Consider the following 72,089-nt stretch of genomic DNA (forward strand, 5'->3'; position numbering starts at 1 on the left):
AAGCCATTGCATGACCCGATCATAATCTAAATTTCGCGGTCATCATACATCATTGTATGTAGGCATGTGCATGGTGCGGTTCCGTCCTAAATTAATTCGGTTAGGTTCCGTCTCGAGTCCCAAATTATTGAAGAAAGTCATACCGAGGACCGTACCAAATAATTTTGGTTTGGTTCGGTTCGGTTCCATGATTTTCGATTCGGTTCCTGGAAAAGAACTGTCCCACTTGAGTACACTCATCATTGATTGCTGAAATTGCGATTAGAGCCGGTCTACTTTTCAAGAGAGGTAGGAAAAATGTCTATTTTCATTTTGACATGCAAAATATATATCATCCTATTAGTGTTTTTGTTTTTAAAACAGACTTTAAAAAAAAAGAAAAAACACATTGTTATTATAAATAATATTAACAGAGTAGACAATGAAGCACAATTACATGGAGAAATGGATAAGTGTATGCAATGATCTCAAAACAAAGATACAAAAGACGAATGAAAACATCATCTTAAAGTGTTACTCTTTCTATTTGATGGTTTAGAACATGAAAAAAATAGAATAAGAAGACAATAATAGTATAGACTATTTGTTAAATTATAGATGGATAAAATGTAAATATTTCGGTCCGGTCCGTTTCCCATTTTTTTGGGTTCGGTCCGTCCCGTACCAAGGACGGAAAAATATGAAATTTAAGGACCATGGACCATACCGAAACTCCTTGGTCCGGTTCGGTTCCACTCCGATTCGGTCCGGTCCTCGGTTTTTTCGGTTTTTTCCCGTACCATGATTGTATGCAGTGGCGGAAATAGGTGGGGGCACCTGCACCAGTGGATTTACAATTTTCAGTATAAAAATTTTGAGTTTTTCGATTTTGCCCCCAGTGCAAAAAAAATTTACCCCAAAGCCTTCATATTTTGCCCCATAACCTTCAAATTTTGCCCCATAACCTTCAAATTTTGTTCAAAAACCTCCATATTTTACTCTCAAAAAATTGCTACGTTTTTTAAAAAATAAATAATTCGTCCCGGATGAAACAAATTTATGTTTTCGTTACTGATTGTATGTGTGACGTGCAGGCCAAAAATGCATTTTGTTACCAGAAGGGCAAATTGTTATAGATGCTTGCAGTTCGGTACTTCTATTTGATTTACCTTTTCATCATATGCTTGTGTTAATGGATATGCATTCATTATTATTTTTTTTACTAATAATGCATAAACTTTGTTATTGGTTAGTTTTAATTTAGAAAGATGACAATCTAGAAAACGATTCGAAAATGAACTATGGACACCTCCTCCGCCTTATCATCAACACGATAATCCACTGATGACACTTTGTTGTTGTCCTTGCATGATGGTATCTTCCATAATTGGTATGATGGGTAATAGTGTAGCGTGTCTTTGTTACCCGCTTCTCAGCTGTTTTGGTATGAATCGTGGTGGTGGTTTTGGTATGAATCAAGGTGGTTATCCTCATGGTCCGCCTCCTCCACATCATCGTCAACCTCTGCCTCCACATCATCGTCATTTCAAGTAAATCAATATCGGACCAACGTTCATGGTTCTGCTTTTTGGCTGAAATTAATGTTTGTGTTCTTTGGTTTTGGTTTAAAATGTTGGTTGTGTTCAGTAGATTTGTGTCTGGGTTGGTTTTTTTTCCCAAATGGTATGTAATCAAATCTATCTAGTCCAAGTGGTTTATCTGATCTTATTCAACAAATAGATTGAACGGCGTTGTTATATACTCCGTAACTTGCTAGTTAGACCATGGATAACGCAGCGTTTGTGACCCTTATGCCGCCTACATGGCGTGAGAAACGCACCACAAACGCCCGGAATGGAGCGTTTGTCGGCGTTTGTCGGCGGATCACGGAGAGGAGAGAGGGCGTGACAATGAGATGGCGAGCTATGATTAGTTCTAGATATTTTATCTCTCCAACTTTAATTTATTTACACCTCAAATATCAATTAAATTTTACCACATCACCCACAAACGCCCTTACAAAAGGCCCCCCTTAGACCATAGATAACGGTGATTGTGACGTGAAGTGAGTAAGGTGTACTTTTTGGGGCAAGTCAATGACAGTACCATGGTAGGGAAAGGGGGAGTTGTAATGGAAGTCTTTTGTAAGAAGTTTGACGGTGATGTGGTAAAATTTGATTGGTATTTGAGGTGTAAATAATTAAAAGTGAGAGAGAGAAAATACTCAAAACCAATTGCATGATGCCATGTCACAAGCCGCCCCTTTCCTCTCTCCATGATCCGCCGACCAACGCCTGAAGACAAACACCCACAAACGCTCCATTTCGGGCGTTGGTGGGTGCGTTTGTCTTGACACCTCATGGGCATTCGGGGGAATGCAGCCTCATTATCTATGGTCTTACAACTACCCCCTTTCCCTATCATGGTCCAGTCATTGATTTGCTCCAAAAAGTACACATTAACCACTCCACGTCACAATCACCATTATCTGTGGCCTTATATGTGTAAATTTGAGTATGTCTTTAACAAACAAATCTCATATTTGATTTTATATGGTGTTGAATGTGTTCTCAATTATGCAAAGCTATTAAAGAATTAGGTAACTACTCGTAATTGTAAAGAAACGCATGATAATGAAGCAAGATAATGAAATATTCATTTCTATTGGACAATATTGTTAAAAAATCTACCAAATTAAGTTGCATGTTTATATCTCTAAAACATCATTAGGATATTAACATTAACAACAAAACTATTACCTGTATCATGCATTGCAAATGCATATAGTTAACATTAACATAATATTTATAGAAGAGTGAGATGTGAGAAAAAATTGTTCAAATTGTTAATTCGGTAGAATCAAACCTGAATTTTGGTTTGACATGTTAAACAGGTATCATTTTGATTATGGAAAACTTCAAATCGCATCATTTTGGTTGAAATTTTTTACCTAAAATCCTTCAATTCAAGAATATTTAGTTTTAATTAACGATGTAGGAAGACAAGACAAGCTGAGGTCAAAAATTTAGATAATTCGATATTGTTTAAACAAAACAATTTTCACACAATAAAAGAACTTCTAGACTTGTAGAGCTTAATATATGAAAATAGTAGTACCAATTACACATGCCGTTAAAGTCAAAATCTTCATCATCGTCACCTGATACTGAACATTGGTGATGGGCATCATCATCATGATCAACATCATTTGACAGTGGCATTGCGAATCGTAGATGTGCATGGTCCAGCACTTGTCATAAATGGGACATCCTTAAATTTAGCCACACCTTCCTCATCAGTGAAGAGATTCTGCACCCATTAAACAAACATTCACGTTAATACATGCATACATGCACACATCTATCATGAATGACAGAACCGCTTTTTTCAAATTTAATCAATACTTTTTTTTCAACTTTTTTGGATACTTAGCAACTGTCACTTTATATTGATGTAAACAACAAAAACTTAAAATTGTGAAATATGATTACCGGTGTTATCTTGTCAAGTTGTTTCTTCTTGGGGTTTAAAACATCTTCTGGCTTCCCTTCATGCCTGTATAAAATAAAATACATTATTAGATTAGCAGAAGTATTAATGGATATACTACTGTAGTAAACATAAAGAGACGGTTGGTTCTTCATATGTAATTTTAATGCATACATACCCATAAAATGTAACACATTCACCGATTTTGGCCCCTTTCGGAACAATCAAAGGCTCTACAGCTGTATGGTCGGCATTTGAAGCACATAGCACCTGATACATAACAAAATTCCAAACACCATAAACTGGTAAATATTGGGGTGACGTGTTGAGTGGCGTGTTGGGTGATGTGTCAAAATATGGTTGGAAGTTAAATGAAAAAGAGGATAAAAAGTATTTAAAACATATTAAACAAATATTAAAATAAATATATAAATGTTACACGCCACAAAACTTTCCTGTGCTAAAATGAGCACGCCAAGCTCCAAAATGGTTGAGCACGCCTTGTTAGTGGCGTGTTGGGTGTGTGCTAGGAGCACATTGGCCCAACACGCCACTGTTAATCATGGTCTAAGAACGAGCACATGAGAGTAAAAATATGTTGGTTATGTTTCTAGTGAGTCTAATTGCTTCCATAGAAAGATCTCTATGCTAAAGGTTGAAATTGAAAGAAAAAAAAATGGACAAGTCATGATTAGCAAAGTGGAAAACAAAATTTTAGCAACAAATAAAGGGCTCACTCAACTTAAAACAAACAAGGAAACTGTTCATGTACATCTAAGAAATCATTCAGTATGCATAAACTCTTGGTCAGTAATAAACCAGAATACCAGATATTTGGAAGACGAAAAGTTAAAATTATCACCTAAATGTAACTTTTTGAAATCATATTTTTAAAGTTGATGTAGAAAAACACACATGTGAGAGATGTACATTAAATCTAGGAGTATACACGACTAAAAATAATAGACAAAAGTTGGTACAAGTCTAAAACCCATAATATTACTAACCAGTCCTTCTGAAAGCACATCTCTTAGCTTTCCAGGTTTCACGTTGGTGATTAATACCACAAGACGGTCCTGTAAGGTTAAACGGCATGAAAATAACCATTATGAATTATAAAACATGGTTATAAATTTTAATAACAAGGCGTTGAGAAATCAAAAAATGTAATGAATAATGATAATATATGCAAAAAAAAATAAATAAATAATTTTACCTGCAACTCTTCAGGAGTGCAATACTTAGCCAAACCACTAACCACCTGTCGACATTTACCCTCACCGACATCTATCTCCTCAACCAATAAACTGAAACATGAACATGAAGATTTCAACAAAACTCAATGACATCTATATACAGTAGATGTACCAATTTCAACACATTTGCTTACATTGATCAGCTTAAATAACAAGTTAACTGGGCTGTTCATGAAAATTCCCCCAAGTCTATCATTAAGGCATAAAACCTCCTCACTTGTTTTTACCAGAAGGTGTTGTTATTATAACTATCATTAATGTATTAGTTCTCTAAATATATAAAGACACTTTAAGGATTGGAGAAAAGTTATCTGGAGTTCAGCCCAAGTTGAACCCATGTGTTTACACGAGTAAGTAAAGATGGTCCATTCCAACCAAACCCGCCTACACTGCCACTTAATATGCACAAATACAATTCATAATTTTTTAATAATAGTTTTAAGCAAGTGAAGATGGCATAAGAATGTGAATTACCTGTCAGCTGATGGATGTTTGGACGCCTTACGAATGAACCCAACTTGTATTTTCAATAACCCGACACTTAATTCTTTGTCTTTTTCATCTGCTGCTGCTACCTTTTCAGGCGCTTTCTTCTTCTCTGTAGCAGCTTCTGTTTTTCCTGCCGCTGGTTTCTTCGACTTCAAGAAAAATGCAAGTAAATTCACTACGAGAAATCTTGAAAAATAAGAAAAGCCCGGTTCATATTTCAGCAATTTTTCAATTTGTAATGCTTACAACAAATTTTTGTAGTTATTAAAGTAATTTTAGAAAGGTAACTATTACAACAGTCAACATTCAAAATTATCATTTTGACTATAAAAAGCTAAAAACAGCTTAACTTCAAAAAGAAAATAGCACAAAAAAGAATAACTAAACTTAAATATTTAGTTAATAAAGTAAAAGTTTACTTTTTCACTGTCAGATACTACACACTTCATTAAGTCTTGATTTTATTGGTTTTATATTTGTTCTTTCCTTCAATATCATTTAAAAAATTTACTTCTCAGAAACAATGAATGTATATCAGCAAATAGAAAATGTGTTAATCAAGAAATTCTCATGCAGATAGTATAATATACATTGTTACCTTTATATGTCTCAACTCTCGAGTATAAAATAACAAATAGAAAAAAAAATATATAAGTATCACAGGGCCCACCAACAATTTAGTACTCGATTTTCATAGCAAAACCTAAACAGTAATCGAGATCAACCAAGGCCCATAAGACAAATAAAGCAGATATGGCCATATGGGTGAGACTGAAATAAATGAACACATGTATAACGAAAATAACCATGCATCACTTGATCGGGATTTGAATATACAAAATATAAATACCGTATCAGATTTTTTCTCAGTGTCAGCTTTAGAACTTGATGCACTTTCATTTGGGGCAAGCTTTTTCGTGGCCCCAGCCTTTTTGGTACTTGGCTCAGCGTCCACCTTTGCGGTCAATTTTGTCAACTGAAACAAAAACAAAAAATTTAGTAACTTACAGGGACAGACTATAAATATTTAAATTAGAACGATCACTATAAGTGAACCACTGTGTTGTAATATTCAACATATGTATGATGAATAATGTACATATGGCACATTCCATGAGTAATATTTGAATCGAGTTTACTTGGTACTAACAGGAGGATCGAAATGGGCCTTCTTTACCACAATTGGTTGAAATAGCTCTCCAAAATTATGTGTACTCTGCAAAATACAATGGATGGTTTAGTGCAAGGAGAAAACCAAGTGTCCCTCATTTTGGGTACATGGAAAAAGTGAACTAACTAACTCGGTTAAAAAGCATCTAGGGTTTGAAATCCAAAAAAAATGGTCATGAAGAATAAAAGATATCTATTTCCTCTATATAGCAAGTAAAAAATTAAACTTTGATACAAACAATGACTATTCACTTAAAATTTGGTGCTAGGATCATGACTGAAAAAAACATGATCTCAAATTCTCAATGCAAAAGAAGCCTATTACCTGGATGTAATCCATCCATCTAAACAGATGTGGCAGTTTGTTCTTGTCTGAATCTGGAAGACTAATCTGTCGTCAACACACAGCAAACATTATGAATGATATATATAAGGCCTCACAATAAGATAGCATTACAAACTTCATGGTTATAAAGATAACAGACACAATGGGATGGTAAGCAAATTAAGATTTTTGAAGATCTTAACTAAAACAGACATGTTCAGCATATTCCAAATTATTATGCTAGACACCAAACCACGTATTATAAAAGACCACCAGTACATAGTTATGCATTCAAACACTTTATGCATAACTCATTGCACAATGGGAGACATTGCAGTTCAGGGACTAAATTGATGTCATCTCATGTGCATATATACATACAATGATCATTAAAGAAAGATGATGTTACATACCACATATGGATGAACAGTTGAGAAGACAATTATATCAGCATCACAAAATCTGTATCCACCACCAACTAGAACAGTTTTCGTACGCAAGTATTCATTCAACTCGCTTAGACCTTTCGAGCATCCCTCGGGATCTGATGGAAAATTCTCTGCAAATGTGACCCACTTGTTGAACTGCCAAAACAATAAATTTAGCATTAAGATCAACATAAATGCAATATCACAAAGGAAACAGTATTCTCATGTGAACTCTTGTAGCTTATAAATGCAATATCACATTACCAAAATTTATATCAACTCACCTCCTCATTGTACTCTTTCTCAATAGCAGTTTGTGCGATGTTAATACTCAAGCTTTTGAGGTCATTCACCACATCATCCATGAACTTTGTCTGATGCAAAAGATGTTGAAAAAGGATTCAGTATAAAGTTAATAGATCATAAATCTTAAGTTAACAAGGAATAATGATGATTGTTACAGATCACCTAAACTATTATACTGCATATATAGTATGTAAACAGAAAACCTAATAGCAAATTGAACCAAATGACCTAATTATCACTAAACAATATCATGCATTGATTATAACACATAATTGAATAAACTACTTAATAAGTATCAAATCAGACTACAAGATATAAAGGTAATCAAGTACAGCGTAATTTAGTAGATACTTGCAACTATAACAAGCTCGAGCATAAAAAATTGAAATCAGATATGAAACAATTAAGATAAAAATGCGTAGAGAAGGTTGAAAGGTAACTTACAGCATCCACTGATTTGAGTTTACAGAGAGCCGATACGATTGTTCGCTTTCTATCAACAATTACTCCATTGCTAACAGACGCCATCGCTGTGATAAGTAACCTGCGTTTTCTTCTTCTATACAAACTATTTATTAGGGCTCGAATTATTCTACGGGCCTAGGCCCGTTTAGGATCTTAAATGGGCTTTAAAGTTGCTTATTTTATTTGTTTTTTAGTTGCCTTTCCCGTTAATGAATGGGTGGTGATACATCTAGCATTATTTTTACTTTATTCACTATAAATTACGTATTCATTAACATGTTGTAATGTACAACATGCTAATACACAGTTCGACTCCGTTAGGCTGCAATATTGCACTTAATATTATCCATGACCTGAAGTATCCACCCAAGTCGCCTTTCGCATAGTGCGTGGGCAACGGGGAGGGTGGTTTTACCGGCTATGCCTTCGAATTGGTCCGGGTTTTCTCAAAGACAGTAGTTGGGTGCGGGTTATGCAACTACAGGAGATGAATGCTTGAGTGGTTAAGTTCCCCTCGGTAATCTCAAACTAATGTAAAAAAAAAATGATATAGAAAAGTTTATGAGTGTTTTTATATGGGAAAGGTAGGAAAAGCATAAGATATACGGAGTAGAAGAAAAATATAGAAGGAAATGCGATAAAGTAAATTCTTATTAGTATTTTTGACTGAATAAACAAAATTAGCTATTACTATTTATAAGTTCTATTAAAATGCTAAAATGATGATGCAATAATTATCTTTTCCCCTTCTATAAAAAAAAATTAAAAAGGAAAAAAAAAATTGTGAGCATGTAGGTGATGCCATAAATAGAATTATTTTTACAATTATATTAAATCTACTTAATGATATCATAATTCATAAATAAGAATTATATAAGCTTAAAAAATTCAAAAATAAAGACAAAAGTTCTAAGCCCTCATGATGATGTCATTATATTTAATAAAAATATTAACATGTTAATTTTATAATATATATGTAGCATTATGTACAACCTTATGATAAAACACCCTCATGACTAAATGTACAATATTTGAAATATTATGTACAACCTTATGGTAAAGCACTCTTAGAATAGTATGTACAATTGCCCCCACTAATAAAACACCATTTTACTAATTATGTCCTGCAGAAAAAGCTTTTGAAACGAAGAAGGCGTCGAGACGAATATAGATGGTTTGAAAGAGCCTATCTAGTTGATATGATGGAGGCTTTTGATAAAGATGATGTCGATGAGGATTATTGTTCATGCTCTGACTCGGACACGTAATATTCGTTGGTTGGGGTCGTGCTTAGCTCGAGTGACATCTCATAAGCATTTGTATCTTTTCGTGATAGGCTTCCCTCGTGTGTTGTTTTTTCGTTTGGTTTCTCCTCTTGGTGCTTTTCGTGTTTTTTTGGTTGTTTCGAGTTGGTGATTTAGTCGGTCCTGATCTGTAGGTCGTGTCTTTGTAGTCTCATGTTGTGTTTGCTAGCTTCTTGCTAGATATTTTATTTATATAATAATATACTTGCCTTTCAAAAAAAAAAAGAATCGTATGTACAATATTTGAAGTATTATATGCAACCTTATGATAAAACACTCACATGACGGTATGTATAAGCTTTAAAACAAATTGTACAATCTTTTACACATCACCTCATAAACACGTGTACAAACTTTGAAGCATATTGTACAACATTCATATAATAATTATTTTTTTATTTTTAAAAATTTATCAAGAGGCATTTGTTATTACTAATAATTATTATTAAAAATATAAATACTCAATTTTTAAACAAACTTTATTATTATTTATTATAATTATAGTTATTATATTATTATTATTATTTAAATATGGGTACTTTTTACGAGATTAATTACGTTACATATGTATGTGAAATAAATGTCTCAATAAAAGGTTGTAATGTAGGCTTTTATGAAAAAGTTAAGTACATCAAGGTAGTTCATTTATTTTGACCAAGTTAAGTACATCAATATATTTGTAAAAACAACGACAAGTTTCTTAGTCGGAATTCGTTGTTCCACGGGTCATTAAACTAAATGACTTTAACATTTACATTCTCTTAATACATAAAACATATTATTAAACTGTTGCGTTTAAACGAACCCGTGATTTCACGAGTCATTTCACTAGTTAACTATTAATTTGTATATAACCAATTTGTTAATCCTTAATAATCTATTACATGCTATGAAAATGCCATTGGAGTGACATCATTGTGTAATTTTTACCATACCTTAAAAAATAATATGGGACACATGGCACAAAATTAAAACACATTGCTTACATCATCAATTACATAAACATTTAAATTAAACTATTTAATAAAAAAAAAAGGTATTTAAAAAAAATCTTCTATATTACTAATCCAGTAAGTTAAATCCACGTGGCACCTCCAGATTCATTCTCACCAAATCCTTTTTTTGAATTAAAAAAACTCAATAATTATGCAGCTCTGACGCGTGTCCTTCTTTATTCCATAACTGTACCATCTCCTCATTTAACGTCATCTGTATCCTTTACACCCTATTCTCTCTCTCTTCAAAAATAAAAAAACCCTAAGATTGATATTTCTCATCCAGATCATCACGTTTTAATTCAGTTAACCCAAAACCAAAATCAGCAGCTATACAATCTATACTCTGTAAACAAATTGAAAAAATGTATGCGATCTCCCAGAAGTGGCTGTTTCAGTGGTCGTAGCGGTGACGATTAGGTTTGCTGGCATAACTTAGAATGATATTCCCTCAAATCGTATATGACTCTGCAAAATTGACTCAGCTTTCTTTTGTGTTGGATATTCATGCTCAATGTAAAGCGACCTAATTCTTCATTCATCTCTGTACAATCGATTTTGGGAATTAGTGGTTTGTAAAATCAATCGCTATTCTCATAGATATGGGTTTTTCAGAATCATCTTAGCAGTCAATCGAATATGGGTTTTAATGGATGCTGTGAGGTGTTGATGTTTTTTTCCGATGTGCTATTCACTATCGATAGGTACTGATTTTTTTTTTATGTTCTAATCGATTACTATAGCTTAATGATTATGTGAATATTGTATTTTTAGTTTGTATCTAATCAGATATCTATCTGAATTATTAACACTGAAATTGAATTGTACTATCAATTCTAAAGGAATGAGGAATAAACATGATCATAGATAGGCTCAAAGATGCAACTAAAGTTTGGTCTGTTAGCTTTGGTAATGGTGGTGCTTCTGGAATTGGTATATCTTTCTTTAATTTCAAATCCTTCTATATTGTTATTTAGAGTAATTCCTAACTTAGATTGGATATTTGTTTACTTTGGTTGATTATGTAATAAAGTTGAGGTTTTTTTTAACACAATTGTAGTTGAGAGATATACAATAGCTCAGGTTTAACTATTTTTTCGAGATTGAAATAAATTCGAATTTGAAGCAGAACTTAAAATCTGAGTTAAAATTATGGGAAATGACAGCTATCAAATATAAATTTAATGTGAGATCTGTTATCATGATTGCCTTTATATGTTTTGTTGTTTAACTTTATTTTACATGGAGGACAAGACAATAATGAAATAATGACAATGAGGTGAACTACTTACATTTACATGATGCACACCTTCTATCTATTAAAAGCTACAAAGAAATGTAGTAAACAATCAATAATAGATTCACATTAGACATAAATTTGGTTATTTTTACATCTGGTTATTCCAGTTTTGACAATGATATTTTTGTTTCATGGCTTATTTGACTCCCTTTCATGCAATCATTGATGTTGAATAACATTTAAGCTTTTGTGATCGTATTTTAACTTTTCAAATTTTGTAGTCTAATGTCTGTATCACCTTAAGTGCTTATCAAAATTGGATTCTGCAATGTATAACGTCTACTTAGGTTTTAGTCAACTATGGTTACAAGTTAACATACTATAAATACTATAAATGTGGTAGTAATAAACTGAGAATAATCGTTCTCATTCGATTTGAGTTTCCGAGTAAACTTAATGTTTGACATCATTTTCATTATGACACCGATGACCTGTATTTATTATTTTCCCTCTTTTTAAGAACTACACTTCACTGATTCTATAGTGCCAATTTGTACCCATTCTGACTATAACACATATCATGATTAGCTTTTTTTTCTTCTTTTGCAGCAAAAGAGAGTAAACTAATGACGCTGCAGATTCTACTGGCGGTGAAGCAGGCATTAAACAACCACAAAGTGATGGAGCATAACATGGTTGATGGGTCGAATTGGGTTATGTTTGATAGACGGATACAATATTTACGAAATTAAAATGGGTCACTTTGAATGGTTTATCAAGTTGAAATTTTCATAAAGTGTGATCCAATGCATAAATAAATTAAGTTTACTCTATTCTTGATGGTCACCTAAAAATTCATGTAATATGTAAAATACGGGATGTTAAGGTAACTGATTTTGGTGATGTTAAGGTAACTGATTTTGGTGATGCAAGAGTAAAGGCTCAGACTGGTGTTATGACAACATAAACTAGAACATACCAGTTGACAAAACCTAAGGTATGTCTTCTATAGTGAGCTTTCTTAATATACTTATTTTTAAAATTTACATGTGTTACTACTGTCTAACCATAAACACTTGGTTAGTACATCAAAAGATATAGTTAAAGTGATGCTCTACTAAAGGGTTTTTTTTTGTTTACATTTATTCGAATATGGATATGAATTATCGTAAAGATATTAAACAACATCTCAGCTCGTGAGTGATGTAGTAGGCTTAATCTCAGTCCGGTGTCGACTCTATTATTAAATATCACATATTTGTGTATTACATAGGTAGAGATTTAAATTGATTCCTATATAGAAGTAACAAATATAGTATTTGTTATGATTGTATATACAATACATTATACACTCTACACACGCTTTTGGTTAAAATCTCAGTATCCATGAAGAACATCATTGTCGTTTCATGGTTTACAGCATCTCATTTTAACAAACCTTTTTTTTTTTTACTTTTACTTTTTTTTTACTTCTTTACCGTTTTAGTTCCTCATATACCTAATCATCAAATGAGCTTCAAGTTGTATTTAAATGGAATCTAATTGTACATTGAGTTTTTAGTTCTATCTTATTTTGTGTCCATTTGCCGCATACATGGCCGGAATCTTGAATTGTGATATTTTTTTATGTTTCTTTTGTATTATGTAGGAACATCATGGTGTTTGTACCTTATCCATGCTAAGGTCAGTCGTTCACATTCTATGAGTATCTAAAGTATCTAATTGAGGTATCTTCTACTTTGAAATCTACTACACATTTTATAATCACTTACTGTCCCTCTTATTGACAAAAATTTGTTAATAGTTTTTTAAGCACACGGTACACTGCAGTAGTTTGCACCATAAGCACATCCCAACAGTCATACACCTATCTCATTTGGATATTACACCTATCTCATTTGGATATTAAAACTTGAATGCTAGGAAGTAATATGATACAAAGTAGTATTTTGAGAATCAAGTTATGTTGCCCTATGATTCTTTTTGAGGTTTATTATATGTAGGCCAATGGTACATAACATGTTTTACTCATTCAAAGAATGTGGATAAAACTGCAATTTGTAATCTTGAACTCGACTATGCAAAGGTTGAGAAGTTCATGGAGTCTATTGAGAATAACTACCGTTTTGAATTTATCATGGACTCATGGCTATGACTTCCTATTATGCCTGGCAAACGGGTCAGGTTGGGTCGGTTTGGGTAACGAGTCAAAATGATTTTGGGTTGAAATGGGCCATAGGTCAAACGGGCCAATTTTTTAAACGGGTCAAAATGGGTAAGGTTGGGTCGGCTTGGGTAACGGGTCGAAACGGGTCACAGGTCAGGTGGGTCAAATGGGTCAAATTAGTTACATCGCTTTTTTTACATTTATTACATTATTTTAGTTATTATTATTTATTATTTATTATAAATACATATGAACTATTTTAGTTATCATATTTGCTTTTTGTTCATTTAAGGGTTTGTCTATTCCGACCCATTCATTAGCAAGATGGCTGAAAGCAGGTATGTTTTAATGTTTATAATTTTCATGTTTTTTTAATTTAATTTTAATCAATATTTATACATCAAATAAAATTAAATAATTAACGTTGGGCAGAAACATGCTAGACAATTTGACATTTTGATCCATTTAGAATTTTACCCGTTAGACCCATTGAGGAAAAGTTGAACCCTTATCGACCCAGTAAGTGTCTGCACAATTATGGTTCGAAATGTTTGTATTTTGGTATGAGTTCTGTAACACGAAATAGGGGATTTGGGTTGAAATTGTTTGTATTTTTGTATGGGTTGAAATTGTATTTTATTGGTTGCAGCGAATGCAGTTTTAGTTTTCCTTAAAAAGGGACAACAGAATACGTTTTAGATTGAACTAGAGTGCAATATTATTTGTATTAAAATATTTTGCGTTAAGGGGCTTTATTATTTTATGAAATGAATCACCATGGTTGTAAAATCTAAGTCAAAATTTTCATGTTTTCGAAGTAAAGTGTGATTTTTTGGGATTTTTGTATCCATAAAGGTTTTCTTGCAAGCTAAAGTTAGCACCTTTATTAGTCTTTTGTGGAATGTAGATTGAAAATAAATTTGAAGAGATTATTTATTAACTTTAAGCTTCTCTTTATCTTTTTTAATTTACAGTCAAATGGTGCTACTAATGGTTATACCTTTTCAAAAAGTTCTAACAATCGACGCTTAAGGTTATACCTTTTGAGGATGAAAAGTTATAACGGGTCAAATGTTTTTGGGTTGAAATTGGACATTTGTCAAACTGCTCAGATTTTTGAACGGTCCAAAAGCTATAGGTTGGGGAATGGTTCGAAACGACTAAGGCTAATGGGACAAACAATTTATTTTTAGTTATTATTGCTAATATATCATTAGAGTACACATTATATATCATTATTTATCATTTATATTTATTATGCATCACTATATTTATTATAGTTAGTCAATTTATATTTACTCAAGGTGGTGGTGTTATATGAAGGTTATTTGAGTTAATTCGGAACCCGAAGAGTAGATGATGATTTATAGTCTATCGGTGTATCACAAGTGGTTCGTAAAGACGAAGACGGAATACAAGGTAGAAATTTAACATCTAAAAAATGTTATGTAACATCCCAACCCGTTAACCAACCTTAAACGCGGAATAAAAAAAAATTTAAACTGGACAGAAGGGTGCGCGGTGCGCACCACTGCCTGTGCGCGGCGCGCACAAGGCCTGTGACAGTTCTGATCAAAATGTCCATTTTTCGCGAAAAGATCTTCGACTTCCCGACACTTTTAGACCAAACGCTTTTCACAACAATTTATATTAGTTAAAACTAACACGTTCCAATAATAAAATGAGTTTTACGAGACCGGGCCCACATCGGCCGTTTTACGACTTTCGTACAAAATACAAGTTTTCGACCACATGACTTTTAACACAAAATAAAGACCGAGCATGGCGATTGGGGATACGCTACCCAATCCTAATCAATCCAAAGGCAAGATCTTCTAAAGCAACTATGCAAGTCCTCTAATCCTCGCGCTTACCCGAGCCACCATCCGCATGCAATCTATAAAAAGAGTCAACAACGAGAGGGTAAGCTAACGCTTAGTGAGTGAAAATATACTACATACATATATATGCATAAAATGGACACGCCACATAGATAAACAAATACCGCATACCGGAGCATCCAAGCATAAAGGCAAGCTAATCTAAGCATACCGTACGATCACTAAGCAACAAGCTAAATATGCATCAACAAACATAAGTTCACCAACGACGATGTGAACAACGCCAAGAAGCTACACCCGGAGGGTTAGCTACATCACGACAATACAACAATATATATATATATATATATATATATATATATATATATATATATATATATATATATATATATATATATATATATATATATATATATATATATATATATATATATAACAATATATAAACGAATAAGGTTAACCCCTTAACCCATTACCAAAATACCAAAATACCACAATGAAGATTGGCCGAACTACACGAGCCTTAGTAATCCGAAACCGCACGAGATTACTATCTTCACAACATCGAGGTTGGCCGAACTACACGAGCCTTAGTAATTCGAAACCACACGAGATTACTACCTCAATAAGATGACCGAACTACACGAGTCACCATGAATCCGAACTACACGAGATTCATTTTGATAAGATGACCGAACTACACGCGTCATCGTGAATCCGAACTACACGCGATTCACTTCTCCAACTCAAAACCCTTCGCCATTGGGGTTATATCATCCACATCACAACCACGTGTGATAGTGTACACACAAAACGTGTACCTCGCCAAAGGTGGTCAACCAAAACGCACAACCGTGCCAATTGGATCTAAACGCAAGTCCATCAAATCCACCTATATGTGAAGTGAGCTCTATAACCGAGAACCACTTCACCCGACCCGCACCCATCCTACACATACATATGCACATAGGATATTAACACTCACCTTGTCGCCTTGATGAATGCTTCCAAGTAAACTGCAACTCGCCAATGGAAAGTACCTATTCCATTATCACAAATTCAACAACACACTTAGATTGGATTTACAAACCAACCCAATTTGACACTTAGTGCAAATTCGACCCAAATGCACTTCCAAGTACAAACCGCGCCCAAAATTAACCAATAATCACTAACACAAGTGAGAATGGTCCTAACACGCCAATTAAACCCGAACACAAGTGTTAAACACTTACAAATCTCCAAATTGCCCATAAACCCTAATTTTGACCCAAAGTCAAAACTAGTCAACCAAATAACCCTAAATGGGTTTCAATACTTCCGTAATCACTAACTTAAGTGATTAAACCCAATTTCAAGTCCTAATCATGGCCAATTAGTTCACCAACCCAAAATCCACCAACAATAACAACAAACCCGATTACTAGCATCACTAAACTCACTCCAAGAGTTTAAATGGGTTTCTCATCAATTTAAGTTCAAACCCTAACTTGATTATCAAAATCAAACAATGAAATTCAGAGTTAGAACTTACCACAACCACCAAAACGTAGCCAGGAACGAGGTGAACAACTTTAAAACCCGAGACTTTGATCAATTCAAGCTTCTTCTTCTCCAAAACTCCAAATCTCTCTCTAGAAATCTCCCTCTCTCTCTAAGATACTTGAGAGTGTTTGTGGATGTGAAATATGATCCAAAACTGAATCCAACCAGCTGATATGGCCTCACATCCGGCCTCAAGTGAAAAGACCAAAAAGCCCCTCATTAAACACTAATTTGAAAAAGTCAGATTTCTGTCGCAGACCAGGTGCGCGGCGCGCTCACCTCAAGGTGCGCGGCGCGCACAACCCTCTGAACAGGTTATGAGCTTCTATTCCATACCACACTTCACCTACGATACGTACATCATTTAAAACTCTGTGTAAAATAAATATTGGGGTCTTACATGTTATCTACTTTTAGGATTTAGGAAAGAATCGTGCAGCCACATTGTATGAACTTTGAACTATTGCATTATGTATCCGTTTTCAGTCTTTGTATTTGCTTGTCCATTTATGATAAGAATTATAAGCAATCACTTAATTAGAACATGGTGTTAGCTGTTTTCCTTTATTATATTAAAGTATCACCTTTTTGGATTATGGCTATTTTTGTTACCTATGCTATAATTTTAATGAATATATACAGTATTACTACATGTTACCGAGTGGATGTATTAATGAATATATTATTAATGAATATATACAGTATTACTACATGTTAAAATTGATCCATTTATAAGCAACTGAGTTTTGGTTTCCACCTCTAATTAATCAATATTTGCTCCCAAATGCAGGTTTATCTATTAAAGCCTGGTAGCTCCACTCAAAAATACTTTGAGAAATTGGTCAACCTTTTAGAACAGTTTTTATTCTAGATTATGTTATTTTTATTTTTATGAGTTGTGTTGTTAAGATGTGTATCGCTTACATGTTTACTTTCTGCAGATATTACCTCTAACAATTTTGACTGGTGAATACTGAATATGTAGGGCATAAAGTGCTTACATACATTGTTACACCCGGAGACATGTTCTGCTAAGTGTGAGCATTCTTTCTTGAACGTATGTTCTCTTTTACTACTTTATTGATAATATGATAATTTCAATTTGTGCCATATAGAAGAGTACTTTGTATAATAGTTAAATTATACAGCATAGGGTTAGTGATAGTAGGGTAAGAACAAATGTTTGTACGCTTTCATTTAAGAAATATCTTGCTAACATTTTTATAATTGATTTGTCAAGTGTTCACTTTTGTTGTTATTTTCAAGTGATTTAATGTTTTTTAGTTGGATTGTTTCAAAGTAATATATATTTTGTGAAATATGGTTCTTCAACTAATGTATTTGATGATGCATTTTACCTACATATTAATCGTTGTTTTTATCTCTGTGTTTCTGACATTTTATTGTTTGAAAATAAGGAATTTTGATTTGAAGATTGTTGACGTAAATTTGTTTCAATTCACATATATCACTCAAAGCAAATTCATCTAGAAGATATGGCGTAAATTTATTTGTGAATTCATTTTGTTCGCGTTGCACGTGAATACTTGAGCATTTCACCCACAACAATACTTGTGATATTATTTTTTCTCATATCGTTAATTGATATAACATTTTACGATTCAAGTTTGTTTCTTGAAGAGTCCCCGTACAACGCACGGGCTCATAAATCTAGTAAAATATAAAATGTGATTTAAAAAAAAAAAACATGGTGGATAAAAATAAATGCACGCGTGCCTGAAACTACTTTGAAATCATCATCACTCGCACGCCTAATCTCTTCATTCTTTCTTTACCCTATTTCAATTTCAAATTTAAATTAAACCTAGATAATCCAATTCTCCATGGAATCTTTCTTTGTTAGCAATCTTTCTTTCTTTACCCTTTCATCTGGAAAAAATTGTTCCAATTCATCGCCAAACAGGGAATCAAATCTGCAAGTATTAGCTTGAAGCTTTTGTGAAAACGAATCAAATCGGGTTTGGGACAATGAAATCATTTCAACTGCAAAAATCATCGATGAATCTGTTTGCTTCACTTCAATTGAAGTTACGAGAAAAGGTACGAAAAATAAGTTGTGTTCATAATCAAATCGTGAATTATTTTATTTAACAATTTAGTTTTTGGTGGGTTTTAAGCATGATGAACTTGATGCTGTTTTCGATCCTGTTGAACTTTTAACATTGAATTTAGTTATTTTAATTATCTCTTATGATTATTTGATTCATGCATATTAGGTGTTCGGTGAAATGCTTGAATGAAAACTGAATTTTGTTACATTCTGTTAGGTTCAACATCAATTGTGTATGAGCTTTGTGTATATTTTCTTTTGACCTAATTACAAACAAACAATGCAAACATACTATACTACTGTATTATTTTGGATTTTATTTGTTTGATGTTGTTTTATGTATCCATAAACTTTCAGGTTACTGTCTTTTAACCTTAATCTGTATTCCTGTACACGGATTACGTAAAATGTAAAAGAATTTTGTTTTGAGTCTAATATTTGGCATTCACAGGTTCCCAAATATTCAAAAAGAAGTGCAACAAAGGAAATTGTTATACATGTGTTTGTATCTTCTTATATGGGGTGAAGCTGCAAACTTGAGATTCATGCCCGAATGCCTTTGTTACATCTATCACCACGTATGTATTATGAATCTATTATGATATTTCACTATTTCTTTCTATTTCTCTAATGTTCTTTATGTAGTTAGTTTTACATGAAGTAATTAAGATACTAAAACATCAACAAACGGCTCACACACCATTGATCTTTCACCATTGATCTTTCACTATTTCTTTTATGGTCTTTGTTCTCTAACGTTCTGTGTGATTTCAAACACTAAAACATCAACAAAGAATAAGAACATTGTAATTAGGATTCGGAATAATCTTTTAGCTATGTTTTCTTTCTCCTTTGCTCTTATGTGTCCTTCATGATTGTTTCAGGGCCTAATTGAAGAGCTTATTTCCTCTGATTTCTTCTCTACCAGGTTTTTTTATATCATTGCTCAAATATTTTTTTATTTTTTTTTGAAAGGCACAATATTTCATTACTTAAAGAAGAGTGTCACAACATACAAGCATGCGATGACATGCTTAATATCAAACATACAAGAACAACTTAAAGTTGCAGTAACTATCGTTTTCGCTTTATAATCGTCTATATAAAATTTGTTCTAAAAATCGAATTGATAAATACACAGAACTTAATTTATGGGATGATTTTCGGTACTGTTACTGCTTATTTGTTTTCTTATGATGGTTTTCATTCTGAAATTTGGGTTTAATGTTTTTATAATAACCAATTACCGTTTTTGATTTTTGAGTAACGCATATATATGTAAGATGGAAGGTTTAAGCTTCTTCGAAGAAAATGCACGGAATGTGATCGATAAAATGTCTAAAAGAAATATATTGTCATGGTACTCCTAACATTTAAGCTAAATGTTGATTTAGTTTTTTTTAGTGATTATGTTGTGTTATTAGGATTTAACTTATTGTTAAATTCGATATTAATTATTATCATTTTCAATACAGTGAAGGTACTCATAACATTCAAGTAAAATGCTGATTTAGTTTCTAGTGATTATGTTGTGATATTAGGATATAACTCATTGTTGAATTTGATATTCCTTATTATTATTTCCAATACAGTGAAGTGAAGCTCAATGAAGATACATACTTAACTTTGCTTCTATGTAAGTACACTCATTCTTTGGTTTCTTTAGTCAAGTAATTTTCTCATCTCTCTAATGATTTTCCTCATGTTCATTAGTTAATGGTATGTTTTTTATTTAGTTTTATTACAGTTGATCCTTTTGTATGTTTGGTTTTGTAAATAAATGCATGATAGATTGATAAGTTATGTTATAGTTTTTCATATCGTTGAAGTCTTAGGTTATTTACATCATGGAACTTCAAAATTCAGTATTTTATTTTTCAGTAGTATTTCATAAGCATAAATCTTATGTGCACTTTAATGTACCAACGAAATTTAACATGTCTTTGTTGCAAATTTAACATCCAATTGAAATGTAAGCATGTATACTAATTTTATTTTTACTTGCAGAAATTTAGGTTTTGGTTTGAGTTAATGAAGATTGAAATGACCACATTGATATTTAAAGGCGTACTTGCATTGTTAATAGCTTTGCAGTTTCATTTATACCGAGTTTTGCACCTAATGAAAGGTTACTTGAACCCATTACTAAATTTTTGATATTTTGGTTATATGTTTTGTTTACAATTAAAGTTTGATAATAGACACTCAATTAAATGATATCTACCTTCTATTTGCATGATGAAATTAGGAGTACTTTTGTAAGTTCTATTGTTGAAGGCATTTGGGTGGATTGCTTGCTTGCTGCAGTAAAATAATATAGGTTTCACAATGGTGATCCAATGTCTTTGGTTTTAGATGTGCAAAGGTAAGCTTTCAGTTTTCCTTTCTTATTTTTTTACCTGTTCTTAATTATATTCTTATATAGAAGATTCTTGAATTCTGATGATTAAGTCGTCATTAATGATTGAAACATTTACATTGCAAGTGTTCATATATACTTCTATTTTGTAAGATTGTTCAAAGTGTTTTTGTTTATACATTTGTTTTCTTTGGTAATCTTCTTCTATGTATTAGAAATTGTGACTTGGGGCAATATACACATCTTCCTGAATGCACTCTCAGTGTTTGGCAAAATGACATTGGCAAATTTAATTATTGACAAGCATATGGTATTGAACAAACCTTCTATTTCAATGTTTTATTCGTAAGTTCTAAGTGTTTACAACCTTAAAATGAGATATTATGTTGGTGGTTGTTTTGTTGGTATCCACTTTCTTCTTGAACTGCATTTTCATAAGAGCTCTGTTATTTGATGATTAATAGCGCAATTATTTGATTTTAGAAGCACCGAGATGCTGCCAAAAACGGTACCCAATGAAGGTATGGCTACTTCATCACTATCCCAAACTGCAAGGTTCTTTATATGTTTAACTTCAAGGAAGACTTGTCATTGGTATGTTTCTATCCCTTTGAAGTTTATCTCATTGTAACTGACATTTGATGTGTTTTACAAATAATGATAAGTAAAGATTATTATGTTCATGGGCCACAGGTTTAGCTACTGAATCAAAATTCATAGAGTATAAAGATGAGAACAATTATTATTTGATGCACTTGCAAACATGGATGACTAAGGAGGTGTTTGGCGAGTTTGGAGTTGACTTCTTTGATTATTGCGTTTTGAAATCACAAAGAATGGTGATATTACTACAACTAATATAGTTACCAAGAAGTGTTTAAAGAGGTGTTTGGCGAGTTTGGAATTGAATTCTTTGATTATTGTGTTTTGAAATTGTTAGAAATGAGGGTTAGAATTGACTGCCGGATTCGTTCTTGAATCGTGTATTCACTTTCTCTATAAAGTATTTCGACCCTACGATTGCCTCGATTACACGAAATCTTTACAGGGATAAGACAAGAACGCAATCAGTGTTTTTGGCAATGAAATCACTGATCAAATTGTTAGAGAATATGTGTATGTTTTCTATTAGTTAGAATGAAAGCAAAATCCTCTATATATAAGAGATGAAAAGGTGCGACGAAAGGATGTAACCTTTCAATGTAAATATGCAACCTTTCAACGAAAAGATGCAGCTCTTCGTTTAAACCTTTTAGAAAATAACATCTCTCTTCATGAAATGATGTAACCATTCATGGTTACCTTTCATCAAAAGATGTAATTTCCAATACCTTATTGAATTAACTCGAACGGGCGTGCACTCCGCACTCTCCAAACTCGTCATTGAGCTTAATTCGATAAGCCTTTGCTTTCTAGTAAATCCCAATTAACTAAAATGATTGTTGATAACACTAAAATCACCAACAAATCCCCCCCATTTTAGTGTAATCCTTGATTTACTAAAGTAATTAAACAAACAGAACAAACCAATGCATAAATGAAAATGTTTCAGAAATTGAATTTTCACTTAGTATAATATTTACGAGAATTCGAGTATCAGAGTGTTTCAGAAATTGAACCCTTCCCACTCATATGAAAACTATAAAATACTATACACATCAGTTTCTTACATATCCCTAAGACAATCTTGACACTATTATAAGCCATGTGTCCCAATCCTTCAGTGAACATATTGGCAGCTAAGTCCAAAGCTCCATTGAAGCGGCAAAACTTCATGTTCACATAGGTAGCTCTTTTAGTCTTGCACCCGCATTTGCAATTTTTCAAAAGAACTATTAAGAAGTTAAACTTCAACCTAACTCCACTTACGGGTCTAAACACATACTTTGAGATTAGGATATTTATGTGTTTCAATCTTCAGAAAGTAAGCTTACCTCATTGAATTCAGCTCCTAGCGTTGTACTAGAAGGGAATTGGGCGTCTCACTTTGGAAGATCTGGTTGGACTTCAATCCCACATCATTAGCCAACTTTTGCGCGCTTCCGGCTAATGCTTTTGTCAAGTGATTTGCCAAATTTTGTTATGACCCAACAAAATCCACATACATCACTCCATTCGCGATCACCTCACGAAACACAATTTTTGTAAGGCATAGTTGTCTAGACTTTCATTTGTATAAGTACATGCCTTAGTCACAAGACATCCCATCACTAGAGATCACCATGAACTCTAATCTTATTCATTATGACTTCAATTAATTTGTATTGCAATCTTTTAAACCAAGATTTACCAAGTTCTTATTATACCATAAGAAACTTTGAGTACTCAAATCATTGATTAATAAGTCATAGCACATGTCCACTTCCCACAACTCACCAATGTAAATTTTATAATTGGTACACCTTTGATAATGGATCCTTATTATCATTATGTACACAATTATTACTATTACATTAGATAGTTAGATTATAATTATAAACATAATCTATAATCTCAACATCACTCTTTTGATCCAAGATACCTTATTTATACCAAGTGTAAAATCCAACAACTTGTAGATGCATTATCTCATTAATCAGTAATAAACTCAATACAATTTTAATATGCTTTAAGGATTTCACATTGTGAACTAAACCATAGTCCATGGTTGGCTTTTACAAGTATTGAAATACTCAACTCTTATCACAATGAATTCCACTAGACTATGCTTAATCTTTCTATCACCATGCTATATTGGTCACTTGATGTAATCACATACACTATACCACCAATTTCCATGGCATATCAGTACTCGAAGACAATTAAGCAACATCTAATCCTTGTTCCATAATAAAACATATTAGTTTCACTAACTTGTACATTTTTAATAATTCATCAAATGTTGTGGACATACATCACCAATGAATAAAGACTTCATGGTCATTTTATTTAGTAACAAACAGTCACTTCGCAATAATACAATATTGTCTTGTCACTTATTCAACGAATTATCACCACTCGTTAAATGGCTTTACATTTGTTAACAATTAGGCCCTTGTCTTACGAACAAGCACAAAATCAACAATACATAGGGGGTGCTCATGTCAATATCCAAAGAAAATAATTACAACTTTCTTTTGTTGACAGTACATGTCCATGCATACTTATAATTAAATTATGGCATTAAACACCATAACCATGAATTATAATATCCCATAACCCATGTCCTCAAATTTAATCCGTTACAAATTTGCAATATGTTTCCAACTAAATAATCAAATGGCCGATTATTTAATTTATTACATGCATGAACACACCGGTTTTATAATGTGGTCAACTTTGGTGACTTTCCAAAATTAGCCTTTTCTCACTAACCGTCATTTACAACAAAGAATATTGTTTGTTTAATAGAATAACACCAATACATTCTCAAAAGATCCAACACCGATTCTACATGTCCGTTCTAAATTTGCTCAAACAAAGAACTTTCGATTAATTAAACAGGAAATTCACTCCAATTAATTTCTATTCATGAAATGAACCAATAATTCACAAATATTAATTGGATTAATTTGTGCACCCATTAGAACGCAATTTTAAATAACAGTTACAACGTAAAACCATAGTCATGCAAAATGTGAGTGTAACTTTTCTAAGTTCTCCACTGATGTACCAATTAATTTATCCTTTTAATTGTCAATGGACAAATTTCAAGAATCAAAGTATCTATTTTATTTCTAATCTTGACTATGTTTGGATGAGACAATGTTAACCAAAAACACAAATTAAAATAAAAGTCAATGGTTCATGTGTATTCGTTGACCACAAAACTGTCATAACCGTTTTCTTTTGAAAACCACCGACAATCCATACAAACAAATTACGCATGAAATACCATCAGATGATTGCATATTAAATATAGCCATGAGTTTATGATATATTCACACATATCATTCATGCTATATACCACATGATCATAATATGCCATACATCCATTATTTCATTCAAACAGTACTTCGTGCAATTAATTTCCCATGTGGTACTTCATGACTTATTTGATAAGATGTTGGGCATACATATATCCATATTCATCCATACTTATTTTCTTATTTCTATAATAAAACACTATAGAAAAATAAATAGAGAATGTGTACTTGTTATTGACACGCATGATGAAACCATGTTGGAAGGAAGCCACGTACAATTGATTTGGAATCCATATTCTGGAAATCCGTTGATTGCCATGAGACATATAGGCCGTTGCACAAACTTTATACTTGTCTTTCACGATTCTTCTACATGATCCATTCAAGGTTTATCCACCATAAATACTTTATATATTTGTTAGAAATGAGGGTTAGAATTGACTGCCGGATTCGTTCTTGAATCGTCTGTTCACTTTCTCTATAAAGTATTTCGACCCTACGATTGCCTCGGTTACACGAAATCTTTACAGGGATAAGACAAGAACGCAATCAGTGTTTTTGGCAATGAAATCACTGATCAAATTGTTAGAGAATATGTGTATGTTTTCTATTAGTTAGAATGAAAGCAAAATCCTCTATATATAAGAGATGAAAAGGTGCGACGAAAGGATGTAACCTTTCAATGTAAATATGCAACCTTTCAACGAAAAGATGCAACTCTTCGTTTAAACCTTTTAGAAAATAACATCTCTCTTCATTAAATGATGTAACCATTCATGGTTACCTTTCATCAAAAGATGTAATTTCTAATACCTTATTGAATTAACTCGAACGGACGTGCACTCCGCACTCTCCAAACTCGTCATTGAGCTTAATTCGATAAGCCTTTGTTTTCTAGTAAATCCCAATTAACTAAAATGATTGTTGATAACACTAAAATCACCAACAGAAATCACAAAGAATGGTGATCAAGTATTCAAGTGTAAACATGATCAAATATAACATATCATTCTTCAAATATAACATATCATTTAATAATTTTTCCTTTAAAATCCCGTGAATCCACGGGTCCTTGCACTAGTATTATATTATTAGTAAATACGTTTTGACAAGCTTCCCACAAAATTGAACCTGGCAAATCGAGGGGTGGATCTAGATTCTGATAAGCGTCCTTTTTATGACTATATAGATGTATCTTTTGACTAGTGTACATAAAATATATAGGTATAGGTATTTTAGTTATGACTCTAAGTTTATTTGGGTGTGTATGACACAAGTGGATATCTAGTCTTCACGAGACTACTATACTTGTCTGCATCGAGTGTTCTTTAGGTTGTGACTCTTGGATTTTTGGACCTTTTTTCTTCTTATGGTTGGGATTCTCGTTAATGCTCATTTGTTCATTATTCCTTTAATGGAATTTTAATGCAATGCTTTGCTCATCTTAAGGGTGTGTGTTTGGCATTTGAATAAACGAAACCCAACTGTTGGACCGGAAAATTGACTTGAGGTAGCGGATTTCATATTTCATTCTCTCTGTATTCGGGAAAACACCTTTTCACAGCTGATTTTGACGTAACGGCACCTTTGTTATTTTGTTCTCATGTGTTTGGTTATTTGTTCCTTTTTTCATTTGGTTCAGTCAATTTTGGCGTTTTCTGTTTTGGAATTTGTAAGACTTTAGACATTCTAAGGCCCAACTCTATATAGGTATGAAAATTGGCCCATACGACCATCACATATTTGGCGAATATAGGCCTACTCCGTATAAATTAGTGTGTAAGCTGTGTTCACTAATCTTATACGATCACATATGAGAACCCTTTTTACTCTTGATAAAACTAACGAGGATAAAAATACCCGCGCTGCGGGATAGTTTTGATCGGTTAACATTAGATTTATTGAACGTTAAAAAAATGATTAACGGTTGATTAATTGAACGTTTAAAAAATAAAGGAATTAGAAAGAAAGGTGAAAAAAAAGTGGAAAAAAATTGGTCGGTTAACAGTCCATAAATTTAACTGTTGAAAAAGTGGATGGTTAACTGAATGTAAAAAAAGGTTGGTTTCTATCGAAAAATGTTTTTTCTATCTTTAAGTAAAGAAACGACTTTTCTTATATTAAAAAACAGAAAATAATTGTATACATATCAACTTTCCACCTATCTAGTATTTATGAGATTGTGTATTGCTGTTGATTTATATATAACAAACCGTCAGAATATTTTTTTAGCCGTTAACTCATTGACAAACTAGGAATAGATCACTTGAGCTAAGGGTTATTGATTATTATATGTGTTAGTTACGATGTACCATAAATTTAAGCATATGTTTAATTTAACGTAACTTTTAATTAAGTAAGGGTTGTCATTAACATGTAAAAAATTTTGTATAACTAAAAATTTGTTGGAGTGAAGAAGTTTAAACAAAATAAGAAATTGTTGCTGCTACGAAACTTGTGACCGCGAAGGGTGAAATCGCGATCGCGACTTGGTTTTGATTAGGACACGCGAAAGGGAAAGGATAGCTCGCGACTGAAATTTCTCCTCGAATGATAACTCACGAACGCGAGTCATATGGAGGGAGGAGACTCGCGATCGCGAGTAGGCCTCTCGGCGGCCAAAATTTTCCATGTTCAAAAACTTGTTCGTTAAGTTCCTCTATAAAAGGACCCTATTATAACCCACAAATATATGCACGAATTTTATCAATAAAATCTCTCTAGTTTGGTTCGTGAATTGAAGTAATCAACACTTGATTACATATAATCGTGTTAAATTATCGCGTTCTTAATTTTCTTATTATTGTGGTCGTTTATCGTTTGTGGGTTGAGTAATTTTCTTCATATTGTTGGTATACAAAACTTTACAAAAATGTCAATTTAAAAATACTAATAATTAATTAACATAAATATATATTTAAAAAAAAATAATAAAACAAGCATTATATTAATTTTCATATGTACAATATATATACAAAATTAACCAAAATAAACTTCTAACTAGAACATTAAGGACTACGTTAAAAAAATTTATACAAAAACAAACTAGTGGATAACATTATATAACGGCACATTTTTCATTCGTTATTACTTTAAAGGAAATTGAGATTGAAATAGTGGATGAAGAGATAGGATTCTAGGACCACATTAGTTGCTAATTAAAATACTCTTATGTAAATTGAAAATAAGAAAACATGTTTAACTGTAAAATATGGAGAAAAAACAACAAAAGGTTCAAAATTAAAGTGAGTGGAAGAATGTAGGGACCACCGTCTGCAAACATTAATAAAAAGAAAAGGGTCAGATTGTAAAATTCGAAAAGTCACTGTCTCACTGAACGGAGATCACATATGTTTTCTTTAATTACATCACCTACCCTTCCAACCTTATTTAATGACCTTTCGGTCACCAATAATATTTATTTTTGAACTCTGGTCGTATTATGCTTCATTTTTGTTATAGTATTAGTTAATCTTAATCCGTATTAGTTATTGGACTAATTTTTTTTTTTTTTTTTTGAAAGGCAATTTATTATATATACATATATATATAATAAGAGGTTACAAACACAAGCTAATCTGCATAAATTGCAGAGAAGCCAACACAAACTGATACACACTATCTCAAACTATACACTGTACTACTACATTTTGGTTGCCAAGCTAGTAACAAAATGTAGAAAAATGCTACTGTAAATACAAGTGTGGGCTAGCCAACCAAATATGCCATTCGAGTTTCTTCATCTTGCATCTCTTCGCGATCCAATCAAAGCTTTTAACTTGTATCTCGTTGAGCGCAACCGAGGTGTCCCAAATCTTGTTCTTGAAAACTTTTTTGTTCCGGTTGCTCCAAATAAGATACCCACATATCCATGTCACCGCTTGCCATATCCCGACCCCAACACTCGACATTTGCTGATTTGGGTCTTCGCTGAATATTTCTCCGACGCTTAAGTTGTTTAAATTATTCATACCCCACCAATTAAACACTTTGGACCAAATTTCGAAAGCTCGAGAACATAGAACAAGTGAGTGGTCCACCGACTCAAGATCGTCATCACATATCGGACAACGAACGGAGTGTAAGTCAACCCCACGCTTGTCAAGTTCCAAGAGAACGGGTAATCTTTTCCGTCGCGCACGCCACACAAATACCTCAACTTTTTTCGGGACAAGTTTGTTTCTCAATGTCACCACACAATTAGTTGAAGTGTTAAGTAGTTTACCATTTATTTGGCTCGTCAGAATGCTAGTTGAAAAGACCCCGTCTGATCCCGAGGCCCATTTCCAGCGATCTTCATTATCTGGACTGAAATGGAATTGTTGTATCATTGATTGGAGTTGTTCGAGCTCTGTTGCTGATCTGCCACGCACCGGTCTTGACCAGGACCATTCTCCCATGCATGTTGCACCATTGTACCCGACACGATCTTTAACCGAGGCCTGCAAATCAGTTTCGAGATGTGCAAGCCGGCTGAATTTTTCCTTAAGAGTACCATCACATAACCACGCGTCATTCCAGAATGAAGTTGTTGCTCCGTCACCAATTTTCTTGATAAAAGAACCCCTGAAATTAAGACCAAGGGAATCCAAAAAGACTCCCGAGTTGACAATGTTTAACCAAGTTGTATTTCCAGAATGTGACTGAAAATCCCCACCCGAATCAAGAAAACCCGAAACCCCGTAAATACTTTTAATGACTTTGACCCACAAGGCGGTGGTTTCGGTTTTGAACCTCCACCACCACTTGCCGATCAAAGCTAAGTTTTTGCTTTTAAGTGACCCGAGATTTAGTCCACCTTCCGCGAATGGAAGGAGGACTTCATCCCATTTAACCCATGATATTTTTGAATCGTTTCCCGACCCGCCCCAAAAAAATGACCGTCTTACACTCTCGAGTTTTTTGAGAACACTAGACGGGCATCGGAAGAGAGAGAAGTAGTACAACGGCAAACTATTTAGCACCGAGTTAACGAGCGTCAAGCGTCCACCAGATGAAACCATACGCGCCTTCCAATCCGAGAGTCTCTTATCAAACATATACGAATTGGGTTTAGAGTTTACGATGTCAAATTACACACCTAATTAATATGGTAACTAGTTGAGTATTTTTTTTGTTCTGATAACATAATCAAGTGACAAAGATATGGCATACATACAAGTTTGAACGAACTTATAATGTTGAAGTACACACCTAATTATTTTGGTAACTAGTCGAATATTTTTTTTGTTAGTCTCGTGATTGCATCATCTATATAGTAAATTTTAAAGTGTTAGGTATTTGTATAGAAAACCATCACATTTGTAAATCCTTACCTCTCATGTGGGTGTATTTGAGGTAACAAGCATATGAAAAGTACAACTTATAAAAAAGTTAAGATTAAAAAAATTAAGCTTCTAAAACTAGTGTTTTAAAAAAAAAAATAAAAAAATAAAAAATTTGAGCTAATGATAACAAAGTTATTAAAATGCCTTTCGTTATGTAATTTGCATTTTATATTTGAGTCCCTTTAAGTAAATTCACAATTATAAACTCTAACTCCAACTAGTTAGTCAATTTTTTTTTTGGAGTAAACGAGGAAACTCTCCAATGAACGAGCACATTGGCTCCCCATAGAAGGTAAAACCTCGGGTAATCTGAAGCGATCCGTCCTAATCCATAAGGACGAATACAATAACATATGATTACATCGTGAGGTACTTGACCTCTATATGATACATTTTACAAACATTGCATTCGTTTTTGAAAGACAAACTTTCATTACATCGAAAGTTGACAGGCATGCATACCATTTCATAATATATCCAAACTATCAATGACTTAATAATAATCTTGTTGAACTCAACGACTCGAATGCAACGTCTTTTGAAATATGTCATGAATGACTCCAAGTAATATCTCTAAAATGAGCAAATGTACAGCGGAAGATTTTTTTTCATACCTGAGAATAAACATGCTTTCAAGTGTCAACCAAAAGGTTGGTGAGTTCATTAGTTTATCATAAATATTCATTTCCATCATTTTAATAGACCTCAAGATTTTCATTTCCATTTCTCATAAATATACGTCCCATGCATAGAGACAAAAATCATTCATATGGTGAACACCTGGTAACCGACCTTAACAAGATGCATATATGTAACAACCCAACCCGTATTAAAACCAGCCCATAAAATTTTTTCCTTTTAATATACGTTAAATAATACTTTGGGTCCCAATTGTTTTTCCATAAACATCTTTAATTACAATAGAAGGTTTAATAACCTTAAAACATTTAATACATTAGTTAATTGTCCAAACGGACATACACGACCCGACTAGTTTAGTTTCCAACAAAACGAGCATGGTGATTTGGGACTACGCTACCCAAATCCTAATCGAGTACAAAAGCAAGATCTTCTAAGCAACCTAGCCAAGATCTCTAATCTCCAAGCTTACCCGAGCCGCCAAGCATGCGAACCTATAAAAATATCAACAACGAGAGGGTAAGCTAACGCTTAGTGAATGATAATATACTACATACATATATATGTATAAAATGGACGCGCCACACAAAATATCAAATACCGCATACCGAAGCATCCATGTATAAGGCAACTACACTAAGCATACCGTACGATCTCTAAGCAACAAGCTAAAGATATCAACAAAGTATAAGTTCACCAACGACGATGTGAACAACGCCAATAAGCTACACCCGGAGGGTTAGCTACAACAACATTACATTAATACATATAACAATATAAAACGAATAAGGTTAACCCCTTAACCCATTACCGAATACCAAACGCCACAATGAAGATTGGCCGAACTACACGAGCCTTAGTAATCCGAACCCACACGAGATTACTATCTTCACAACATCGAGGTTGGCCAAACTACACGAGCCTTAGTAATCCGAAACCACACGAGATTACTACCTCAATAAGATGACCGAACTACACGAGTCATCGTGAATACGAACTACATGCGATTCACTTCTCAACATCAAAACCCACGGTCACGAGATTATAAAATCCACCACATCGGGGTCATCCACTTCACAACAATATCAACCCTTCGCCATTGGGGTTATAACATCCAAATCACAACCATGTGTGATAACGTACACACAAGCGTGTACCTCGCCAAAGGTGGTCAACCAAAACGCACAAACGTGCCAATTGGACTCATACAAAAGTCCATCAAATCCACCTATATGTGAAGTGAGCTCTATAGCCGAGAATCACTTCACCCGACCCGCACCCATCCTACACATACATATGCACATAGGATATTAACACTCACCTTGTCGCCTTGATGAATGCTTCCAAGTAATCCGCAACTCGTCAATGGAAAGTACCTATTCCATTAACACAAATACAACAACACAATTAGGGTGGATTTACAAATCGACCCAAATTGTCAACTAGTGCAAATTCGACCCAAATTGCACTTCCAAGCTCAAAGCATGCCAAAACTAACCAACAATCACTAACACAAGTGAAAATGGTCATAATATGCCAATTAAACCCGAACACAAGTGTTAAACACTTATCATTCTCAAAATCGCCCATAAACCCTAATTTTGACCCATAAGGTCAAAATCTCACCATTTACAAGTTTTGACACCAAAACATGTTTAACTCAGTTTTATACTTCAACTTAATCCATTTTAAGTTTACAACCCTCATTGAATAGACATTCGGGTTATAATCCTCAACGAACCCTAATTTCGACTCTAGTCAAAATTAGTCAACCACAAGAACCCTAAAGGTCTCCAAATCATCAATAATCACTAACACTAGTGATTATACACCATTCTCAAGTCTTAAACATGGTTAAATCATTAACCAACCCAAAACCCGCCTCTAACACTTACATACCCGAATCTCGGTGTTAATCTCCAATTAACAACTAAATGGGTTCCATCTATGAATCATACAATCAAAAGCCCCAAATTTGAATGATGAACACGAAAATGAAATTCGAAGTTAGAGCTTACCACTAGTATCACCGTGTAGCTAAGAATGAGGAGAACAAACTTGTCAACTACGCCAAAGATCAAATCCCGCTTCTTCCTTTCCAAAAATCCCTTTGAAATCAAATGGGTGTTTGAGTTTTTGAGAGGAAAATGAAATGAAAAGGGAAAAGAAATTAGGAAATGAAAGGAGTGGATGAGGTTAAAGCCTCAAATCTGGCTCAAACGTGAAAAGACCAAAATGCCCTTGCTTCTCATTTAATATTACAAAAATCCGGCACCAGTTTGCCCAGAATGCCGCGCCGCGGCCTAATTCGTCGCGTCGCGACCTATAACTAGGTCTGGGATCATTCTTTGTCCTACTTCTGATCTCAATTTCAGCCCATTGCCGCGCCGCGGCCTACTTTGTCGCGCCGCGACACAAAGCACGATCTGAGTAATTTTCTCCTCACACAAGACTTAACACTAAAAAATGTCCCGAACCCTTCATACGCCTATCGTACATACCCAATACACCTATAAATCATATACGGGGAAAACGGGGTGTTACAACTCTCCCCCACTTAGATTCGATCACGTCCTCGTGATCCTAGTCACGAACCCAAACGGACCCACACTCAATGGTCGTCGAACATGCATTTCAAACCGACTTCTACCACATATTCGCTAACCCAATGGTTAATCCAATGACAAATTACACACTTGATCGCATCCCGAGACGTTCAATACACGCAACAACCGAAGTCTACAACGATCCCTTAGACAATTCTTCTCAAAGAGTTACCCTTAACAGCTAAATCGTCACCCGCGATTTATCAAATTCTACAATTTCCGAGCATTAACACTAACTCAATCCCTCATATCGGGAAAACTCAACCAATCTCGTATCGAGATACCAATTCCTTAGCATACCCTTACCGAGTACGACGCTAAAAACAACCAAGTCTCAACCTAAGGTCAACAACCCGAAGCGATGAAGACCGAACCAAACGAATCCTTACGGATAACACCAATCACTATACATCCCTTGTAGTGTGCAATACGACCAATACGCAACTACCGTAACATCATGACAAACGGTTAAGACCGATAACGCCCCAAACGACTATGGTAACGTTAATCCCAAGGTGTACAAAATCGACTATCGTCACACCCGTAGCAACATGTGAGCGAAACACGGCTATCGCATCACTAATCATACAACATGGTCCTTACAACCCCACCATCGGCGTATAAACAACCGATAGTTCCTACAACATGGTCCTTACGACCCCACCATTGGTGTATAAAACAACCAATAGATCAAACATCATGGTCCTTACGACCCCACCATCGGTGTATAAAACAACCGACAGATCACACAAAACGAAGGCTGGCCGAAAACACACGCGCCTTAGTGAATCCGAACTACACACGACTCACTACCTTCACCACAACAACAATTGGGATTGGCCGAACTACACGCGCCTTAGTGAATCCGAACTACACGAGAGTCACTATCCCGGAGGAATGACCGAACTACACGAGTCATTTGTGAATCCGAACTACACGAGACTCACTCCTCAATACAATGACCGAAACCACACGAGTCATTTGTGAATCCGAACTACACGAGATTCACTTCCACAATAAGATGACCGAAACCACACGCGTTATCGTGAATCCGAAACCACACGCGATCCACTACCATGATGAAGTCAGCGGACCCTTGCTTCACCAATCTCAACACCGGATGAAGTCAGCGGACCCCGAAAGTCATGCTTCACCGATATAACACTATGCCTATGATGAAGTCAGCGGACCCCGAAGGTCATGCTTCACCAATCACGTACTCCCATGATGAAGTCAGCGGACTCGAAAGTCATGCTCCACCAATCAATAACCATGATGAAGTCAGCGGACTCGAAAGTCATGCTCCACTAATCAATAACCATGATAAAGTCAGCGGACCCCGAAGGTCATGCTTCATCAATCACCAATACCATGATGAAGTCAGTGGACTCCGAAAGTCATGCTTCATCAATCAACGCCCTTTTGGCCTCGAACGACGAGTAGCGTAACATCGCGCTCTACTACGCCATAGTGAATCCTAACGGATACCACTAACTATTCACACACTCGAGCAAGAACCACCTATATCAAACATAGGCACAAAACAATAATTCTCTAGAAGAGAATCCGACACACACCTCCCTTAACCGAAGGATTTCACCTTGCTCACCAAACACGTCCATTATCTCTCAACGAGATTTACCACATTACCACCTCGGTGATAATTCAAATCCAAACCATAAGTACAATTTATCCGAAATTGTAATCTACCACAAATCGACCAAAACCAGGTCTTGACAACATTTTTCGGATCTACCAAAAGCATCATCCGAAATCTCACCCTAAAACTTCCTCGTGCGGGAGTGTAACTCCCCCACTTGGAACTACGTCCCATATCCACAACTCGTACAACCGTACAATGCTACCAAAGGTAGACTTTACAAACGATTGGGCTCACACGACCGATCACCATATCTTGCTCCAGCCTTGAGCACACGAAGGATTTCAATCAATCCTTAAACACTTCGAACAAAAAGTGTACCACGATTACACAAACCACACCCTCGCAATCATCCAATTGCTCTAGTTTGTCAATTTCCACCTAGTCACTCATGTACCTAAGGGTTCACTCCGGTACCCTAAGTACAATGTAACCACAACACAATCGGAGTCGAACACCACGCTAGTAGGTATAAAAGAGGCACCTAATGTCGCGTCTTATATACTCCATTACCAACATACATCGAGATCCAAAACACTCGATCTCAAGGTTTTTCAGCCCACCCATCGAACCTCACGGTTCATCGACCTCCACACAAAAGCAAACATGCGCTTAACAACCGAACACCAAAACCCATTTCCATGGCTTGGTAGAAATATTTTCCAATACTAAGGAATGCTTGGTGGCACCAAGTCTTACGCCCTTCGCCCGACAATCAACGTCACCATTGGGTACTTCCATTAGGAACGTCACCCATAACAACAACATGCACAACACAATGCATTTAATAAACTCAAACTCAACGGCGCATAATAAATAATCAAAGGGCATATTTATTAAAACGAAACGTACCTTAACGTCTCCTTGAAGCACCCGTCCCCGCTAACTTGGGACATTCCGACTTACGATGTCCTTCTTCTTGGCAATTGAAACACACCATACCATCACCCTTTGGTACCGAACATTCCCAAGACTTGTGACCCCTCATGCCACAATTGTAACATCTAGATGCACTAGAATCCGGTATACCCGTCCGCGTACCACCCGTGCTCACACTCGGACCCTTAGTCCTCTTACTCGGAGCACCATACGAAACAACCCTTCTCTCACTTGAAGGTTCACCAATCTTTGATCGCGTATACGACTCGAAACCTCTAGCCACGGCGAATAATTCCGCAAACGATTTCGCGTGACCCCGGCTAATCTTATTCTTCAAGTCATCATTCAAGGTCCGATAGAAATCTTGCATCAACAAATTATCATTCTCCAAATACTCCGGGCAAAAACGAGCCTTCGCCATAAAGGTCGTCTTGAGAGTATTCAAATCCATAGAACCCTGTTGCAAATTTCGCAACTCATTACGCATTTCCGACAAATCGGCTGAAGTCCGGAACTCCTCGAAGAATTCCTTCTTAAACCCGTCCCATGATAGCGCCATAAACGGTTCACCACCGACAAGATCAATCTTACCATCCAACCAATCCTTTGCCCTACTCCGCAACAAACTAGTAGCGAGTCTCGTCTTCTTCTCAGGAGGGCATTCAATAGTACGAAAACACCCTTCGATATCCGAGATCCAAGTTGTGCTTATCAAAAGATCCGGTTTCCCGTCATACATCGGGGGTTTAGTCCTCATGAAGCTCTTAAGACAATGCTCCATTTCACTACTACCCTGAAATTCGGAATACTTCCTATCCATTTCTTCTCGAAACGCACTCATTTGCTCCGCAACTCTAGCGTTAAACTCCAAATCGTTCGTCTCGATCCCGTTTCCCGTCGCCATTCTAAGGAATGCAAAGCGATTAGATCATGAACGTATAAAACAACACGCATAACACCGTCTCATCTTGCTCAACACTCGTCGTACATTACTTGCTAGACACGATTTCCACCCGTAATAAGGTTTGCAAGTCCTTATTACGCACACATGCTGTATCAACTCGTTAGTACAATGACCGCCTCGCTCGATGATATAACCAACACAACGACGATTCCACGCGATATAAACACACGCAAGGGAATATCATCACAACACAAGCCAAAAATCCTAGTTAGTCCACCTACAAATAAGGCACTAACTATAACCCGTTCCGACCCGTTCACCTACAAGTCCCGCAACAAATAAGCACACACAAAAGTCTAAGTCTAGGCACCTATCTCAAGTCGTCTAAATCCCTTAGACCATGCTCTGATACCACTTGTAACAACCCAACCCGTATTAAAACCGGCCTATAAAATTTTTTCCTTTTAATATACGTTAAATAATACTTTAGGTCCCAATTGTTTTTCCATAAACATCTTTAATTACAATAGAAGGTTTAATAACCTTAAAACATTTAATACATTAGTTAATTGTCCAAACGGACATACACGACCCGACTAGTTTAGTTTCCAACAAAACCGAGCATGGTGATTTGGGACTACGCTACCCAAATCCTAATCGAGTACAAAAGCAAGATCTTCTAAGCAACCTAGCCAAGATCTCTAATCTCCAAGCTTACCCGAGCCGCCAAGCATGCGAACCTATAAAAATATCAACAACGAGAGGGTAAGCTAACGCTTAGTGAATGATAATATACTACATACATATATATGTATAAAATGGACACGCCACACAAAATATCAAATACCGCATACCGAAGCATCCATGTATAAGGCAACTACACTAAGCATACCGTACGATCTCTAAGCAACAAGCTAAAGATATCAACAAAGTATAAGTTCACCAACGACGATGTGAACAACGCCAATAAGCTACACCCGGAGGGTTAGCTACAACAACATTACATTAATACATATAACAATATAAAACAAATAAGGTTAACCCCTTAACCCATTACCGAATACCAAACGCCACAATGAAGATTGGCCGAACTACACGAGCCTTAGTAATCCGAACCCACACGAGATTACTATCTTCACAACATCGAGGTTGGCCGAACTACACGAGCCTTAGTAATCCGAAACCACACGAGATTACTACCTCAATAAGATGACCGAACTACACGAGTCATCGTAAATCCGAACTACACGCGATTCACTTCTCAACATCAAAACCCACGGTCACGGGATTATAAAATCTACCACATCGGGGTCATCCACTTCACAACAATATCAACCCTTCGCCATTGGGGTTATAACATCCAAATCACAACCACGTGTGATAACGTACACACAAGCGTGTACCTCGCCAAAGGTGGTCAACCAAAATGCACAAACGTGCCAATTGGACTCATACAAAAGTCCATCAAATCCACCTATATGTGAAGTGAGCTCTATAGCCGAGAATCACTTCACCCGACCCGCACCCATCCTACACATACATATGCACATAGGATATTAACACTCACCTTGTCGCCTTGATGAATGCTTCCAAGTAATCCGCAACTCGTCAATGGAAAGTACCTATTCCATTAACACAAATACAACAACACAATTAGGGTGGATTTACAAATCGACCCAAATTGTCAACTAGTGCAAATTCGACCCAAATTGCACTTCCAAGCTCAAAGCACGCCAAAACTAACCAACAATCACTAACACAAGTGAAAATGGTCCTAATATGCCAATTAAACCCGAACACAAGTGTTAAACACTTATCGTTCTCAAAATCTCCCATAAACCCTAATTTTAACCCATAAGGTCAAAATCTCACCATTTACAAGTTTTGACACCAAAACATGTTTAACTCGGTTTTATACTTTAACTTAATCCATTTTAAGTTTACAACCCTCATTGAATAGACATTCGGGTTATAATCCTCAACGAACCTTAATTTCGACTCTAGTCAAAATTAGTCAACCACAAGAACCCTAAAGGTCTCCAAATCATCAATAATCACTAACACTAGTGATTATACACCATTCTCAAGTCTTAAACATGGTTAAATCATTAACCAACCCAAAACCCGCCTCTAACACTTACATACCCGAATCTTGGTGTTAATCTCCAATTAACAACTAAATGGGTTCCATCTATGAATCATACAATCAAAAGCCCCAAATTTGAATGATGAACACGAAAATGAAATTCGGAGTTAGAGCTTACCACTAGTATCACCGTGTAGCTAAGAATGAGGAGAACAAACTTGTCAACTACGCCAAAGATCAAATCCCGCTTCTTCCTTTCCAAAAATCCCTTTGAAATCAAATGGGTGTTTGAGTTTTTGAGAGGAAAATGAAATGAAAAGGGAAAAGAAATTAGGAAATGAAAGGAGTGGATGAGGTTAAAGCCTCAAATCTGGCTCAAACGTGAAAAGACCAAAATGCCCTTGCTTCTCATTTAATATTACAAAAATCCGGCACCAGTTTGCCCAGAATGCCGCACCACGGCCTAATTCGTCGCGTCGCGACCTATAACTAGGTCTGGGATCATTCTTTGTCCTACTTCTGATCTCAATTTCAGCCCATTTCCGCGTCGCGGCCTACTTTGTTGCACCGCGACACAAAGCACGATCTGAGTAATTTTCTCCTCACACAAGACTTAACACTAGAAAATGTCCCGAACCCTTCATATGCCTATCGTACATACCCAATACACCTATAAATCATATACGGGGAAAACGAAGTGTTACAATATAGAATATCCCCTATCATTCCGGGACTCCCTTCGGACATGATGAATTCGAAGTACTAAAGCATCCGGTACTTTGGATGGGGCTCGTTGGGCCCAATAGATCTATCTTTAGGATTCGCGTCAATTAGTAGACCGGTTTACTAATTCTTAGATTACCAAGTAAAAGGGGCATATTCGGCTTCGATCATTCACCCATATAATGTAGTTTCAATTACTTATGTCTATTTCGTAAAACATTTATAAAAATTGTGCATGTATTCTCAGCCCAAAAATATAAAGGGTAAAAAGGCAAATGAAACTCACAATACTGTATTTTATAGTAAAAATACATATGACGACATTGAACGATGCAGGGTTGGCCTTGGATTCACGAACCTATATCATTTGTATATTCATTAATACATATAATCGTAATCGATGAAATATATATTATTATTAGTAATGTAATTTATATATTTAATAATTTATAAGTTTCATTATTTATATATTTTCATCTTATATACATAATTGTTAATAGAGTTAAGTTAAATATATTTTTATATGGGGATTACTTGTTTGTATTTAATAAGTATGATAATACTAATATTAGTAATAATATTGATACTTTATAATAATGATAATAATAATAATAATAATAATAATAATAATAATAATAATGTTAATAATGATATTAGTAATGATAATAATATTAATTTGTATTAAAGTAACTATAATAATATTAATTATAATAATTCTTTTAAAACATACATTAGTTAAGATTTTAATAATTTTCATAATAATATTTATATCTAAAATTTCTATATTATTAATTTTAATAATATTATTAAACTTGTATATTCATAGTTATAATAATCATAACTTTCGTGTTTAATTTATAAACTAATGACTATAGTTTCTTTTAATATTAATTTGTATTCATAATCATAATCTACATGTGTTCATATAATTATAATCAATCTCCTAATCTTTATCATAATACTTTTTATTATAAATTAACCTGTTTAGTATTCTTGAAATCCTATTATTATTACTAACAGAAAAATAGCACAATTAATAATACTATAAATAATAATATTAGTGATGATAATACTAAATGATGGTACTAATATAGTTAATAAATATAACTAACTTAATAATGATAATGATATAACATATATTAATGTTAATACTAATAATAATTTACTTATTAATAATAACTATAGTTAATAATTCAATTAATAATAATTATCATAACTTCAATATTAATAATAATAATTCTAATAAAAATCAAATTAATGATAAGACTAATGATAATAATTATAACAATAATAATAATAACAATAATAATAATAATATTAGTAACAATCTTTAATAATAATAATAATAATAGAAATAAAAAATTAAGAATGTATACCCTTTCAAATGTTTTTCCAAAAATAAATGCACCAAACGAGACTCGAACCCGAGACCTCTCGATCCACCCACAAACACTCTAACCAGTCTTCTGTTTCTAATTATCTGATTTTAATTGGTAACAAAACTCATTTAATCCCATACGGTTTCTGTTTCTTTTTCTTCCTTCAAACCAAATCAATCGACCCAGGTTCAATCCCATCTAAACAATAGATTTCCCAATTAAATCTAAGACTTTATATCAACATAAAATCAACCCTTACGTGATAAGTTGAATTATGTAACAGAAAATGGAGAAAAAAATGAACCGAAACAGAAAATATTCGATGAACAACTCAACATCTAATTTTGAATTTGAGGCTGTTTTGACTCATGATTCCAACATGAAAGAAGTTTTAAATGATTCCTAGAAACCTTAGGAATCATCAATTTGACTTAAAACATCAACACGAATACGAATTGTGCTATGATAATAACATTTGACTTTTTGAAATAAAAGTTTGACTCGAAAATTATCAATCGATAGGAAGAACTGGAATTTAAGATTTTGCAGAAAGATTGCTTGAAAAATTCCTAACAAGATTGCATTGTTACTTTTTAAAGTTTCATTCGAATTTGAGAATTGCGTAAAAAGTTGCAAGAATAGAGATATTATGCTTGTTCTTGATTTTTTTTTCCTGTTAAATTGGGTTAAATTAAAAAGTTTACTTGTAATGTATAATTTATATTGAATGATAGAAGGGTGCACTGAAAGGACCCGTCCTAATCCATCCGGACGAAGTCCATATCGATTATAAACGAATCACAATAGTTGATTATATCGCGAGGTACTTGACCTCTATATGATACATTTTACAAACATTGCATTCGTTTTTGAAAAGACAATATTTCATTACATCGAAAGTGGACGGCATGCATACCATTTTATAATATATCCAACTATAATTGACTTAATAATAATATTAATGAACTCAATGACTTGAATGCAACGTCTTTTGAAATATGCCATGAATGATTCCAAGTAATGTCTCTAATATGAGTTAATGCACAGCGGAAGATTTCTTTAGTACCTGAGAATAAACATGCTTTAAAGTGTCAACCAAAAGGTTGGTGAGTTCATTAGTTTAGCATAAATAATCATTTCATAATTTTAATAGACCACAAGATTTCATATTTCCAGTTCTCATAAACATACGTCCCATGCATAGAGACAAAAATATCATTCATATGGATTGAACACCTGGTAACCGACATTCACAATATGTATATAAGAATATCCCCATCATTCCGGGATCCTCCATCGGACATGATATAAATTTTGAAGTACTAAAGCATCCGATACTTTGGATGGGGCTTGTTGGGCCCAATAGATCTATCTTTAGAGTTCGCGTCAATTAGGGTGTCTGTTCCCTAATTCTTAGATTACCAGACTTAATAAAAAGGGGCATATTCGATTTCGATCATTCACCCATATAATGTAGTTTCAATTACTTGTGTCTATTTCGTAAAACATTTATAAAAATTGCGCATGTATTCTCAGCCCAAAAATATAAAGAGTAAAAAGGCAAATGAAACTCACGCATATAAATATTGTAAAATAGTTAATAAAGCATTTGCATGTATTCTCAGCCCAAAAATGTATATAAAAAGGGAATAATGAAACTCACACATATAAATATTGTAAAACAGTTAATAAAGCATTTGCATGTATTCTCAGCCCAAAAATGTAATGAGTAAAAAGGGATTAAATGAACTCACCTAATGTATTTTGTAGTAAAAATACATATGACGACATTAGACAAACTGAACAATGCAGGGTTGGCCTCGGATTCACGAACCTATATCATTTATATATATTAACACATATATTTGTAATCTAACAAACTTATATATATAGTTATTTATTAGTTATATCATTTTTATATTAATAACCTATATGTTTCATATATGTAAAATAAACAAAAATATTAATTTTGTTATGTTATATTTATTTAATACATTTATATATATATATATATATATATATATATATATATATATATATATATATATATATATATATATATATATATATATATATATGTATATATATCTTTTGTTTGTTAAAATTTTATTAATACTTAAATAATATTAAAAATGATAAAAAAATAATAATAATGATAACAGAGTTAAAAATGATATTTTTAATATTAATGATAAAATGATAACTTTAATAAAAAATAATATTTTTAATAAGAATGTTAATTTTTATAATAATGTATACTAATAATAATAATTATAAAATAATAATTTTACTAATTCTAATATTTATATTAATAATTATAATGATAATAATACTACTAATAATAATACTAATACCAATACTTATGATAATAATAATAATAATAATAAAAATAATGTAAATAGAATTATATAAAATCATGTTAATAATGATAATAATAATACTAATAATAATAACAATAACAATGACAATCACAATAATAACAACAATAAGCATAATAATAATAATTAATAATAATAATGATAGAAATAAAAAAAATAAAAAATAAGAGTGTATACCCTTGTAACAGCTTTTCCTAAAAAAAATGCCCTGGACCAGGCTCGAACCCATGATCTCCCATTCACCCACTAACACACTCAACCATCCTTCCATTTATTTTTATTTGAAATTATATCCTTCTATTTATTTAAAACCCCTACAGTTTTATGTTCTTCATCTTCTTCTTCAATTCCTTCCAATTTCGAATTAACCAAAACAACCAAACTTTGTTTCTATAAATGGAACAGAGAACGATTTAAAATCACGATTATAAATCAATAGACTCAGCAAAACAAATAATAAAAATGAAAATAAAACAGAAGCCGTAGCTCCTGCTGTTCATCGCTGAATAATAAAAAAAAATTGATTTTTCAATTGGCAACGAATTTGATAAAGGTTATAACACGAATTTGTTTTCAAATTGATTATAGAAACTAATGGAATCATTAATTTACCTTGAAACATTAATATGTATTCGAATTTGATCAATATTCAACCGTTTGACTTCTTGACACAAAAGTTTGACTCGTGAATTCTCCATCGATAGGACGAATTAGAAATTGAAATTATGCAGGTAGTTTACATGAATGATGACTAACAACCCTGCATTAATGGTTTTTAACAATGATTTCGATTTTTAATTTTTGGCATAAACGAGTTGGAACAGAATATCGATGGAAATGAAAAAAAAAAAATACCACTGAATAATTGTGTTTACTTGGTTAATATAGATAATGATAGTGGTAATTGATTGATTAAAACATATATTAGATGAATCGATTATATGGAGTGTGTGTGTTGCTGTAGGTTCACAAGCATGACAGAACTCAAAAGAAGGAAAAAAAAAGAAAAGCAGAATATAGAAGAAAACAAAACAGGTTTAGATACCTTAGGATTCTATTTTATTTTATTTATTCCATAAAATGAGCTGCAAGATTCACTATGTAAGGAGTTTGTTTTTGCCAATAATTTACGGCAGAAGGGGGGACAAGAACAACAAAAAAAATACAAAAGGTGAAAATGAAAGATAACCAAATGGAGCAGTAGAGGAAGAAAAATGCATAAAGTAGATGTGATATCCATTTGAATGTAACTCTCTATTTTTATATTATGTAATATCAGTAATAACTAAATAAATATATAAATAATAAGAATACTAATAGTTATCATAATAATTAATAATAACAAAAATTTGTATTATAAAAACAATAACAATAATTTTAATAATTTTTAATATTAATAATAATAATAATTCTTAATGAAAATGGTAATATCAATATTTAATAATATTACTATATAAATCATATAACTAAGATCATAATTTTACTACTAGTTATAATAGTAATTTTATTAATAATTCAAATGTAACAATTTTAGTATTATAACTTTAATAATACTTATAATACTTAATAATAATAAGTAAAGTGATAAAATAATGGTAATGATCTTATTAAACAAAAATGATAAAACTTTTAACACATTATATGTATCAAATTTCGTATCTATTTAATAATATTAATAATACTATCGATACTGATATTAATATAAATCTTTATTTTAACAAAAGTACCAATATTACCAATATGACAAATATATTGTATCTTTTAGTAATTTAATATATTGCTTTTACATATAAATAAATATGTAGTATTTAATAACATCTAATGCATATAATAACACATATTGATTATTTAATACTTATTTATTTTCATATATGTAGTAATGTACATATAATATTAATTAAGTATAGAAACCATGTATATATATATATAGATATATATATATATAATCATTTTAATAGTACCTAATTATTCTGTATATTATTTTGTATTACATATTACGTATTTAATTCTAATAATTAAGTTATATTTTATAATTTCAACCTATTATAAATACTTACATATATATTTACAAACAACTGTTCGTGAATCGTCGGAAATTGTCAAGGTTAACTGAATGTATGACAATAGTTCAAACTTTTAGAGACTTAACATAACATACTTTGCTTATCGTGTCAGAACATATAAAGATTAAGTTTAAATTTGATCGGAAATTTCTGGGTCGTCACAGTACCTACCCGTTAAAGAAATTTCGTCCCGAAATTTGATTGGGATGGTCATGGCTAACACTAAAAATGTTTTCATGACGAATATGAGTTAATAGATAGAGTTTTATTACCATCGAGTAATAAGGATAAAATAATTCGATTATTTGAAGAGTACGAGTGAAGCTATCACAAAAGGATGAAATGAGTACATGCAAGTTTGTTTTAACCGGTGACGTAGTCATGGTTGAATTTAGAAAATAAGGTGCGTCTAATCTTTTGACGTTGTCTTGGTTGAATTTCGGGATTCTAGAGATTTAAAGAAAATCTTCAAAATCTAAAAGATTTGATCCTTCGGCGAATAAGGAAAAATTAAGATATCTATAATTAAATGCGGTCATCTGTATCGGTTGCTTTGTCTGGTATTTCCACTATAAATGAACTTCCTCCCGTTCCATTACTTCTCACCACTCCCATTTTTCTATATTTTAATTCATACTATCAAATTATCAGTCAATATGCTTCATCCAGTTCTGATCCTTGTTCTTATTCTGACTATCGTATCTGTCTTTATTCTTTTCAAACTTCCACCGGAGGATTCTATTCACTTCTACTATTACCTTGGGGTTATAGTATTTCTAATTCTCCCGTGTATTTATCTTGCTATACGTATTGATATACACGAATTGAAATTTTATGTTTGTTATCTGGCTTTATATTCTCCCTTATATTTCGAAGCTCTATACTTTTGTTTTCTCTTCCCGACTGCAAATTAAGCGAATAATGGTACAGAATTTGAAGATTTAGAGTTTCGAATGATTATAATGTTCTAAGCAGAAGAGATTGAAATCTCGCGATTTGCTTTGTCAAATTACCAGAATCACTGAGGATCGAATTATCAATAATACATTTTATTGATATGTTCAGAGGTTAATTAGAATGAAAGAGTTATGTAACATGGCACATGATGACGTTATGATCTGTGAATCATCACGTTCCATTAGAAACTCAGCATGACTTACTGTAATATAATCACGTTGATCAAGTGTCATTATATTATACTAACCCATGCTTCAGTTCCCCATACTACTTTAATAATATTCATATTTTAAGCTCGGAAGTTTACAGAATATAGAAACTAACAGTTTCTATATGTTGTATCACTGATAGCACGAAGAGATTAATGATTTCAGATAAGAATAGTTATGAAAATATCTTCGGAACTATGGAGGATATTTATAATGAAAGACACGATGATATCTTGGAATTTCTAATATCGATGGATGATGAAGAAGATTTATCCGCAAGGGTTTAGATTCGGAAGCAAGGTATTCGCTAAATATTTCATCAGAAACAGAATCATCAGATTCTTTAAATACAGAGTTTGGTCCTTGTATTTATCCTTGGTCTCCTTCGTGGTTAGCTCAATCCATTTTCCAGTTCCAACTTTTCTGAGCTTTTCCAACATACTATTCTTTATCATTAAACTTCCAACGATTAAGGTCGTTTACAGTTGTCTACGGTTTCTGCTGCTTCATTCCGCTTTTTCAACATTCAGAGTATTGGTTTGTAGACTGAGTGCTGTTCAGAATTTCAAAATGAAAGATCATAATTCTAAGAGATGAATATTATACATATAACTGTTGATATAGATATGCTGTGAGTTTTTAAAGTACTGATTGCTGATTCCCGGTAATTGGTATGTCAGTTCTCGTTACAAGATGCGAATGAGCATATGATAGGGTTTCAATGAATAAATATAATGATTTATCAGAGAGATTTAAGTCAAGAAGTAACGAGGTTGCTGGTACGTCTGCTGGTAATATAGTGGAATATAAATGGTTCTCCGGTAACAATAAAAGAACACACATATAAATCAAGGTTATAATATGGTTGTTTCGAATGAAAAGTCGACGTTGTCTTGCTGGAGCTGTGACAAAATTGGCTATTTTGAAGAAGAACTGCAAAGTTATTTTGGGTAATAATATCACTAAAGGAATTAGCACAGCTACGTGTTAAACGTTTACTTAGTTTTCGAGAGTTTTTCAGGTGCATAACTATATGTATCAATCTTTTCTTTCCATAGGTGAAGTGCGGTTGGTTCATTTTCTCGCTTGAGGTGTTTTCAAGAATCATGGAAGGTTTGAACGTAGATTGGAATCGTCAAGATACAAATGAGGTTAAAGACGAAATCAAGTGGCAAACTTGAAGAATTGTTTAGTTTCATATGTTATAGTCAATATTTTAATTCATTTTAATTGTCCACAGTTAGCAATTCAATAATTCATATATAGTTTAATATATAAGATTCGAATTAATTAATACGTATCGTGACCCGTGTACATGTCTCAGACTCGCACAACTCAAAGTATATATATTATTATAGAATCAACCTCAACCCTGTATAGAGAACTCGATCATTACTGCATATAGAGTATCTATGGTGGTTCCAAATAATATATATAGATGCGTCAATATGATATGTCAAAACCTTGTATACGTCTCCCGATATTTAAAGTGCGTAAAATAAATAACAGAAATTAAATAACGATAATTAAAGTGCGTAAAGTAAATAACAGAAATTAAATGACGATAAATAAAATTGCGAGAATGTAAATTGCGATAATTAAAGTGCGATAAATAAACTGCTATAAATAAAATGTAATCAGTTAGCTAGGAACAGTTAGCTAGGATTTCGTTAATGTGGATTCTTAACAAGATTTCTCATAGTTAATTTGTTTGTTTCTAACAAATTTTATTTTGTCCAATATTTTCTTCATTATGCCACTTGTCGGATTCTGATAGGTCAAAATCTAAATATGAAATTGAATGAAAATGGTTATTCTGTGATGAAATTGGATTCGTATAGCTGTGGTTGTAAGTAGGATAGTAAATGACTGTTGAATCAGATTCGAAGAATGTACAGTGTAACTTATTAATGCAAATCTAAATATTCTTCGGGTATTACCTACCCGTTAAAATATTTTCACCATTAACAGTTTGTACAAGAGAATTTTTAATTACAAACTTTATGAAAACATATATACATATATATTTTCTTCAGATGTATTCATGGATTTAATGAGTTAATATGATATTAAACTCATTTGCTTTTCGGTTGGAACTAGAATAAATAATCTCTAAAACATTAGAGATTACTTATTCGTCATGTCGAACGAAGATAAATGAGGTAGAACGATACGTAGAACGAAGATCATACTCAAAGTACAGATGATGATATTGAAATATGGATTGTTGATGGTACTGGTGCTGTTATTGATTGTACTGTTGGTGCCGGTGATGTTGCTGAAGCTGGTACATTTTGCACCATATTCTCGAATTGATTATTCGAGCGCGAAGTTCGTTGACTCATTACTCCAGGACGATTGTCGGTCAGAACGAGAGGATGAATAAGGTTCAAAATTGTGGATAGAATATAATCTTGTCGAGTTACCCTGGAAATGAGACTGAAAATGGTGTCTCGAACAGGTTCGCCGGTAAATGCTTCAGGTTCTTTGCCAAGAGTGCAGGTTGGTGGGTGGAAAGGATCGCCTTTTTCTCGTCTCCATCGGTTAAGTCGACTACGAACCCATCAGATGAATTAGGGATGGTTGACTGGTTGCTCCATTCCGGTTACACTGCTCTCGGAGTTCGAGTGGAAATCCATATCGGTATAGCTGTCGAAATAACTATCGAAATTGCTATCGGAATCTGAGGAACTCGAACTGGTTGAGGGATTTATCTCATACGATCAAATGAAGGACTTTTTCAATAAGAAAAAGATTATAGGATGTAGATTAGTACCCTGCAATACATAATTTACATATGCATATATAATACTAAAATCCCATAAGTTACGGAGGAATCTACGGAAGTGGTCAGGCAAAGTCTACAGTAACAGATATGCTAAGATATGATTTAGCAGATACGTTAAGATACAAATTTTGTCTATACACTATTCATGCAATCATTGCAGTAAAATGTGTCTAGACTAAGAATGATAAGCAGGTAATTTCCTAAAGATGATAAACAGATGATTTCCGACTAGAAATGATAAGCAAAACTTTTGACATGCAGACACGGTCGAAGTCCAGACTCACTAGTGCATCTAACAACTATCAGTTAGACACACTAATGCAAGACCTGATTCGCTAAGACCACCGCTCTGATACCAACTAAAAGGACCCGTCCTAATCCATCCGGACGAAGTCCATATCGATTATAAACGAATCACAACAGTTGATTACATCGCGAGGTACTTGACCTCTATATGATACATTTTACAAACATTGCATTCGTTTTTGAAAAGACAATATTTCATTACATCAAAAGTGGACGGCATGCATACCATTTTATAATATATCCAACTATAATTGACTTAATAATAATATTAATGAACTCAACGACTTGAATGCAATGTCTTTTGAAATATGCCATGAATGATTCCAAGTAATGTCTCTAATATGAGTTAATGCACAGCGGAAGATTTCTTTAGTACCTGAGAATAAACATGCTTTAAAGTGTCAACCAAAAGGTTGGTGAGTTCATTAGTTTAGCATAAATAATCATTTCATAATTTTAATAGACCACAAGATTTCATATTTCCAGTTCTCATAAACATACGTCCCATGTATATAGATAAAAATATCATTCATATGGATTGAACACCTGGTAACCGAAATTCACAATATGTATATAAGAATATCCCCATCATTCCGGGATCCTCCATCGGACATGATATAAATTTCGAAGTACTAAAGCATCCGATACTTTGGATGGGGCTTGTTGGGCCCAATAGATCTATCTTTAGAGTTCGCGTCAATTAGGGTGTCTGTTCCCTAATTCTTAGATTACCAGACTTAATAAAAAGGGGCATATTCGATTTCGATCATTCACCCATATAATGTAGTTTCAATTACTTGTGTCTATTTCGTAAAACATTTATAAAAATTGCGCATGTATTCTCAGCCCAAAAATATAAAGAGTAAAAAGGCAAATGAAACTCACGCATATAAATATTGTAAAATAGTTAATAAAGCATTTGCATGTATTCTCAGCCCAAAAATGTATATAAAAAGGGAATAATAAAACTCACACATATAAATATTGTAAAACAGTTAATAAAGCATTTGCATGTATTCTTAGCCCAAAAATGTAATGAGTAAAAAGGGATTAAATGAACTCACCTAATGTATTTTGTAGTAAAAATACATATGACGACATTAGACAAACTGAACAATGCAGGGTTGGCCTCGGATTCACGAACCTATATCATTTATATATATTAACACATATATTTGTAATCTAACAAACTTATATATATAGTTATTTATTAGTTATATCATTTTTATATTAATAACCTATATGTTTCATATATGTAAAATAAACAAAAATATTAATTTTGTTATGTTATATTTATTTAATACATTTATATATATATATATATATATATATATATATATATATATATATATATATATATATATATATATATATATCTTTTGTTTGTTAAAATTTTATTAATACTTAAATAATATTAAAAATGATAAAAAAATAATAATAATGATAACAGAGTTAAAAATGATATTTTTAATATTAATGATAAAATGATAACTTTAATAAAAAATAATATTTTTAATAAGAATGTTAATTTTTATAATAATGTATACTAATAATAATAATTATAAAATAATAATTTTACTAATTCTAATATTTATATTAATAATTATAATGATAATAATACTACTAATAATAATACTAATACCAATACTTATGATAATAATAATAATAATAATAAAAATAATGTAAATAGAATTATATAAAATCATGTTAATAATGATAATAATAATACTAATAATAATAACAATAACAATGACAATCACAATAATAACAACAATAAACATAATAATAAACATAATAATAATAATTAATAATAATAATGATAGAAATAATAAAATAAAATAAAAATAAGAGTGTATACCCTTGTAACAGCTTTTCCTAAAAAAAATGCCATGGACCAGGCTCGAACCCATGATCTCCCATTCACCCACTAACACACTCAACCATCCTTCCATTTATTTTTATTTGAAATTATATCCTTCTATTTATTTAAAACCCCTACAGTTTTATGTTCTTCATCTTCTTCTTCAATTCCTTCCAATTTCGAATTAACCAAAACAACCAAACTTTGTTTCTATAAATGGAACAGAGAACGATTTAAAATCACGATTATAAATCAATAGACTCAGCAAAACAAATAATAAAAATGAAAATAAAACAGAAGCCGTAGCTCCTGCTGTTCGTCGCTGAATAATAAAAAAAAATTGATTTTTCAATTGGCAACGAATTTGATAAAGGTTATAACACGAATTTGTTTTCAAATTGATTATAGAAACTAATGGAATCATTAATTTACCTTGAAACATTAATATGTATTCGAATTTGATCAATATTCAACCGTTTGACTTCTTGACACAAAAGTTTGACTCGTGAATTCTCCATCGATAGGACGAATTAGAAATTGAAATTATGCAGGTAGTTTACATGAATGATGACTAACAACCCTGCATTAATGGTTTTTAACAATGATTTCGATTTTTAATTTTTGGCATAAACGAGTTGGAACAGAATATCGATGGAAAAGAAAAAAAAATACCACTGAATAATTGTGTTTACTTGGTTAATATAGATAATGATAGTGGTAATTGATTGATTAAAACAGATATTAGATGAATCGATTATATGGAGTGTGTGTGTTGCTGTAGGTTCACAAGCATGACAGAACTCAAAAGAAGGAAAAAAAAAGAAAAGCAGAATATAGAAGAAAACAAAACAGGTTTAGATACCTTAGGATTCTATTTTATTTTATTTATTCCATAAAATGAGCTGCAAGATTCATTATGTAAGGAGTTTGTTTTTGCCAATAATTTACGGCAGAAGGGGGGGACAAGAACAACAAAAAAAATACAAAAGGTGAAAATGAAAGATAACCAAATGGAGTAGTAGAGGAAGAAAAATGCATAAAGTAGATGTGATATCCATTTGAATGTAACTCTCTATTTTTATATTATGTAATATCAGTAATAACTAAATAAATATATAAATAATAAGAATACTAATAGTTATCATAATAATTAATAATAACAAAAATTTGTATTATAAAAACAATAACAATAATTTTAATAATTTTTAATATTAATAATAATAATAATTCTTAATGAAAATAGTAATATCAATATTTAATAATATTACTATATAAATCATATAACTAAGATCATAATTTTACTACTAGTTATAATAGTAATTTTATTAATAATTCAAATGTAACAATTTTAGTATTATAACTTTAATAATACTTATAATACTTAATAATAATAAGTAAAGTGATAAAATAATGGTAATGATCTTATTAAACAAAAATGATAAAACTTTTAACACATTATATGTATCAAATTTCGTATCTATTTAATAATATTAATAATACTATCGATACTGATATTAATATAAATCTTTATTTTAACAAAAGTACCAATATTACCAATATGACAAATATATTGTATCTTTTAGTAATTTAATATATTGCTTTTACATATAAATAAATATGTAGTATTTAATAACATCTAATGCATATAATAACACATATTGATTATTTAATACTTATTTATTTTCATATATGTAGTAATGTACATATAATATTAATTAAGTATAAAAACCATGTATATATATAGATATATATATATATAATCATTTTAATAGTACCTAATTATTCTGTATATTATTTTGTATTACATATTACGTATTTAATTCTAATAATTAAGTTATATTTTATAATTTCAACCTATTATAAATACTTACATATATATTTACAAACAACTGTTCGTGAATCGTCGGAAATTGTCAAGGTTAACTGAATGTATGACAATAGTTCAAACTTTTAGAGACTTAACATAACAGACTTTGCTTATCGTGTCAGAACATATAAAGATTAAGTTTAAATTTTGGTCGGAAATTTCCGGGTCGTCACATACACGAATTAGTATCACCTGAATTGGTCAAGTTTTATAGCGAAAATGAAGTTGACATGATGAATTAAATCAGTAGAAAATAATAAAAAGTGGATGGTGATATACAACTGATTTTGGATTATGTTGGTGATTGATTCCTTGATTTGTACTGGCTTGGAGACTAAAAACAACATCTAACACAGTAGGATGGTGATGTAAATCGAATATTGATTCCCAATTTATATTTATATACGATTTTTATTTATAAAACATAATTTTAATAAAAGTAATTCTATTATTTATTAAATAATAAAAATACTGATTATTATTAATAATGATAACATAATAATAATATTAATACTAATTATCCTAATAATAACAATTTTTAGAAGAATAACACTAATAGTTATAATGATGTTCTTAATGATATTATTAATAATATTATTAATAATTTGTATTATCAATATATAATAATAATATTAATAATAATACTATTAATAATTATCTTTATAATATTAATACTAATTTCCTAACATGTATCTGTATATATAACAGCATATTTATATATATATCTGCATATCTCTATTTATATCTGTGTTTGTATATTTATATATATTTATTCATAGGTTATATTTAATCTTGTAAATATAACTATAATAATAGTACTCTTAATAATGATAATAATACAAATTTATAATAATATAATAGTAATAATAATATTACTAATGATAATGATAATAACTACTATAAAATGTATACCATAATATTGTAATAATGATAATACTAATAATACCAATACCAATATTATTAATAATAACAATGATATTAATAATAATAATACTATACCAATCATGTTCATATCTTTAGATTATTAATAACACCAATGTTGATATTCTTATTAAAAGTAGTACAATAAAAATTATATTTATACTTGTGTTATATATATATATATATATGTATCATTACTTATATAATATAATATATTATATATTAACCTTTATTGATTAATTATATTATCTATACATTAAAAATATATTACAAAATATATATAGTTTCATTCTTAAATAATAACTTTTTATTTTGTATAATATTTTACATAATTAACTTAATTGATTAAGTTGTATTTTATTATTTCAATTTATTATATAAACTTATATTCGTATGTATATATATGTATGTATATATATATATATATATATATATATATATATATATATATATATATATATATACAACACTCATTCGTGAATCGTTGGGAATAATCAAAGGGTGTTTGAATACATGAACATAGTTCCAAAAATTTTGAGATTCAACATTATAGACTTTGTTTATCGTGTCGATATCATATTAAGATTTAAGTTTAAATTTGGTCGGAAATTCCCGGGTCGTCACAGTACCTACCCGTTAAAGAAATTTCTTCCCGAAATTTGAGTGAGGTTGTCATGACTAACAATAAAAATATTTTCATGACGAATATGAGTTGATAAGATAGAATTTATCATCATTGATTAGTACAGATAAAACAATTTGATTATTCGAATAGTACGAATGAAGTTATCACTAAATAGTGAAATGAGAAGGACATATTTCATCATAACTTTTGACTAGTCATGGTTGAATTTAGAAAATAAGGTGCGCCTTAACTTTTTAAATTGTCTTGGTTGAATTCCGGAATTCAAGGGATTTAAAGAAAATCTTCGAAATCTAAAAGATTTGATTCTTCGGCGAATAAGGAAATTAAGATCTCTATAATTAAATACGGTGATCTGCCTTGATTACGCTGTCTGATATTCCATTATAAATTAAACTCTTCCGTCCCATTATTCTCACCATTCCTATACTTTCTTTCTTAGTTCATACCTCCAAAATGAAGCGACCCATCCTAATCCATCCGGACGAAGTCCATATCGATTATAAACGATTCACAACAGTTGATTACATCGTGAGGTACTTGACCTCTATATGATACATTTTACAAACATTGCATTCATTTTTGAAAAGACAATCTTTCATTACATCGAAAGTTGACGGCATGCATACTATTTCATAATATATCAAACTATAATTGACTTAAAAATAATCTTGATGAACTCAACGACTCGAATGCAATGTCTTTTGAAATATGTCATGAATGACTCCAAGAAATATCTCTAATATGAGCAAATGCACAGCGGAAGACTTCTTTCATACCTGAGAATAAACATGCTTTAAAGTGTCAACCAAAAGGTTGATGAGTTCATTAGTTTAACTTAAATAATCATTTCCATCATTTTAATAGACCACAAGATTTTCATTTCCATTTCTCATAAACATAATCTCATATCAGGCATTTCGCAAACTGCATAAAGATAAAAATCATTCATATGAATTGAACACCTGGTAACCGACGTTAACTTAATGCATAGAATATCCCCAAAATAGAACCTATCGTCTATATAATAATCTCGAAGTACTAAAGCATTCGTACCCCGAATGGGACTTGTCAAGGTCCATAGATCTATCTTTAGGATTCGCGTCAATCAGGGGTCATTTCCCTAAATTCTTAGGTTACCAGACTTGAAGGGCGATATTCGATTAATAATCCAACCATATAATGTAATTTTAAGTACTTGTGTCTATTTCGTAAAACATTTATAAAAGCAGCGCATGTATTCTCAGTCCCAAAAATATATATTGTAAAAGCATTTAAAAAGGGAGCAAATGAAACTCACCTAATGTATTTTGTAGTAAAAATACATATGACTATATTGAACAATGCAGGGTTGGCCTCGGATTCACGAACATATATCATTTGTATATTTATTTTAAAACATATAATCGTAACTGAACATTTATTTTTATTATGTTTTAATTTTTATATTATTTATGGTTAATTTGTGTATATATTCAAAATGATTAATATTTATATAGTCATATTAATATTTCCATCTTTATATACATAATTGTTTAGTGTTGCATTTATAAGTCAATAGTTGTCATTTGTAAGTATTTATATCAATAATTTTAATAGGTTTAATATATATAGTTATGTGAAATTTAATTATAATTATAGTTCCTGTAATAAGTATATTTAATGTTCAAAATATTTGTTTACTAAAATGATAGTTTTGATAATAATGACTTACTAATAATAATAAGGATAACTTTATTAATAATGATAATACTAATAATAAAAATGATAATGATAATAATAATAATAATACTTATGTTCATAATAATGATACTAGTAGTAAAATGATAATAATAATAATAATAATAATAATAATAATAATAATAATAATAATAATAATAATAATAATAATAATAATAATAATAATAATAATAATGATAATGTAGTTGTAAAAATAATAATTTTTAATAATAACAATGCTAATAATGATGATAATAATGTTATTAATAATAATAATACTTTATAATAATAACAATAATGATAATAAAGATAATAATACTTAATAATAATAATAATAATAATCATAATTGTAACCCTAATCATAGTATTTATATTTACATAATAATAATGATAATACATATATTAGTCATTAATAAATATATCCATAACACTATTCTTAATTATAGCTATTGTCATAATAATAATAATATTGGTAAATGATAACTAATACATAAATGATAAAATTATAATATATACATCATTAATGTTAATAATAATAATAGTTGTATTTCTTATAATCATAAAATCAATAATAATTATAATACATAGTAATTATAATAACAATAATAATAATAAATGTGAAACTACCTTCAAAGGTTTAAAAAAAAATAAACTGCCAGCGCTGGGTCTCGAACCCATGACCTCTCGAAAACCACACATACACTCTTACCACTCGTCCGATTCTGTTTTCCTGAATATATATCAAATGAAAATATATGTAACTAGTGTTTATTATTTGCCCAAATTTCTTCTTCGTCCTATGTTGAAAGTCGATCAGGGATTAATCTCCTCTAATCAATTATCACACTTAATTAAATTATTCATTAGACATATATAATAATTAGTATTTAATTGTATAAATAAAATAAAAAAAAATGAAAAGAAGAACAGAAACAACTTCACTGTGCTGTTCGTGTATTTAAAAAAAAAATTAATTTCCATTTTTGAGAACGTTTTGATTAAATCCTACAACATAAGATAGGTGTTAAATTGCTTATAAAAACTTCTGAAATCCAGAATTACACTTGATTACTAACAGAAAGTTCTAATTTAATTGAAGAACATATATTTGACTTTTAAAACCAAGACTTTGACTCGTAAATTCTCATTTAATTTAAAGAATTAGAAATGATAGGTCAGATCATGTTGAGATTGAGAGAAAAGATAAAATAGAGTGAGATTCGGTATATAGGAAGAAGACTCGGTATGAGAGAGAATCGGTAAAATTACATTCCACAGCTTCTAGAACTCAGTTACAATGCAATGGCTATCTAATTAGGACTACTTAGGTTCCTTATATAGCTCTCTTCTAAGGAACCTTCATTTAAAGCTTAATTCACATTAACACTATACAACTTCGGGGTCCTAACAATCTCCCCCTTAGTGTTAAATGTGAACTTTACAATATAATCCTATCGAAAACATCTAAAGGAACTTTGTTCCTCTGAAGTGAACTTTAGATTTGAATCCCTTGAGATTCTCATATCTTCGTATATGTGACGACCCGGAAATTTCTGACCAAATTTAAACTTTAATCTTTATATTATTCCGACACGATAAGCAAAGTTTGTTAAGTTAAATCTCAAGAATTTTAAACTGTGTTCATACATTCATTATAACCTCGACCAAATTCCGACGATTCATGAACCGTTATATATAAATAGATATGTATATATATATTATAACTTGAGAATATTAATAAAGTATTAAACGTATAATACTTTACACGAACGTATTTGTTTCAATATGATTTTCGATGAAATTAAAAAAAAAAATTAAATGATTGAATTATCAGAAACATTGAATTATGATTACAAGTCTCTGTTGAGAGGTCCACTATGATTTGAGAAAATCTATTCCTCTTAACGATATTCATAATAATTTTAAAGCTATTTATAAATAAAAACAAAAAGTGTCATTTACGAAAGTTAGACAAAAGTTAGTGGAGAATTGGTTTCCATAATATTCTATTAATCTATTTTCAAACGTACAAAGAAGTTTTCAGTTTAAAAAGAACTTTAAAACGTATATAACTTCTATAAATATCTAGAATCACTTTTGACAACTCATTATTTAAACAGTTTAATAAATATAATGATATTTATATTTTATTTCATTAAATATATATAACGATTTAAATTAATATTATATATATTTATACGCGTATTATACATACATAGTTTTTATACTTTTACTATACTTTAATTTTACCTTTACTTTACTTTTACTTTACTTTAACTTTAATAATTCATACTTTAATAATTCACTTTAATAATTCATACTTTAATAATTCACTTTAATAATTCATACTTTAATAATTCACTTTAATAATTCATACTTTAATAATTCACTTTAATAATTCATACTTTAATAATTTACTTTAATAATTCAAAAATCAATTATAAATAAAATTCAATAGGTTTCATTATTTCATAGAAACTTGAAAATATATTTCTGTAAACTCTCTCAATCGATTTATATATATATATATATATATATATATATATATATATATATATATATATATATATATATATATATTTGCTCTGTATCATTTCAAGATATTATTAGTATACATAAAATATTACGACGGAGTACTGTCCGAGTGATTTCAAAATAGTTTTTTTGAATGAGTCGAAGCTAAGAAAATTATGGGTTATAGCTATGGAGGTGATGGGTATGGTTCATGGGTATGCTCATGAGGTCAATCTAGTGTTTATCATCTCCGTTACATCTACGTACTTTCCTGCAATATTGAATCTCAATATTGATACGTTCATGAATCTGATGCTAACCTTGCACTTGTTAAATGACGTTATATGTATTTTTACTAAAAAATACAATATTGTGAGTTTCATTTGCTCCCTTTTATATATATTTTTGGGACTGAGAATACATGCACTGTATTTATAAATGTTTTACGAAATACGCACAAGTACTAAAACTAATTCTACGTGGGTTTAAACCAGAAATATACCCTTAGCTTGGTAACATTAAACTACTTGTCTATGTACGGTAGGCGCGAATCCTAAAGATAGATCTATTGGGCCTGATAAACCCCATCCTGACTATGGGATGCTTTAGTACTTCGAGGTTATTTTAAACACACCTGGTCTGGTGTACTTCAGAGGGTAAAACATGAACGTTAAGGCTTGTTACCGGGTGCCTACAACTTATAGAATACTTTTATACACTTGCGAGTGTACATATATTTATAAACGGAAATCTTGTGGTCTATTAATATATTGAAATGATTGTTATGATAAACCTATGAACTCACCAACCTTTTGGTTGACACTTTAAAGCATGTTTATTCTCAGGTATTAAAGAAATCTTCCGCTGTGCATTAGCTCATTTTAAGGATATTACTTGGAGTCATTCATGGCATATTTTGAAAGACGTTGCATTCGAGTCATTGAGTTCATCAAGATTATTATTAAGCCAATTATAGTTGGATGTATTATGAAATGGTGTGCATGCCGTCAACTTTCGTTGTAAAGAAAGTTTGTCTTTTAAAAACGAATGCAATGTTTGTAAAATGTATCATATAGAGGTCAAATACCTCGCGATGTAATCAACTATTGTGAATCATTTATAATGTATATGAACGGGTCTTTTCAGTATATTCACTCTTGTCTTGAGACGACTTTTCAATCTTGTGAGAATGTACTTGACAATCTCATTATCTTCAGTTGAATAGCAATTATTGATCAGTCTCCATCTCATGTATTTGAAAGCATATATCAACGTTCCGTCTGAATATCTTCTGAGATCTGAGACTCTGATGAAGATCTTTGTATAGTGAGAATTGACAAATGCAAACCCATATGGACAGTCGCTCACTTCAAGTAAGGACATGTATCTTATCTCTTCAATCACTTGATTTGGCGGTTTGATTCCGAGATTTTTATGTCCAGATTCCAATCTCATTTGAAAATCATGAACAGACATCCATCTCATCGAATCAAGAATAAACCTGTAGACTACCTTCATTGCAGTAGCATGATAAGTTGTTGCAGATTCATTCAAGTTAATCAAATAATTGTAAATGAAAATAATGTCGTCCATCTCCAGTTTATCAAAATCTGCTTCTGAAAACTGATAATCCTCATCATCCATTCTTGTAACATGAAATAATGGCATCTTCACTTCATCCTTATTAATCATCAAAATCTTATTTATGCTTTTGATCTCTGAATTCCACTGAATTTGAAGTTTCTCTTCATTCTTCAATTTAAATTTTTTGCGAACACTCAGATAAGCTTTGAGATATTCTGGTTTCTTATGATATTTCCATGCACCCAGAACACTCATTGATGTAGAAAGGACAAGATCAGAATCACCATAGATTATATACGCTTGTTGTTTAATGAATGGTGAATGAAGAATATTTTTCTCTTCATCCTCACTTAGTTGGTAATTAGCATCACGCTCAAGAATAATCTCTGCAGTTTGAAATGGAAAATTCAAATCAGGAGGAGTCGTAGTATCTTCTTTGCCATTAGAGAAAATCTCCTTTTTGAAGTATATTCCAAATTCATCAGTTGGAGATGTCAAGTTAAAAATTGATGATCATTGAATTCATTGGCGATACTCGATGACCCCTTCAAAATATCTTCAATGTTGTCAAAGTTTTGATTGTTCTCTTGAGATGACTTATTCTCTGATTGATCAGCTGTATCCATAATCATTAACATCCCTGAGTCACCCTCTCTCTGACTTTCTGATTCATCTAGAAAACTTTCACACTGGATTTCCTCAATTTCATTACTACCGGAATCAGATATATCAACAATATCTTTATCCTTCTGTTGACTAGATGTACCAGTTTCATAACCACTGGACCGATGACCACTTTGTCTATTCTCCCCCTCATGAAGATTATCGGGATCGAAATCATCATGATCAGGCATGTGAATTGGTCCAGGTGACTTGCATGGAGAGAAAGAATACACTATCCTTGCTTGCTCAAGATAAATCATCATAGTCTCGCGAACTTCATCAAGATCAGTCCATTTAGCAAACTCAGCAAGATAGAGCTCCTCCACCTCATTGTCAGAGAGATACTGTAAACCATATCTATTTGAAATCCGAGAAGGTGACCCAGTTGGCGAAACAACGGTGTAACCATGAACAAAAGCAGCATTAGCAGCATCTGTTGAAGGTGATGTCGATGGAAGTGTTTGAGTTGCCGAGAGGGTAGGTAAGGAAGATTGTGCGGTATTATTCTTATATGTAGGGCTGTACATACTACTAGTCAGATTCGTGATATCCCCTTCTGATGGAGGTTGGGTAACAACCGGAGTTGTCACCGGCGAAGTTTCTTTCGAAGCATCCACCTCCATGACTTTAGTCTCATGGGACTCTGACAGAGTAGCAGAACTACCAATCGGTTTAGCTCTCGCAGAGATATTGCTATCTCCGACTCCTGAAATCATTAATATACCATGAGGTGGCACATCTCTTTCAGTTAAAGACTCTTCCTCCAGACCCTGAGATTCAGAATCCGGAAGAGAAGTGGTTTGATCCAATGAATCACTTTCATGAATCAAGGGATCAGTCTGCTGGAAGTCTGATAAATATCCTGAAGGATTGTCATGTTGACTCGTTTCCATGGGACGCGGCAGATCTCCCTCATCAAGATAAGCCAGACCTCAAGACCCTGTTGTACGTTGAGGCACAGGAGGATTTCCAGCCGATACGCAGGGTGCCTTTTCAAGACTTTTCAGCTCCCCTTCGCCGTTCTGGACTTCAATGATTGAGTTTCCTCAATCGATTGAGTCAACGCAGACTTTACTGTAGAGGAAGACTATACTTCCTTAGATGCCGAAGCACCTTGCTTTGTAGGATTTATTATTAAGTCCTGTTTAGATTGGATGGGCTTAGTGGTCTTTTTACCATCCATGCATTTAAATCTCTTGCCTACCAAAACTTGCGTTTCATTTAGCGTAGGGCTTACTGTTATTATTGGATGTGATACGGAGATGGGTGAGGGTGACCTAATTGGTTCTAAGTCTTGGTCCATATCACCAACGGTAGTAGTAACTGTTTGGCGGACGATAGGTGTCGAAGTCCTAGATCTAGTTACTCGTTGGGATGGTGGAGTCTGAATCATCTCATCAGGCACATATCGAGTTCTCTTAGGAGAATGTTGGGGAGATGATTCAGATGCTGTTGATGAAGTGTCGGTGTCACTGCTTACTTCGGGTGTTGTGGAAAGAGTTGGTTCAATCCTAGTTGGACTAGGTTCCCTGATCCTCACGGGTTGAGCTTGGTGTGCTGCCCTAGATCATTTAAGGTTCACCCTAAGTGGAGGATTAGCTGGCCCGGGTGGTTGAACTACAGGTTCCTCTACAACCTCTGGGGCTGGAACCGCGGCGGGTTCAACTTGTTCTTGTTGTACCGGGTTCGGAAGAGGTATTCCTACAGCCTCAAAATAAGAACGCATACGCGCGTCTTGGGGTTCAGCTAGCCTCACTAGCCAATTTGGAATCGGCGCAGTGAATTGATTATCAGATACCATCGGGGTATTCATCTTCAGCTCCCTAAATCGTTTCATCTGTAATCCATGTGTACCTGGTACAAATATATTTGCATTTCTGCAAGCATTTATAGCATCATGGATAAAGATACAGAAAAACCTTTCGCAAGGGATGTATGAACCCCTTGGTTTATCAACTTGAGCTTGAACCAAGTCCCATATAAGTTCTGCATAGTCAGGAGTTTCTACTTTTATGAAAGAGTAGAACGACTTCAGCATAGGCACAGTCAGACTGTCGGATCCACTCCTTGTCATTAGCAAGCATCGGTTGATGATTGAGAAGATCACATACCACCTTGAATGCAGATATTTCTTCTGAAACTTAGCCGGAGGAACATTGCGGGCTCCAACATAACCAAGATCGAAGATAGATGACATCATCTGTTGAGTTGTAGTAAAAGTAGGAGCATTCTGCACAACAGGAAGTCTAAATATCCTCCTGAAATCAGCCTTAGTGATACTCCTACTCCCTTGAACTTCTCTCAGTTGAAATTCAAAATGAGCTTGTGTTCCCTCTGGATTTTCAGCAGTAGGTTGTGAAGCTTCCACAAACCTAACTGTTCTGTTAAGTAGCTCTAGATCTGTTACAGGTACACTGACTGTAGAGTTTAGAGCAGGCCACAGAGTGTGCCTCTCTAAAATTACAGTCCAGTAGTTGCAGGGAATGTTGGTTTCAGAGTTGATGAAGTGATTGTTTGTCATTTAGCTGTATAAATAAGAAATAGAAGACCACAAGATATTTAACATAAAGCATATATCTCTATTCTTATTTGCCTTTGAAATCCTTTGTATATGTTTTATCTTTTATATTTTATGATTTTTATGGTTTTTCAAAGATATAAAAATCCTTTATTCTCAAATATGAACAAGTAACTGACAATCATGACATTCATATGATATACATCACAATACAAATTCATCATGCAAAGTCAATTATATACCACAAAGAATCAGAACAACACTTAGTCAATTTTTAAACACATTTCAAGCAGATTCGGTAGTCATGAAAACTTGAGATTCTGTAACCAAATGAGCTTGAGTTTTCAGATCAGAAAGATATAGAATAAACACGTTAAGTGTTTGAAGATAAAAATCAGAAAGTTTCAAGGTACCAAAAGTCAAATTCGGTATCAAGAGAAGAACATATTCGGTATCTCCAAAATTAACATAAAGTCACTCAAATATGCATATTCTATCATGTAAAATCACAACCATAACCAATTAACCACTCAATTAGAAGCAGATCAACATGTTAATCGTATGAACAGACTCGGTACAGTAGACAGAACATATTCGGTAGATACAGAATCCATCAAACAATCAATTAAACATGTAATCAAACTCGGTCAAATGATAGATCAATCAATATAACTCAGACTAGACAAGAATTCATGTTAATAAAACAAATCAATTGAGTTTAATCAAAGATTAAAAGAATACGACTCAGACTCGGTATAATCAACAGAATTTCAAAATTGAAAGTCACAATCCAGTTATTTTGATCTTTTCTGGTTGAAAAACATTTAATTATCTCAGATCTACACGAATGTAACTAAATCAATGATAAAAATGAAATTATACCAAAGATTTGAAGAAATAGAAGAACGAATTCGGTAGATTAGGCAGATTCGGTATGATCAGTAAGACTTGGTAGGTAATTAAGCACAGTAAGAGAGTTAGTTTGACTTTGACCCTCCTTTTATAGATACCAAAGATAAAATACCGAATGGGCTTTACCGAATGGGCCTATTTTACCGAATACAATCCACTTTTCAAAACTTTATCAATTTTAACTTCAAAATCTTGACAAATTGACTTTTCCTCTTAAAATTCATTTCAATCTTTTCATGAAAAACAATTCTGAGACAATTTTTGAAAAAACTTTGAACTTACCGAATCTGTACTGTTGGATGTCAGATTCGGTATAATGCTAAAAATAGCATTTATTCAGTAAAAATCAAATATTTTTGGATTTTATCTTTTCCAATTTTTATGAATTTTTTAAAATAAGATTTGTACTTAAAAGAACTTTGAATTTGTGAACAAAGTACAAATCTTCAGTGATACCAATTGTTAAAACGGGTTGCATACTGAGATGTATACAAGCCTTAGTGAATTATTTCAGATATAAAACAAAGAATTTATGAATTCACTTTTGAAAAACAATATTTTTGAGTAATTTTTTCATTTTCTCCCTTTTTCTCCTCCTCAAAATGTGATATACAAGAACGTAAATCAGCATTTTGATAAATTACCCTAGAAAATGAATTAACTCCCCCTTGAAATATGATATCAATGAGTTACCTCCCCCTTACGTAACCATTGAACAATTATATCCAGGAAGTTATCATAAATCTAAAGGCTCCCCTTTAAAAGATGATATCCAAAGCATATGAAAGTAGTTGCTCCCCCTAGAAAGTATCTACTCCCCCTAAACACAAGATCCCAAGAATAAGTCCCAACAGATCTAAGGAATATCAAGCACTATACTCTAGCATGCCAATCTCTTTGATCAAGAACTTTAGCCTAAGTTCATCTAAAGGCTTAGTGAACATTGAAATGTCCCGTTCTTATTGATTAAAAACGTTCCATATTAATTGATTTCGTTGCGAGGTTTTGACATCTATATGAGACGTTTTTCAAAGACTGTATTCATTTTAAAACAAACCATAACCTTTATTTCATCAATAAAGGTTTAAAAAGCTTTACGTAGATTATCAAATAATGATAATCTAAAATATCCCGTTTACACACGACCATTACATAATGGTTTACAATACAAATATATTACAACAAAATAAGTTTCTTGAATGCAGTTTTTACACAATATCATACAAGCAAGGACTCCAAATCTCGTCCTTATTTAAGTATGCGACAGCGGAAGCTCTTAATAATCACCTGAGAATAAACATGCTTAAAACGTCAACAAAAATGTTGGTGAGTTATAGGTTTAACCTATATATATCAAATCATAATAATAGACCACAAGATTTCATATTTCAATACACATCCCATACATAGAGATAAAAATCATTCATATGGTGAACACCTGGTAACCGACATTAAAAAGATGCATATATAAGAATATCCCCATCATTCCGGGACACCCTTCGGATATGATATAAATTTCGAAGTACTAAAGCATCCGGTACTTTGGATGGGGCTTGTTGGGCCCAATAGATCTATCTTTAGGATTCGCGTCAATTAGGGTGTCTGTTCCCTAATTCTTAGATTACCAGACTTAATAAAAAGGGGCATATTGGATTTTGATAATTCAACCATAGAATGTAGTTTCACGTACTTGTGTCTATTTTGTAAATCATTTATAAAACCTGCATGTATTCTCATCCCAAAAATATTAGATTTTAAAAGTGGGACTATAACTCACTTTCACAGATTTTTACTTCGTCGGGAAGTAAGACTTGGCCACTGGTTGATTCACGAACCTATAACAATATATACATATATATCAAAGTATGTTCAAAATATATTTACAACACTTTTAATATATTTTGATGTTTTAAGTTTATTAAGTCAGCTGTCCTCGTTAGTAACCTACAACTAGTTGTCCACAGTTAGATGTACAGAAATAAATCGATAAATATTATCTTGAATCAATTCACGACCCAGTGTATACGTATCTCAATATTGATCACAACTCAAACTATATATATTTTGGAATCAACCTCAACCCTGTATAGCTAACTCCAACATTCACATATAGAGTGTCTATGGTTGTTCCGAAATATATATAGATGTGTCGACATGATAGGTCGAAACATTGTATACGTGTCTATGGTATCTCAAGATTACATAATATACAATACAAGTTGATTAAGTTATGGTTGGAATAGATTTGTTACCAATTTTCACGTAGCTAAAATGAGAAAAATTATCCAATCTTGTTTTACCCATAACTTCTTCATTTTAAATCCGTTTTGAGTGAATCAAATTGCTATGGTTTCATATTGAACTCTATTTTATGAATATAAACAGAAAAAGTATAGGTTTATAGTCGGAAAAATAAGTTACAAGTCGTTTTTGTAAAGGTAGTCATTTCAGTCGAAAGAACGACGTCTAGATGACCATTTTAGAAAACATACTTCCACTTTGAGTTTAACCATAATTTTTGGATATAGTTTCATGTTCATAATAGAAATCATTTTCTCAGAATAACAACTTTTAAATCAAAGTTTATCATAGTTTTTAATTAACTAACCCAAAACAGCCTTCGGTGTTACTACGACGGCGTAAATCCGGTTTTACGGTGTTTTTCGTGTTTCCAGGTTTTAAATCATTAAGTTAGCATATCATATAGATATAGAACATGTGTTTAGTTGATTTTAAAAGTCAAGTTAGAAGGATTAACTTTTATTTGCTAACAAGTTTAGAATTAACTAAACTATGTTCTAGTGATTACAAGTTTAAACCTTCGAATAAGATAGCTTTATATGTATGAATCGAATGATGTTATGAAAATCATTACTACCTCAAGTTCCTTGGATAATCCTAATAGAAATGAGAAAAATAGATCTAGCTTTAAAGGATCCTTGGATGGCTTGAAAGTTCTTGAAGCAGAATCATGACACGAAAACAATTTCAAGTAAGATTTCCACTCGAAATAAGATTGTTATAGTTATAGAAATTGAATTAAAGTTTGATTATGATTATTACCTTGTATTAGAAAGATAACCTACTGTAAGTAACAAAGGTTTCTTGATCTTGGATGATTACTTGGAATGGATTTAGAAAACTTGGAAGTAAACTTGCAATCTTGGAAGTATTCTTGATTTTATGAAACTAGAACTTTTGGAATTTATGAAGAACACTTAGAACTTGAAGATAAAACTTGAGAGAGATCAATTAGATGAATAAAATTGAAGAATGAAAGTGTTTGTAGGTGTTTTTGGTCGTTGGTGTATGGATTAGATATAAAGGATATGTAATTTTGTTTTCATGTAAATAAGTCATGAATGATTACTCATATTTTTGTAATTTTATGAGATATTTCATGCTAGTTGCCAAATGATGGTTCCCACATGTGTTAGGTGACTCACATGGGCTGCTAAGAGCTGATCATTGGACTGTATATACCAATAGTACATACATCTAAAAGCTGTGTATTGTACGAGTACGAATACGGTTGCATACGAGTAGAATTGTTGATGAAACTGAACGAGGATGTAATTGTAAGCATTTTTGTTAAGTAGAAGTATTTTGATAAGTGTCTTGAAGTCTTTCAAAAGTGTATGAATACATATTAAAACACTACATGTATATACATTTTAACTGAGTCGTTAAGTCATCGTTAGTCGTTACATGTAAGTGTTGTTTTGAAACCTTTAGGTTAACGATCTTGTTAAATGTTGTTAACCCAATGTTTATAATATCAAAAGAGATTTTAAATTATTATATTATCATGATATTATGATGTACGAATATCTCTTAATATGATATATATACATTAAATGTCGTTACAACGATAATCGTTACATATATGTCTCGTTTCAAAATCATTAAGTTAGTAGTCTTGTTTTTACATATGTAGTTCATTGTTAATATACTTAATGATATGTTTGCTTATCATAATATCATGTTAACTATATATATAACCATATATATGTCATCATATAGTTTTTACAAGTTTTAACATTCGTGAATCACCGGTCAACTTGGGTGGTCAATTGTCTATATGAAACCTATTTCAATTAATCAAGTCTTAACAAGTTTGATTGCTTAACATGTTAGAAACACTTAATCATGTAAATAACAATTTCATTTAATATATATATAAACATGGAAAAGTTCGGGTCACTACAGTACCTACCCGTTAAATAAATTTCGTCCCGAAATTTTAAGCAGTTGGAGGTGTTGACGTATCTTCTGGAAATAAATGCGGGTATTTCTTCTTCATCTGATCTTCTCGTTCCCAGGTGAACTCGGGTCCTCTACGAGCATTCCATCGAACCTTAACAATTGGTATCTTGTTTTGCTTAAGTCTTTTAACCTCACGATCCATTATTTCGACGGGTTCTTTGATAAATTGAAGTTTTTCGTTGATTTGGATTTCGTCCAACGGAATAGTGAGATCTTCTTTAGCAAAACATTTCTTCAAATTTGAGACGTGGAAAGTGTTATGTACAGCCGCGAGTTGTTGAGGTAGCTCCAGTTGGTAAACTACTGGTCCGACACGATCTATAATCTTGAATGGTCCAATGTACCTTGGATTTAGTTTCCCCCGTTTACCAAATCGAACAACGCCTTTCCAAGGTGAAACCTTAAGCATGACCATTTCTCCAATTTCAAACTCTATATCTTTTCTTTTACTGTCCGCGTAGCTCTTTTGTCGACTCTGGGCGGTTTTCAATCTTTGTTGAATTTGGATGATTTTCTCGGTAGTTTCTTGTATTATCTCCGGACCCGTAATCTGTCTATCCCCCACTTCACTCCAACAAATCGGAGACCTGCACTTTCTACCATAAAGTGCTTCAAACGGTTCCATCTCAATGCTTGAATGGTAGCTGTTGTTGTAGGAAAATTCTGCTAACGGTAGATGTCGATCCCAACTGTTTCCGAAATCAATAACACAAACTCATAGCATGTCTTCAAGCGTTTGTATCGTCCTTTTGCTCTGCCCATCAGTTTGTGGATGATAGGCAGTACTCATGTCTAGACGAGTTCCCAATGCTTGTTGTAATGTCTGTCAGAATCTTGAAATAAATCTGCCATCCCTATCAGAGATAATAGAGATTGGTATTCCATGTCTGAAGACGACTTCCTTCAAATACAGCCGTGCTAACTTCTCCATCTTGTCATCTTCTCTTATTGGCAGGAAGTGTGCTGACTTGGTGAGACGATCAACTATTACCCAAATAGTATCATAACCACTTGCAGTCCTTGGCAATTTAGTAATGAAATCCATGGTAATGTTTTCCCATTTCCATTCTGGGATTTCGGGTTGTTGAAGTAGACCTGATGGTTTCTGATGCTCAGCTTTGACCTTAGAACACGTCAAACATTCTCCTACGTATTTAGCAACATCGACTTTCATACCCGGCCACCAAAAATGTTTCTTGAGATCCTTGTACATCTTCCCCGTTCCAGGATGTATTGAGTATCTGGTTTTATGAGCTTCTCTAAGTACCATTTCTCTCATATCTCCAAATTTTGGTACCCAAATCCTTTCAGCCATATACCGGGTTCCGTCTTCCCGAATATTAAGATGCTTCTCCGATCCTTTGGGTATTTCATCCTTTAAATTTCCCTCTTTTAAAACTCCTTGTTGCGCCTCCTTTATTTGAGTAGTAAGGTTATTATGAATCATTATATTCATAGATTTTACTCGAATGGGTTCTCTGTCCTTCCTGCTCAAGGCATCGGCTACCACATTTGCCTTCCCCGGGTGGTAACGAATTTCAAAGTCGTAATCATTCAATAATTCAATCCACCTACGCTGCCTCATATTCAGTTGTTTCTGATTAAATATGTGTTGAAGACTTTTGTGGTCGGTATATATAATACTTTTGACCCTATATAAGTAGTGCCTCCAAGTCTTTAATGCAAAAACAACCGCGCCTAATTCCAAATCATGCGTCGTATAATTTTGTTCGTGAATCTTCAATTGTCTAGACGCATAAGCAATCACCTTCGTTCGTTGCATTAATACACAACCGAGACCTTGCTTTGATGCGTCACAATAAATCACAAAATCATCATTCCCTTCAGGCAATGACAATATAGGTGCCGTAGTTAGCTTTTTCTTCAATAATTGAAACGCCTTCTCTTGTTCATCCTTCCATTCAAATTTCTTCCCTTTATGCGTTAATGCAGTCAAGGGTTTTGCTATTTTGGAGAAATCTTGGATGAATCTTCTGTAGTAACCAGCCAATCCTAAAAATTGACGTATATGCTTCGGAGTTTTTGGGGTTTCCCACTTTTCAACGGTTTCGATCTTTACCGGGTCCACCTGGATACCGTCTTTGTTCACTATGTGACCTAGAAATTAAACTTCTTCCAACCAAAATGAACACTTTGAAAACTTAGCGTACAGTTTTTCTTTCCTCAATACTTCTAGCACTTTTCTCAAATGTTCTTCGTGCTCTTGATCATTCTTTGAGTAAATAAGTATGTCATCGATGAAAACAATGACAAACTTGTCAAGATATGGCCCACACACTCGGTTCATAAGGTCCATGAACACAGCTGGTGCGTTAGTCAATCCAAATGTCACAACCATAAACTCGTAATGACCATAACGCGT

The 72,089-nt window shown here is 32.5% G+C and overlaps 1 protein-coding gene and 2 long non-coding RNA genes across 3 annotated transcripts; 2 read left to right on the forward strand and 1 right to left on the reverse strand.

Annotated features, from left to right (window-relative positions):
• Positions 1-2,991: 2,991 nt before the first annotated feature.
• LOC139862638 (tRNA-aminoacylation cofactor arc1-like) lies at positions 2,992-7,976 on the reverse strand. The gene is made up of 12 exons (XM_071851259.1): positions 7,887-7,976; positions 7,421-7,510; positions 7,122-7,292; positions 6,709-6,774; positions 6,364-6,429; positions 6,064-6,189; positions 5,199-5,362; positions 4,685-4,775; positions 4,476-4,544; positions 3,647-3,738; positions 3,471-3,534; positions 2,992-3,288 (listed from the first exon to the last, which is right to left on the reverse strand). The coding sequence occupies exons 1-12, from the start codon at positions 7,968-7,970 to the stop codon at positions 3,184-3,186; spliced, it is 1,188 nt and encodes a 395-aa protein (XP_071707360.1). The 5' UTR covers positions 7,971-7,976; the 3' UTR covers positions 2,992-3,183.
• A 10,808-nt stretch (positions 7,977-18,784) lies between these two features.
• Positions 18,785-20,535, forward strand: LOC139861416 (uncharacterized). Its single transcript, XR_011763761.1, has 3 exons — positions 18,785-19,060; positions 19,522-19,648; positions 19,955-20,535. It is a non-coding gene; the product is annotated as an uncharacterized lncRNA (long non-coding RNA).
• Positions 20,536-20,708: 173 nt separating this feature from the next.
• LOC139861198 (uncharacterized) lies at positions 20,709-22,320 on the forward strand. The gene is made up of 5 exons (XR_011763682.1): positions 20,709-20,740; positions 21,078-21,198; positions 21,319-21,435; positions 21,913-22,023; positions 22,123-22,320. It is a non-coding gene; the product is annotated as an uncharacterized lncRNA (long non-coding RNA).
• The last annotated feature ends 49,769 nt before the right edge of the window (positions 22,321-72,089 follow it).

Source organism: Rutidosis leptorrhynchoides, chromosome 8 (assembly GCF_046630445.1).
Source record: "Rutidosis leptorrhynchoides isolate AG116_Rl617_1_P2 chromosome 8, CSIRO_AGI_Rlap_v1, whole genome shotgun sequence".
Classification (NCBI taxonomy): domain Eukaryota; kingdom Viridiplantae; phylum Streptophyta; class Magnoliopsida; order Asterales; family Asteraceae; genus Rutidosis; species Rutidosis leptorrhynchoides.

Coding starts and splice junctions, on each gene's coding strand:
- LOC139862638 (XM_071851259.1), bottom strand. CDS start 7,970: ATGGCGTCTGTTAGCAATGGAGTAATTGTTGATAGAAAGCGAACAATC. Junction 4,545..4,684: donor GCACTCCTGAAGAGTTGCAG/GTAAAATTATTT, acceptor TTAACCTTACAG/GACCGTCTTGTGGTATTAAT. Junction 3,535..3,646: donor GAATGTGTTACATTTTATGG/GTATGTATGCAT, acceptor TATTTTATACAG/GCATGAAGGGAAGCCAGAAG.